The following is a 60,992-nucleotide window of genomic DNA, read 5'->3' on the forward strand; positions in this document are numbered from 1 at the left end:
TTAGAGCACTACAGTGGCCCGCTAACACAACGATCTTACACAGAATTTCGTTTCGTATTTCTCTTGTCTTTCGTAGAAACTAAAACAGAATATACGTAACACTAACAAACTCGTTAACTCATTAATGAGTCCATCACAGTAATTGACTCAGTTGGTCTTTAGGTATTCTAGCCTAAGTTACCTGTTATGCAGTTCAAACTGTTTTCAGAAATATTATAGTTACTAAGTCACTCGCTGTTAGCGCGGCCCTGACTCTGTCTCTGGCCAGCAACAATACAAACATATAAATTAAATGTAAAAAATGAATATTAGGCCTAAGTTAAATACGCGATATGTAACTAGTTTGTGTTGTTGTTTTATTACTGCTATGTATTGCAAGACAATTTAAATAATGTTACAAATTTAAACGACTGAAAGGATCACAAGTATTTATTTATATTTATATGATATACGGCATTTGCAGTCTGGTTGATGAGAGTGGTAGGTTTTTCATCTTGGAAATTGTAATGTTCAATAATGCACTAATTACACCTATCTCGTGAATATGTGGTAACACGTTCTGTTTATCAAATAGGCGGTATTTTGGTATGTTTTCTTCTAAAATATTCCAAGGACAACAATATAAAGAACTACTAATTTCAGCAGGACTCTTAAAAAACATAATTCAGGTTGACAGTAGGTTAATATTGTTGATAAATGTGACGGAGGTTTTTCTCGACGTTCACTTTTATATATATTGGGTTGAGGAATAATTCGTGAGCGTTTTTTCAAGTTAAAAATATATATTCATAAATGAAACGCTTTCGCAAAATATTTCATGTCATTTGGTAGATAATTTTTTGCTCTAATAGATGGTGTGTTTGATTTTCATATTCTTTAATTTTTGCTTTCATTTTCAGCTCATTAAATGGAATGTCAAGTGGACAAAATCGAGCATTTTCGACATCATCTGCTTTTCGCATTTAATTTCTTGCAATTTCGTTTAAAACAATGCATACTATATACCTAGGTATTACATGAAATAAAGTATCATAATAAATGTTTTGGGTGTAATGTGTTCATGCATTGAAGTATTGTATAGTCTTGCATGTAATGCTTGAATGAAATTATTTAAAAAACGCACACGAATTTTTCCTCAACCTAATGTATATTTAACTTATTCCATGTAATTCTACACGAATAATGCTTTGGCGTATATTTAGGCATTTGCTAGTTACTGACTATAATACATTAAAGGTCATCCAGTTGTTTCAGTTATTTTGAAAGCTTCTGAAAGTATTGTAATGGTTCAGATGGGATATACTTTTTATGGAAAATACATGACTGACGTTTTTAAATGTCCTTACATGTCATAATGCGATGTCACTGTGCCGTTGTCGTGCATACTAATTTAGTAAGTAATGCCTGAAACTATTATACACGTAGATTGTTATTAGATGATACTTTGTAAATGTGTATTATAGATATATTTACGTGATTAAAAACTTCTGTGAAATAAAAAGAAATTAATTATAGAAAAATGCTTGTTTCTCTAGGTTGTTATTTATCGTATATATAAATACATTAATATAAAGTATGTTCTTTTTGCTGACGATCTACTCTGTATAATGCAAATAATTAGATGATTCTATTAGCATATGTATATGTTGACGTCAGTTTCAAGCGTCTGTTAACTGGAAGATTAAGTTCTTCTTTACGCCTACATATCAACTTTTTCATAATGTTGCTGCCGTAATACAAACTGTACTTGTTTGATTTTACTGCTTCTATACTCAATTTCTCAAGTATCCTTAATGTTTTTAGCTTTGAACCTCCACGCAAACATATCACTTGCTATGTTTTCTTCCAATGCCGACAGATGGTGCTGTAACCACTTTTATTATTGTTAATGAAGATACATGGACAATTTGTCTTGCACAACTTCCATTCTATGGTACGTAACATTTGGTACTGTACCGATTATTTTGAAGTTTTTATTTCTTTGTTTTATCATATCTCAAACCCGTTAAACAGAAAGACCTCACGCCAGCCCTCGTGACGTACTGAAAGCTATAGTAAACATGATAAATATGGTATTGTAGTTCATAACTCATACTACTAAGTACACTAGAGTGCCCTGTGATACTATAAAAATTGAAACATCCTCACTAAATATCGTTAATGTGCAAAAACGTACAGTGTTTTTAACACGTTTTGGTGTGGTATAAACTATCTTAATGTTCCAAAGTTTAAAGGCTTGGTATATTCAGGTATTCAGGTGGATAAGGCATTCAACTCGTAATCTGAGAGTCGCGGGTTCGAATCCCCATCACACCAAACATACTCGCCCTTTCAGCCATGGGAGTGTTATAATGTGACGGTCAATTCCACTATTCGTTAGTAAAAGAGTAGCCCAAGAGTTGGCGGTGGGTGGTGATGACTAGCTGCCTTCCCTCTAGTCTTTCACTGCTAAATTAGGGACGGCTAGCGCAGATAGCCCTCGAGTAGTTTTGCGCGAAATTTCAAAACAAAACAAAAAACAAACTTATCTCTTCTTAATATTTTATTAGTAATGCTGAAATACTAATACAGAAATTAATAGTTAATGGATTTAATAAAGAAACTTTAAATACAATTATTAAAACAATTTGTAATAAATGTAAAGAAATAAAAATTAAATAAATTTTACTAATTTTTAATTGTTTTTAGTTGTGAATAAGATCAATTAATAACTGTGCACTACTTTATGCGGATGAACACCTTGCTACATTTTAAGGCTTGTTTAGATTATGAAAATTGGTAGTTAAAGTAGACTTAATGAATGGTGGTTGGGAGTTATACTAGATAATTTAGATAAGTGGTTGGGACCTTTTATACTAGTATAAATCGTTTAATGAGCTCCAAATTAGTGTCATTCTACCATAATTGGGGCAAGAATGCCAACCTCAAGAGGTAAGTTCATATCATTTACTTACCCTCAAATGGTAATACCTCATTTTTATTTCTTATATATTTTTTCTTTTGATTTTTTTCTCTTTACTTTCGAGAGCAGTCGCCTTCCTACAACTGCCTTCCTTCAGGCAATTAAAGGTGGTACAGATGTAGGACATTGTGGGTTTGAACACCCACATCTCGCTCTTCTAATTTTTATTTTTGAATATGTTATTTTAATTTATATTTTTATTTCTTTGCTTTATTTAATTTCTTTATGTAAGACTGGCGAATGGAGGTTAATACTGGTAGATGGTGTATCCCCACCGCAATGTGGGTCCTACTTGCCGCAGTTATAACAAACAAAAATAATTACTCAAAAGTTTGGATTTGCTGTTTTTAACGCAGTTCTCCCTCTTGAATTTGTTTACGCAAGGATGTGGCTTTGCTCCAAAACAAACAAATTGTAGTCCTATCTATATGATAGAACAAAGCTTCGTTTTATTCCGTATATAGGTGTCTAAAGTAAACAAATATGCGAGAAGCGTTTTATTTTATTTTTTTGAAGTTCAGAGAAAACAACACAGAAAACTATTGTTCTGTTGTCATTGCTGCTTCGCTGTAATTAAGAGACAATACAAGTTTTGTTTCTGCAGTGTTTTATTAACTACATTTGTAGGTCACGAGCTGGAGCGTCCTCTAACGGATGTTAACTGGTTCCACGTTTATTAGCCTGTTTTGTGGATATTATTACACGATTATATTTTTTAACCAACACGCATAATTAATAGATATAATAAAGTATTGCCGGAGGTAAGCTCGCCTTTTTGTTCTTCAGATGCCATATGATTGTCGATACTTTTGGAATACACATTAGTTATTAATAAAATATTTTATTTGTTTTCTGGTCGATAGAAAAAAAATACTGTTTACCTAAAGTGTTCTACTTTCAGCGATATATTCTTCCCCTATTTTATATAAGTGTTTGCTGCAAGGGAAAAGTGAGTATAATTTGTGTTTCTAAAATATGTAAAAGAAATAAATCTTGATATACACTCGGTTACTGGTTATATGTTGTATGGTATACACTTGGTTACTGGTTATATGTTGTATGATATACACCTGGTTACTGGTTATATGTTGTATGGTATACACTTGGTTACTGGTTATATGTTGTATGATATACACCTGGTTACTGGTTATATGTTGTATGATATACACCTGGTTACTGGTTATATGTTGTATGATATATACTTGGTTACTGGTTATATGTTGTATGATATACACTCGATTGCTGGTTATATGTTGTATGATATACACTTGGTTACTGGTTATATGTTGTATGATATACACTCGATTGCTGGTTATATGTTGTATGATATACACTTGGTTACTGGTTATATGTTGTATGATATACACTCGGTTACTGGTTATATGTTGTATGATATACAGTCGGATACTGGTTATATGTTGTATGATATACACTTGGTTACTGGTTATATGTTGTATGATATACACGGTTACTGGTTATATGTTGTATGATATACACTCGGTTACTGGTTATATGTTGTATGATATACATTCGATTGCTGGTTATATGTTGTATGATATACACTCGGTTACTGGTTATATGTTGTATGATATACACTCGGTTACTGGTTATATGTTGTATGATATACACTCCGTTACTGGTTATATGTTGTATGATATACACTCCGTTACTGGTTATATGTTGTATGATATACACTTGGTTACTGGTTATATGTTGTATGATATACACTCGGTTACTGGTTATATGTTGTATGATATACACTCGGTTACTGGTTATATGTTGTATGATATACACTCCGTTACTGGTTATATGTTGTATGATATACACTCGGTTACTGGTTATATGTTGTATGATATACACTCGGTTACTGGTTATATGTTGTATGATATACACTCGGTTACTGGTTATATGTTGTATGATATACACTCGGTTACTGGTTATATGTTGTATGATATACACTCGGTTACTGGTTATATTTTGTATGATATACACTCGGTTACTGGTTATATTTTGTATGATATACACTCGGTTACTGGTTATATGTTGTATGATATACACTGGATTGCTGGTTATATGTTGTATGATATACACTCGGTTACTGGTTATATGTTGTATGATATACACTCGGTTACTGGTTATATGTTGTATGATATACACGGTTACTGGTTATATGTTGTATGATATACACTCGGTTACTGGTTATATGTTGTATGATATACACTTGGTTACTGGTTATATGTTGTATGATATACACTTGGTTACTGGTTATATGTTGTATGATATACACTTGGTTACTGGTTATATGTTGTATGATATACACTTGGTTACTGGTTATATGTTGTATGATATACACGGTTACTGGTTATATGTTGTATGATATACACTCGGTTACTGGTTATATGTTGTATGATATACACTCGGTTACTGGTTATATGTTGTATGATATACACTCGGTTACTGGTTATATGTTGTATGATATACACTCGGTTACTGGTTATATGTTGTATGATATACACTCGGTTACTGGTTATATGTTGTATGATATACACTCGGTTACTGGTTATATGTTGTATGATATACACTCGGTTACTGGTTATATGTTGTATGATATACACGGTTACTGGTTATATGTTGTATGATATACACTCGGTTACTGGTTATATGTTGTATGATATACACTCGGTTACTGGTTATATGTTGTATGATATACACTCGGTTACTGGTTATATGTTGTATGATGTACACGGTTACTGGTTATATGTTGTATGATATACACTTTCGGTTACTGGTTATACGTTGTATGATATACACACGATTACTGGTTATATGTTGTATGATATACACTTGGTTACTGGTTATATGTTGTATGATATACACTTGGTTACTGGTTATATGTTGTATGATATACACGGTTACTGGTTATATGTTGTATGATATACACTCGGTTACTGGTTATATGTTGTATGATATACATTCGGTTACTGGTTATATGTTGTATGATATACACTCGGTTACTGGTTATATGTTGTATGATATACACTCGGTTACTGGTTATATGTTGTATGATATACACTCGGTTACTGGTTATATGTTGTATGATATACACTCGGTTACTGGTTATATGTTGTATGATATACACTCGGTTACTGGTTATATTTTGTATGATATACACTCGGTTACTGGTTATATTTTGTATGATATACACTCGGTTACTGGTTATATTTTGTATGATATACACTCGGTTACTGGTTATATGTTGTATGATATACACTTGGTTACTGGTTATATGTTGTATGATATACACTTGGTTACTGGTTATATGTTGTATGATATACACGGTTACTGGTTATATTTTGTGTGATCTACACGGTTACTGGTTATACGTTGTATGATATACACACGATTACTGGTTATATGTTGTATGATATACACCCGGTTACTGGTTATATGTTGTATGATATACACTCGGTTACTGGTTATATGTTGTATGATATACACGGTTACTGGTTATATGTTGTATGATATACACTCGGTTACTGGTTATATGTTGTATGATATACACTCGGTTATTGGTTATATGTTGTATGATATACACTTGGTTACTGGTTATATGTTGTATGATATACACTCGGTTACTGGTTATATGTTGTATGATATACACTCGGTTACTGGTTATATGTTGTATGATATACACTCGGTTACTGGTTATATGTTGTATGATATACACTTGGTTACTGGTTATATGTTGTATGATATACACTTGGTTACTGGTTATATGTTGTATGATATACACTTGGTTACTGGTTATATGTTGTATGATATACACGGTTACTGGTTATATGTTGTATGATATACACTCGGTTACTGGTTATATGTTGTATGATATACACTCGGTTACTGGTTATATGTTGTATGATATACACTCGGTTACTGGTTATATGTTGTATGATATACACTCGGTTACTGGTTATATGTTGTATGATATACACTCGGTTACTGGTTATATGTTGTATGATATACACTCGGTTACTGGTTATATGTTGTATGATATACACTCGGTTACTGGTTATATGTTGTATGATATACACGGTTACTGGTTATATGTTGTATGATATACACTCGGTTACTGGTTATATGTTGTATGATATACACTCGGTTACTGGTTATATGTTGTATGATATACACTCGGTTACTGGTTATATGTTGTATGATGTACACGGTTACTGGTTATATGTTGTATGATATACACTCGGTTACTGGTTATACGTTGTATGATATACACACGATTACTGGTTATATGTTGTATGATATACACTTGGTTACTGGTTATATGTTGTATGATATACACTTGGTTACTGGTTATATGTTGTATGATATACACGGTTACTGGTTATATGTTGTATGATATACACTCGGTTACTGGTTATATGTTGTATGATATACATTCGGTTACTGGTTATATGTTGTATGATATACACTCGGTTACTGGTTATATGTTGTATGATATACACTCGGTTACTGGTTATATGTTGTATGATATACACTCGGTTACTGGTTATATGTTGTATGATATACACTCGGTTACTGGTTATATGTTGTATGATATACACTCGGTTACTGGTTATATTTTGTATGATATACACTCGGTTACTGGTTATATTTTGTATGATATACACTCGGTTACTGGTTATATTTTGTATGATATACACTTTCGGTTACTGGTTATATGTTGTATGATATACACTTGGTTACTGGTTATATGTTGTATGATATACACTTGGTTACTGGTTATATGTTGTATGATATACACGGTTACTGGTTATATTTTGTGTGATCTACACGGTTACTGGTTATACGTTGTATGATATACACACGATTACTGGTTATATGTTGTATGATATACACTCGGTTACTGGTTATATGTTGTATGATATACACTCGGTTACTGGTTATATGTTGTATGATATACACGGTTACTGGTTATATGTTGTATGATATACACTCGGTTACTGGTTATATGTTGTATGATATACACTCGGTTATTGGTTATATGTTGTATGATATACACTTGGTTACTGGTTATATGTTGTATGATATACACTCGGTTACTGGTTATATGTTGTATGATATACACTCGGTTACTGGTTATATGTTGTATGATATACACTCGGTTACTGGTTATATGTTGTATGATATACACGGTTACTGGTTATATGTTGTATGATATACACTCGGTTACTGGTTATATGTTGTATGATATACACTCGGTTACTGGTTATATGTTGTATGATATACACTCGGTTACTGGTTATATGTTGTATGATGTACACGGTTACTGGTTATATGTTGTATGATATACACTCGGTTACTGGTTATATGTTGTATGATATACACTCGGTTACTGGTTTTATGTTGTATGATATACAGTCGGTTACTGGTTATATGTTGTATGATATACACGGTTACTGGTTATATGTTGTATGATATACACTCGGTTACTGGTTATATGTTGTATGATATACACTCGATTGCTGGTTATATGTTGTATGATATACACTCGGTTACTGGTTATATGTTGTATGATATACACTCGGTTACTGGTTATATGTTGTATGATATACACTCGGTTACTGGTTATATGTTGTATGATATACACTCCGTTACTGGTTATATGTTGTATGATATACACGGTTACTGGTTATATGTTGTATGATATACACTCGGTTACTGGTTATATGTTGTATGATATACACTCGGTTACTGGTTATATGTTGTATGATATGCACTCCGTTACTGATTATATGTTGTATGATATACACTCGGTTACTGGTTGCACAACAAAGTTTTTGCTTCTTGAACACTGTTGGGTGTTCTTCATAGATGGCCCGGCATGGCCAAGCGTGTTAAGGCATGCGACTCGTAATCTGAGGGTCTCGGGTTCGCATCCCCGTCGCGCCAAACATGCTCGCCCTTTCAGCCGTGGGGGCGTTATAATGTGAAGGTCAATTCCACTATTCTTTGGTAAAAGAGTAGCCCAAGAGTTGGCGGTGGGTGGTGATGACTAGCTGCCTTCCCTCTCGTCTTACACTGCTAAATTAGGGACGGCTAGCGCAGATAGCCCTCGAGTAGCTTTGTGCGAAATTCAAAAACAACCAAAAACAATCCTTATACATTATTGGGGGCTGATCACGAAAATCACATCCAAATTTGCCCATCGCCTACCATTTCATCGAAATCTTCAGTTTTCACCAGGACATTGCTGCAATGGGAAAACGATATCAGGGCAACTGGAATTCGTCAATGCTTGCTGACTACTGTTGGACACTGCAACGTGATGCATTGGACATTGAATACAAACGAAAATCAGGAGCAAAACACTTTTAATTATGTTGAACTTGATAGCATGTTAGAAACATAAACGCAATTAAGTACGTTATTGACGGTAAACAGTTAACTGTCTATTTCTCAGAGTCCCTACGTGATGAAGTAAAACCAAAACTATATTTGTGTATATCCACCAGGTACCTGTCACAATCATCAAAAAACTTTTCCAGTTAAAATTGGCTGTTGGTGAATACAAGTAGTTCGTAGCTCAAGCTGGTACCATCCGGGATTGTTACACAGCAAGACTTTTTGACGCCAAGGTTCCTACTTCGCGATTATTTCCCCCGTAGGTCAGCGGTACGCCTTCGAAATTACAATGCTAAAATCAAGGGTTCGATTCTCCTAGATAGACATAGCAGATAACCCTATGTGGCTTTCGTATAAGAAAAAAAAACTCGCATTTTAGGATTATAAAAACATGCGCGAAAGCACTAGAGGGGGGAGGGAGAAATTCCGGTATAAAAAAAAAACACAACAACTTGATATTGCTACTAGTGTTGGCTTGGTAATGGAGTATGGGCCTCAACTGTATAAGTTACGACCTTTATCAACAATCCTATTAGTAAAAACCCATGTAAAAACCAACAAATAAAATTAATGAAACAAATATTGGTCATCTGAACAAAGAAATACATCGTATTAGGTTTGTGTATTATTTTACCAGAAAAACATAAAATATTTAAGTTTAACCATATGAAAGTTTTAAAACATAAATATTGTAATTTTTAAAGTCTACAGACTGATTGTTGCCGAACTCAGTCGAAATGTGTAACCTATGAAAGAACGTTTTACGTGAAGGCGTAAAACAAAGGCACTCATGAAGTAATGAGCACAAGTAATTTTTTTTCTTGTCCCCTTTAGGACGTGAACCAGGGAGGTCAATAGATAATTCAATTATGCCTGGTACTATACAGTTGTTAATGGAGATAGTTTATTCCTTGTCAACGGAAGTAACCAAGAACCACAGTGGTCAAATGAAAGTGGGGACCTCTCTTGGAACTCTAAACAAGATAATTCACACGGAGTGAGTCTAGAAAAGCGAATTAAGAGTCGTATTTAGAATGTTTTTCTAAAGTATATAACTGGACGGAAGAAACATTGTCGAAAAGCTTTACTGCCTGGCCAATAACAAATAGATGTTTGTGCTTTGATAAAACTTGTCAAAAGCTCAAGTAATTTATTATCATCTTGCGGGTGAGGCGTCATTTCAAAAATGGCACAGGGCGTGTCGCGAAAATGTTTCAAACGGATATACTGCACGTGCAGAACGTCAATGATAAGTTTAAACCTATGGGCAGCTGATGAGAATCCATACTTGGACCCTGCTGGCCTCTATACGGCACGGAATTACCATCTCTCTGAAGATTGTTGAATGCTAATGAGATGCTGCTGCACCGTTAAGACAAATCACCGAATTACACGGCCGACATACCAATTATTTTTTTTCGATATGTAATTACAAATAAAAATTCATGAAGTGCTATTCACAGTCATTTCTCTTGAACATCTTGTCTTTTAATCTGCTCAAACAGATCTTAAGCCGTCGTCAGCGCACATTTAAATCAGTGTTGATTGACTTTTGAAAGCAAATAAGGGTAGGAGGGGGGGTAAACTGTACCGGTTTTAAACCCCTTCGTAAATTGTGCAACAGAGTAATAATTCCTAATCAGGGCCATCACAGTGTTCACTATCGTCAGTAGAAGAATGGACTGCGAGGTCAAGACATTGGTCCATACGTCCTGAAGAACCCCCTCCCACATTAGTTTTTACTGTAGAACAACCAGTGGCCTTCGTAAAGTAATTATATATGTATATACACTTCATTTTATATATAAAAAGTTTTGTTGTAGTTAACTCATTCTTTACATTACAACAGCTTCGTGAGTCTCCTTAAGTTCTCAATACACATTTGATTAGAGAAAAACATAACTTACTTATAGTCATTATACACGCTTTACAACAACTTCTGTTTTGCTTGTAGTGAGTTTATACGTTTTACTTTATAGAAATGTTTAGGTATATTTTATTTATTACGTACTCTTAAGTTTAGGGCATCCCTTAGTTTTCTCGTAGTCATTATGTACTTTATCTTAGGACAACTTAGTTTTTTTATGGTTAGTACGACGACTTTTGTTTGTTTGTTATGAATTTCGCGCAAAGGTACTCGAGGGCTATCTGCACTAGTTGTCCCTAATTTAGCAGTGTAAGACTAGAGTGAAGGCAGCTAGTCATCACCACTCACTGTTATCTCTTGGGCTACGCTTTTACCAACGAATAGTGGGATTGACCGAAACATTATAACGCATCTACGGTTGAAGGGGCGAGCATGTTTTGTGTAACGGGGATTTGAACCCGCGTCCCTCGAATTACGAGTCGAGTGCCTTAACCACCTGGCCATGCTGGGCCTGTACAAAGCCTTTAACAGTTACTTATAGCCGTTATAAATACGTTGCTTTAGAATATCCTGTTTTTGCTTGGACAAGCTTAGAAAGAATTACATATATTTTAGGTTTATTTTTTTTTTATAAATTTCAAAATCATGAACAAAGATTAAATATTTCATTAGTGTTATAGCTTCATGAAGAACAACCTTGTATGTTTGATAAATAGATCTATTATTTTTAAATATAGACGTCAAGTTTTATTTATAATTTTAAGAACTAATGAGAAAAGCAACAATGAATTATGTGTTTGAACCACACTGCATCTGCTGTATCCAGTACTGGGATGTAATGGGACAACATCCATGACTGTGTGAACTAAACATAGGACATAAATAATTATTTATTTAATTTATTTGTGAAACAGGTTATTAATAATATTAATATTAAATTGTTTGAAATTTCAAGTGACGTGAGTGAGCTCTCGTGACCAAGCTCGGACATTTTGACACAGTTTATAAACATTTATAAACTCGGTGAAACTTAATTACATTTATAATGTAAACTCTTTATTAATAATATTAATATTAAATTGTTTGAAATTTCAAGTGACGTGAGTGAGCTCTCGTGACCAAGCTCGGACATTTTTACACAGTTTATAAACATTATAAACTCAGTGAAACTTAATTACATTTATAATGTAAACTCTTCACGATTTTTTGTAATGAATACGTGAAAGAAATAGAATTAATTACTATTAGAAGCTTTGATATTTTCCTAATTTTGTGAAAGTTACTTTTTCTTATCTTTAGTATGTGAAGCGCAAACCCTTTCACATTTCTGCACCAAAGTATAGTAGATAGTACTGTAATCAAATTAATGTTGTCGTATGCCTCTGTGTATAGTAAAGTAAAATAAATGCTGCGTTGTATGTACAGACGAATTTCAGTGCAGAATGAAATACAGCTGAATCAAATTATTCTGAAAAGATAAATAGTATTTGGAAACGTGATGATCTAACTCTGAGAAACTTTAGATCCACTTAAATGAGGTCCTCTTGGCTCTTACCTTCAGTAAGACGTTGAAATGCCCTCCTGTTGATAGTAAAGATTAAACGTGTCTAGTGTATTTGTCCCATGTGCCAACCGTCCTTAAAATTTCGTTTTCTGTAATGCGATACTTCTGTTTTCAGTGTGCTTGGGAATAATTTTTCGTAGCGAAACATAGAGCAGTTAATGCGTAATGTGACATGCGATTTTCATAAGACATCAAGAATGTGGCAGTTTTCTTTAAAACTGTGTAATTATTCATGTTGTGAACTTTGGAAAAAATAAAATTGATAAAACGTTTCAAAGTTTATCTCTGTTCGAATATATTTTAACAACTTTAATGTAATGTTAGAATTTTGTTTAATTGAATGTGTTAATGTTTTAACAAAGGTTTGAAAATGTAGAAATCGTTAGATAGTATGTCGTTCTTTTAAAAGGTGAAGTAAACTTGTTGAAAATTATTTATATCAGTAATTATTAAAAACAAACAAACAAACCTTTTTCTGTAGCATACATTATATTCTGGCCAAAAGGTTTAAAAAAAACGGCATATTTTTAAAATCAGTTCTAACAGTACAGCCGCTGCCTACGATGTGTTATTAAGAAATTTAATTAATGTAAAATCTTTATTTCATGTGCTTCATGTTTTTGAAATTAGACCGACTTTTTAAATATTTCATTAATAAAAGGTTTTCCCTACAATATTAATTTTTTTTATCAGTACTGTAGAGTAGCGCTTCTTACGTCACTTAAACTTTACTTATATTGATGTACCTAATATCGAAATGTATAGGTAAAAATGGTTGCTTCTTACTGACGTTTCCAGGCCAGTTCTACTTTTTCCTTTAGTGTTAACAGTAAACATTTTGTTGAAAACTTTGTTTTTAACAATGTGCAACTTTGAATAAATTCCTAAATCTGTAATGTCTTCTGCTACACTAAAATGTTTCATTACATAAAATTCTGTACTTTAGGTTGATTTACGGTGTTTTCTGTTACACATGCTAGATGACATCAGTATCGTATTTCATGTATATCCTAGGATGTCGGATGTTCAGTAGTATAAAGTGTACAACCTGATAAACATGTAAACTAATTTATAAATTTGAATCGTTCATTTTCATATCTAACGAAATAAACTATTAGATCTTAGCTTTTATTATGTTATAAATTACTTTATGTAAAGAATCATGTATATTACAGAAATTTCTTATTAAGCCCAAAGTTGGAAGTTTCAATTGTTAGGAAATTGGATAATTGATTTCTTGTACCAAAGAAAATGGATTTGAATAAATAGCAAATTTCCTGTTTGTTTCTTTTTTTCCTTTGGTATTTTTTCTTCATAATATTTTTCCATGATAAATGTACAAAAAAGAAAAGTTGTTTTTATTATTAGTTTCGTGATTTCGACAGGTTTTTGCTGTTGAGTTATTTATGTTCTTTGTGATATGTTTTAGGCTGACTCCTTAACTTTACCACCGACAAGTGTTTCACACTGTGTATCGAAAGGCAAATCTGAAGTAAGTTATATTTTTAGAAAATGTATTCAATATATATATATAGTTTACTTTTCTTCATTAGCTTACTTAGTTTTGTACAGTAGTTTCTTTTTTAATTTAACCATGATTATGTTTAAAGAATTACATACAATTTTTATTAGTATTTGTGTGTAGGCACGATATGGATTTTTTTATACTAGTGTTATTTTATAGTATGCTTAATGTTGTAAACATAATTGTCTTATCAAATTGTTTCTTGTAACATTGATATGTTAACAAAAAACCCATAAAAACGAGTTTAGAACAAAATAATTATTAAAACTTTAAACTTTGAAACTTTTTCAGTTTTAAAACGAGACTTAATAAATATATTTAAATGAATTACTTTATCTAATAGATTAATTACAGTAACACATTGTGTATTAAGTTTCACAAATTATCAAGGATATTCTTTAAAAATTAGAATCACTTGAACTACTTGTGGGCTTAAAACTAGTTCTTAATCAGATCTTTGTTGTGTCTGATAAAGAGATAATTGTCATTTTTAAGAAGAAAACTTGTGTTCATTGTTTTTACAATATTTGTACAACCAAGATCCTGTCAATATATTTATAACTTGAAGGTCATAAAATTTTCTAATATTTATAAGTTGATAACTTCTTGCTATCGTATAGTATTTTTCCTAATATTTTTTTAATATTGTTTTACTTTATTAACATTTACCATGTAGTTTTAAGAAACATTTTATCAGCTTTCTTACAGAAGTAGCTTGTCTATCAAATTATTTGTGACTTTTCTAAAAACCCACAGCATTTGCATTTCTGACTTTAACTGTCAATATTGTTAATTATTTAATTGTGTACCTACAGTTTTTTAAGCAGTTAACTCTTCACAATATAAGTCTGGATTTTGATATTTAAAAATACTTTTATGAATTTTGTACCACCACAACACCCCAAAAACCTCCTTCTGCCCTACTTGGTCCTCTCCTTAAGAATAACCATTTTCTCTCCCCTCCCAACCTGAGTAATACTTTTTTCAGTTTCTAACAGTGCCAAGAATAGAGGGTTATTTATCTCTGAAATGTATGGTTGGTTTCACTTGTTTGTGCTACTCAACCAACTTAATTCCTGTAGAACAAACAATAAAAAATATTTAGATTATAATGTATGTATTTCTCTCTCTCATTATTGACTGCCTTGAAATTTGCCATTGTAAACAACTAGTGTATTTTAAGGCTGTTCTAAGAAACACTGTGCTATATTTCACTGATTTATCTCCTTGAGTCACTAAAGAAGCTTATATAAACCTTATTTTTCATGTTTTTGTTTGTTTTGTACTCTTGCTTAAACACTTTGAGGATGATGGTACCTTCCATAGAGATGAAAACCTCAGTAAGTCCATCGTGTATATGTACATTAACCAGTGTGAACATGGTAAACTACAACTATATTTCACAAATGATACATGGGAAGACTTTAAGCTGATCAGATCACTTTGATAGTAGCTTTAGATCTGGAAAAACCTACAATTGAATACAGCTGTCTGCTCTTGTTGAGAGATACTCAGAATCAGTAACAGTGTGAGATATTTCATAGTTGCACTAACTTCCAGAACTTGCATTGGGAAGCAAGAAAGTTGGCAATCAATGGTATACCTGAATTATCACTACATTGGTATACCCGAATTATCACTACATTGGTATACCCGAATTATCACTACATTGGTATACCTGAATTATCACTACATTGGTATACCCGAATTATCACTACATTGGTATACCCGAATTATCACTACATTGGTATACCCGAATTATCACTACATTGGTATACCCAAATTATTACTACATTGGTATACCTGAATTATCACTATTTTCTCTAGGACCTTTCAACATCTACACCACATATTTAGCTTACTTTGACAGACAGATCAGATGCCATAGATTAACCTTTGTTGACTACCTTCTGGTATATGGCATATGTCTTGGTAAAGCTATAATAAGAGCATGATGCAACCAGCCCTTAGCATGGTTAATAAATACTGCAGAGTTGCATGATTGGTCATTAAATCTACCTAAGTGAGGGTGGATACTTATCAATAGATATACTTATGAGGACAAACCATCATCATCACCTTTTGTGGGAACTTCTATCTCTGAGATTAACCTTTGACAGAAAACTCACCTTTATACCACATTAATATGGTGATAATCAGATCTACTAATGTTGCAGAAGAAAATAAAAAATTAACAGCTTCATCCCTATATGTTCCACCATAGTTTGAACTTTTCTGTTATGTACTGTCAGCAATTGGTATGAGTGCTACATATCTAGATAATATTGAGAAAATACAATTCTCCTGCTTAAGACTGGTCATGATTTATACTTTGGCCAGCCCAATTAAAGCCTAAATACATCTCACAATCCTTAGTTGAGACTGTCAGTGATCTTAGTGAGATGGAAACATCACAGTTCCATGGTGTTCCTCCAGGGGGTCTCTGAGGCTGAAATTGAGGATCATTTTAGACATTCTATAGGGAATTTAGATTCACTTTATCCTGCACCAACGTTTAGTCTGTTGGGTTCTCAATTCCATTATGGGACAGTAGTGAGTTAACAGACTTGCAGAACTGGAATCTGGGGTTCGATTCCCTATAGTAGACACAGCAGATAACCCAGTGTTGATTTGCTTTAACAAAATGAATTTACCTGACCAAATATTTTAAAGTCAATGGTAATTAACTCAGTCTTTAAATGACATAAAAAACAACTTTGGATAAGCTGCTTTTGATTTGTTTTCTTTACTTGGTTCATTGAGAGTTGTTTATGAACTTGCATCTTACTTTTCTCTCCATCCATGAACATTGTAGTTCATGCAGGGAGGTTTACTTCTCACTTACATAAAGGGACAGTTATTCCTTATCTGACAAGGTTGTCAGAACTCTGTAATTTAGCCTATCACCATCAGGAGGAAGCAAAATACAACTTTCAACTAATACATCTGCTCCTTGAATTTTAGGTTTCTAAGGTAGAGTTTGTAGTTAGCCTAAATATATCAATCATTCGTGATGGACCAGTATAAGTCTACATATTTACAACTCTAAAATTCAATGTTTTGTTTTTTTCTTTTCACATCACTTTGTTGAAAGACTCGGAGGATCATCATATTTATTAAAATGAGGTGAAACTATTGTTGCATGCACATTGGTTCATTTGTCAGCTTATACATTCATCCCTGTTTTCATTGGCATTTTAAAGTTCATTGAATCTCACAGGGGGTCATAGTTCTGCTCCTGTTTGTGGGTCTTGAATTCCTGACATCAACCCCTTTGTACATTAGCACCCAGAATAGATTTTTGTCTACATCCATTATGTTATTGTATGCTTTCAGGGTCCATGGGAGCTTGGCTTCAAGAAATGTCAGACATGTGCTCACTTTAATCGTAGATCGAGGAAACAGTGCATTTCTTTGAGTCAGGATTAGTCATTCATTTCACATTTTTTATTGCTATTACATTACATCCTTATTCTACTTTTAGGAATAACAAAGGCAAACATTATTCTCAGGTCTGAGGCATCTATTCTTGCTTCAATTCAGTATGTCATTGGTCTGGATGTTTATTCATTTTTTATCACATTTCTCAGTTGAGCTTAGCCACTCAGCCTCATGCTATGGAACAGGACGCCTGATGCTTACTTGCTTCTCCCTTTCCCACTGAATGGATGGTTATTTCTCTTCTGAGAATATGTGAGCATCACTCAAATCCTTCATGCCTTTGGAACAAGAGCACAAGAGATCCTATTGGTCTTTATGTGACCAAAGGATTATAAAAAATTGATTCATTGGATTTCTCAGGTTCTTTAGTCAGAATTATTCTTCAATCTTTTGAGGGATTGTTAAATTTCAATACTACAAAGATATGGGTTCTTTTACTGCCACCTTGTCCAGAGTTTCACCTGTTCGGGAATGCCTTGCTTCAGAGATGGCTTGCATGTACCAACCGTCAGATGACTAGGCTTTCTTATACAATGTTTCAGTCTTTCTTGCTTTTCAAAAGTCAATATCTCATTATTTGGACTTATGAAGTGAACAATTGTCAGGAGGCATCTATAGTTTTTGTTTTCATATCTTGGACCCCTTTATTAGGACCACTCCTATCATATCACCATACTCGCTTACCATGTTTTATTGGTGATTACTGCATTAGCAGATCAATTGTGTCCCAACCCAAATAGATTCTCTCAGCAGAATAGATGCTGCATCACAAGGTTCTGTTGGAGTTGCTCTCGTTTTACAACTCTGGTTGGTGGGCTGGTCTCTCTTTGGAATACCCAATTATTTGTAATTTGGTTTCCAACATCTGCTCATTGAGCTTTGGTAGTGGATGTATTCTGTCAGAATGGGAAAGGATTACATCTCTGGGTCTTCCCTCCAATCCATATGTTACCCAAGGTACTAAAAATAATTTTTCCAACTCATTTTCTGGACTTGTTGACAGAATCGGATTGGCAGCTATACTCTGCTTTCTACTTCTGCGATACTTTCAGGATGTCTGCTTCTTCTTAGAACATCTCTGTGGAGGCAGCTGTGATTTGGCATGGTACATCTGAGTATCTAGAAGTACAAGCTACAGACGTAAAAGTTATGTAGTGTTTTGCACAGCATCAAGGTTTAATTTCTAAGGCTGCTGTGTATCTGTCTTAGTCTTATGATGGACATTTCTTGACATAAATGACACGCATATCGGCAGCAGTGTATTTAGAGAAAGTTGAACCTACTTTGATCAGAAGTGCCAACAATTACTCTTTTTCTTTTACTTTGTTCTTTGGCAAGGGTTTTTGCATCTTCCTCAATTGCCCTGTATAAGGTTGTCTTTTTAACTATAACTTGACACTCTTTCGATATCATTTGAGTCCCCAGTACTCTCCAGATTTTTGAAGTTGCTTTGGGTCCTAGGTTCCAAATGACCATTCCAACTACCTAACTACTGGTACATTAAGGTTACATTACATGTCCTTTCTCAACACCTGTTTGTGACCTAATTCTCATGTGCCATGTATCATCTTTACCTGATGGTTTATATTCGTTGCTGATAATATACAGATGGCACTAGTTGGAATGGTTTGTCTACAGACTAATTTATCATTCTCTTTGTGTCTCCAAACCAGTTATTCTTACCAAGGACACTGTAAGACAGGGAATAGGATGAATCCTATTTACTGATCATTATTTTTTATGTTCATTGAGGATCTTGAAGGTTTTGTTGCCCACATTAATACATTCAGAGACACTAGATAACTTGTTATTCTGGACTTTTTTTTTTTAAGGCAAGAAATCTTCTGTAAGTCATGTTTAATAAGATTTGTCACATTTCTATGTCCTTATCAGTCCAGCTATGTTGCTCACTGGAGGACATTCTGTAGATTGGTACATGGACCTCCCACTTTACTTTAGTCTCATATTATTTGGATGATTTGGCAATATCTTGATATAATGGTTTTCGTCTATCTCCTATTGCGATATTAAGCACTCCCACTTGATTTTACAGTAAGGTGAGTATTTTCATTGTTTCTTGCATCGTTTTCACAGAATCACATTGTGCTTTTATCAAATCAATTCTACACTGGAAACTACTAATTCAATATACTTAGTACAGGTTGAGGCAGGCTATGTAGGAATGAATGGTTCCATAAAGCCACCTAGAGGCTGACTGGTTGGTATTACTCTATTATACTGGATCACCACTCATGGACTATCATGAGTAAAGCATAAAAAAATCCTACCTGTCCTTGCCAATCATTCGATTCAATGAAGTGGAGCTGATTTGCTTTTAACAACTTAAAGAATTTAGTTCACTTATTGCCATGTTTCCAGAGCAGTGTTCCTCAGCAATCCCTAATGGGCATTAATTCTCAGATTCTACTAGTGGAGCTACGAAGTCCTTACCACACATGCTTTCAAGTCATTGCAATGGTGAGCAGAGGCTTTTTTTCCAGAAGTTGGAGTGAATTCCTCAACTCTTGGAGAAGAGGGCAAAGTTGTGAGCTCTCCTTTCTGAGTCCCAGAATTTTATTTTTTTCCCAGATGTTGGTAGGATAGGTACTAATCTGTGTGGGAACCTACTTACAATAGTGGTTCAGGATTGATGCTTGTTTATCTAATTAGGCTGACTATGGCCCTTCTTGTTGATCAATATTTGTTTAGTACATATTTCATGGAAGAGGATACACACACACATATAGAGAGAGAGAGTGTGTTGTCATATTGGCATAGCTATCACTGTGGGTTATAGAAACCATAGCCTTATAACTTCAGTCTCAAATAGTGGAACTTCAGTTATCTGATTGGGGTCTTGACCAGCAGTAATAACAACTTGTAAAATTCCACTCACAGTACATGACTTATCTTCTGAGAGAAAACATGCATTTTCTGGATGTAATGCAGTTCCCTTACTTGGGTGTCTATCTTCTGTTGACACATCCATGATGTATGCAGATGCTCTTGGTATGGATAATGCCCTCACTGTCCCTCCATCTTATCAGTGTAGGATTCTAGCTGTAAGTGTGGGTCGAGGTAAGTGTGTTTTGAAAGTTAACATCTTCTTAAATGAAACTTGTTTTTCCAGTACTTGCCTATTTTCACACACTCTCATTGGTCGTCCTCATTACGAGCCAGTGTTAGAGAATGAGATTGAGTGAGCTTTGAAAAAGTGATAACATTATCAGAATTAGGTGGTTGTATACAGTACCAGGATAGGATAGAGGGCACACTGATGAAGGTGGCAAGTGTCATGAAACAAGCAATGAAGTGAGATATAAAATATTGGAACAAGCAAGGAAAATTAGACCAATGATTGAATAGCAATAAACCTTAGTAGTTCAGAAGTAGCTTTGGATGTGAGGGGAGGTAAGTATTATTGGAAATACATTTTAAATTTAGGTTAACTTTCAGTTTATGGACTGAATTGTGATGAACTATCTTGACTCGTGGTTTAACTAATCATTCTGTCATTATTTGCTAAGAAAATTCTGATGATTCTCTCCAACATGAACTCATTGTTAGATGAACATGTTATGAATTAATATTATGGATATAAAGAGGTGTATCACTATTTCAAACAAATATTCATAAAATAAATATTTGTTAAACTATTTGATCAAAGTATGTACACGTACATTTTGTAGAAATGATTTTACTAGGTTAAATAAACAACATGATAGGCATGCAAATAGCATATCATGGAAACTGATGTTTAGTATTTCAGTTTAAATATTTTTTGGAACAGCACTATGACTGTAGAAATCACATCAGAGTTATTCAGCCAATAGGAGAAGGAAATAAGTTATATGTGTGTGGGACAAATGCTCACAACCCTAAAGACTGGATTATTCATGTAAGTTATCTCAGAAACTTAGTAATATTATTATTATGGAAAATAATGATAATTCTGTATTAAAAGAAAAGTAATAATTTTTGGAAAAAAACATTTAATTTTGTTTGCTATTTTGTCATATTATAAAAAGTCACTTTTGAGTAGCTTTAAAGGTTTGTAAGACTCAAAGAATTCTCTATTATTATTATTATTATTATCTTTTAATAGGAACATTGAACCATTATGTGGAAAATCCTATGCATTTCTTTTTAGCAAATATCAGTATATTTCAATAAATTATTTACACGTCCAAGTGAAATGAAACATTAAAAACAAAAAAACTTTTCAAGAAAGAAAGTAAATGTAGGGATGGGTAATATCATTCCTTCAAAAACATTGTAAACATGGTAGTAGGGATGGGTAATATTACTTCCTCAAAAATGTTGTAAACATGGTAGTAGGGATGGATACATATCATTCCTTTAAAAACATTGTAAACATGGTAATAGGGATGGGTAATATCATTCCTTCACAACATTGTAAACATGGTAGTAGGGAAGGATAATATCATTCCTTTAAAAACATGGAAGTAGGGATGGGTAATATCACTCCCTCAAAAACATTGTAAACATGGTCGTAGGGAAGGGTAATATCATTTCTTCAAAAACAGTGTAAACATGGTAGTAGGGATGGGTAATATCATTCCTTCACAACATTGTAAACATGGTCGTAGGGATGGGTAATATCATTCCTTCAAAAACATTGTAAACATGGTAGTAGGGATGGGTAATATCATTCCTTCAAAAACATTATAAACATGGTAGTAGGGATGGTTAATATCATTCCTTCACAACATTGTAAACATGGTCGTAGGGATGGGTAATATTATTTTCTCAAAAACATTGTAAACATGGTAGTTGGGATGGGTAATATCACTTCCTTAAAAAAACATTGTAAACATGGTAACAGGGATGGGTAATATCATTTCTTCAGAACATTGTAAACATGGTCGTAGGGATGGATAATATCATTCTTTGAAAAACATTGTAAACATGGTAGTAGACATGGGTCATATCACTCCCTCAAAAACATTGTAAACATGGTCGTAAGGATGGATAATATCATTCTTTGAAAAACATTGTAAACATGATAGTTGGGATGGGTAATATTATTTTCTCAAAAACATTGTAAACATGGTAGTAGGGATGGGTAATATCATTCCTTCAAAAACATTGTAATCATGGTCGTAGGGATGGGTAATATTATTTTCTCAAAAACATTGTAAACATGGTAGTTGGGATGGGTAATATCACTTCCTTAAAAAACATTGTAAACATGGTAACAGGGATGGGTAGTATTATTTTCTCAAAGACATTGAAAACATGGTAGTAGGGATGGGTAATATCAATCCCTGAAAAACATTGTAAACATGGTAGTAGGGATGGGTAATATCATTCCCTCAAAAATATTGTAAACATGGTTGTAGCAATGGGTAATACCATTTTTTTCCAAAACATTGTAAACATGGTCGTAGGGATGGGTAATATTTTCTCAAAAACATTGTAAACATGGTAGTAGGGGTGGGTAATATCACTCCCTCAAAAACATTGTAAAGAAGGTAGTAGGGATGGGTAATATCATTCCTTCAAAAATATTGTAAACATGGTCGTTGGGATGGGTAATATCACTCCCTCAAAAACATTGTTAACATGGTAACAGGGATGGGTAATATCATTCCTTCAAAAACATTGTAAACGTGGTCGTAGGGATGGGTAATATTATTTTCTCAAAAACATTGTAAACATGGTAACAGGGATGGGTAATATCATTTCTTCAGAACATTGTAAACATGGTAGTAGGGGTGGGTAATATCATTCCCTCAAAACATGGTAGTAAGGATGGGTAATATCATTCCCTTAAAAACTTTGTAAACCTGGTTGTAGGGATGGGTAATATCAATCCCTCAAAAACATTGTAAACATGGTAACAGGGATGGATAATATCATTCTTTGAAAAACATTGTAAACATGGTAGTTGGGATGGGTAATATCACTCCCTCAAAAACATTGTAAACAAGGTAGTAGGGATGGGTAATATCATTCCTTCAAAATTATTGTAAACATGGTCGTAGGGATGGGTAATATCACTTCCTTAAAAACATTGTAAACATAGTAACAGGGATGGGTACTATCACTTCCTTAAAAAACATTGTAAACATAGTAACAGGGATGGGTAATATCATTTCTTCAGAACATTGTAAACATGGTAGTAGGGATGGGTAATATCATTCTTTCAAAACATGGTAGTAAGGATGGGTAATATCATTCGCTTAAAAACTTTGTAAACCTGGTCGTAGGGATGGGTAATAATATTTTCTCAAAAACATTGTAAACATGGTAGTTGGGATGGGTAATATAACTTCCTTAAAAAAATATTGTAAACATGGTAACAGGGATGGGTAATATCATTTCTTCAGAACATAGTAAACGTGGTCGTAGGGATGGGTAATATTATTTTTTTCAAAAACATTGTAAACATGGTAGTTGGGATGGGTAATATCACTTCCTTAAAAAATTTTTGTAAAAATGGTAACAGGGATGGGTAATATCATTTCTTCAGAACATTGTAAACATGGTAGTTGGGATGGGTGATATCACTTCCTCAATAACATTGTAAACATGGTCGTAGGGATGGATAATATCATTCTTTGAAAAACATTGTAAACATGGTAGTAGGCATGGGTCATATCACTCCCTCTAAAACATTGTAAATATGGTCGTAGGGATGGATAATATCATTCTTTGAAAAACATTGTAAACATGGTAGTTTGGATGGGTAATATTATTTTCTCAAAAACATTGTAAACATGGTAGTAGGGGTGGGTAGTATCATTTTTCAAAAACATGGTAGTTGGGACGTGTAATATTATTTTCTGAAAAACATTGTAAATATGGTAGTTGGGATGGGTAATATTTTACTCTTAAAAACATTGTAAACATGGTAAAAGGGATGGGTAGTATTATTTTCTCAAAGACATTGTAAACATGGTAGTAAAGATGGGTAATATCATTCCCTCAAAAACATTGTAAACATGGTTGTAGGGATAAGTAATACCATTTTTTCAAAAACATTGTAAACATGGTAGTTGGGATGGGTAATATCACTCCCTCAAAAACATTTTAAACAAAGTAGTAGGGATGGGTAATATCATTCCTTCAAAAAGATTGTAAACATGGTCGTAGGGATGGGTAATATCACTTCGTTAAAAAACATTGTAAACATAGTAACAGGGATGGGTAATATCATTTCTTCAGAACACTGTAAACATGGTAGTAGGGATGGGTAATATCATTCCGTCAAAAACATTGTAAACATTGTCGTAGGGATGGATAATATCATTCTTTAAAAAACATTGTAAACATGGTAACAGGGATGGGTAATATCATTTCTTCAGAACATTGTAAACATGGTAACAGGGATGGGTAATATCATTACTTCACAAACATTGTGAACATGGTTGTAGGGGTGGGTAATATCATTACTTCAAAAACATTGTAAACTTAGTCGTAGGGATGGGTAATATTATTTTCTCAAAAACATTGTACACATGGTGGAAGGGATGGGTAATATCATTCTTTGAAAATCATTGTAAACATGGTAGTAGGGATGGGTAATATCATTACTTCACAAATATTGTGAACATGGTCGTAGGGATGGGTAATATCATTCTTTGAAAAACATTGTAAACATTGTAGTAGACATGGGTCATATCACTCCCTCAAAAACATTGTAAACATGGTCGTAGGGGATGGATAATATCATTCTTTGAAAAACATTGTAAACATGGTAGTTGGGACGGGTAATATTATTTTCTGAAAAACATTGTAAATATGGTAAAAGGGATGGGTAGTATTATTTTCTCAAGACATTGTAAACATGGTAGTTGGGATGGGTAATATCACTTGTTTAAAAACATTGTAAACATGGTAAAAGGGATGGGTAGTATTATTTTCTCAAAGACATTGTAAACATGGTAGTAAAGATGGGTAATATCACTCCCTCAAAAACATTGTAAACAAGGTAGTAGGGATGGGTAACATCATCCCTTCAAAAATATTGTAAACATGGTCGTAGGGATGGGTAATATCACTTCCTTAAAAACATAGTAATAGGGATGGGTAATATCATTTCTTCAGAACTTTGTAAACATGGTAGTAGGGATGGGTAATATCATTCCGTCAAAAACATTGTAAACATTGTCGTAGGGATGGATAATATTCTTTGAAAAAAATTGTAAACATGGTAACAGGGATGGATAATATCATTTCTTCAGAACATTGTAAACATGGTAGTAGGGGTGGGTAATATCATTCCCTCAAAACATGGTAGTAAGGATGGGTAATATCATTTCCTTAAAAACTTTGTAAACCTGGTTGTAGGGATGGGTAATATCATTCTTTGAAAAAACATTGTAAACATGGTAGTAGGGATGGGTAATATCATTACTTCACAAACATGGTTGAAGGGTTGGGTAATATTACTCCCTCAAAAACATTGTAAACGTGGTCGTAGGGATGGGTAATATTATTTTCTCAAAAACATTGTAAACATGGTAGTAAAGATGGGTAATATCATTCCCTCAAAAACATTGTAAATATGGTTGTAGGGATAAGTAATACCATTTTTTCAAAAACATTGTAAACATGGTTGTAGGGATGGGTAATATCATTCCTTCACAAACATTGTAAACATGGTAGTTGGGATGGGTAATATCACTCCCTCAAAAACATTTTAAACAAGGTAGTAGGGATGGGTAATATCATTCCTTCAAAAAGATTGTAAACATGGTCGTAGGGATGGGTAATATCACTTCCTTAAAAACACTGTAAACATAGTAACAGGGATGGGTAATATTATTCCTTCAAAAATGTTGTGAACATGGTCGGAAGGATGGGTTATATCATTTCTTCAGAACATTGTAAACATGGTAGTAGGGGTGGGTAATATCATTCCCTCAAAACATGGTAGTAAGGATGGGTAATATCATTCTTTGAAAAACATTGTAAACATGGTAGTAGGGATGGGTAATATCATTACTTCACAAACATTGTGAACATGGTTGTAGGGGTGGGTAATATTACTCCCTCAAAAACATTGTAAACAAGGTAGTAGGGATGGGTAATATCATTCTTTGAAAAACATTGTAAACTTTGTAGTTGGGATGGGTAATATTATTTTATCAAAAACATTGTAAACATTGTAGTAGACATGGGTCATATCACTCCCTCAAAAACATTGTGAACATGGTCGTAGGGATGGGTAATATCATTCTTTGAAAAACATTGTAAACATTGTAGTAGACATGGGTAATATCATTCCCTCAAAACATGGTAGTAAGGATGAGTAATATCATTCTTTGAAAAACATTGTAAACATGGTAGTTGGGAAGGGTAATATTATTTTCTGAAAAACATTGTAAACATGGTAGTAGGGGTGGATAGTATCATTTTTCTAAAACATTGTAAACATGGTAGTTGGGACGGGTAATATTATTTTCTAAAAAACATTGTAAATATGGTAAAAGGGATGGGTAGTATTATTTTCTCAAAGACATTGTAAACATGGTAGTTGGGATGCGTAATATCACTTCCTTAAAAAACATTGTAAACATGGTAAAAGGGATGGGTAGTATTATTTTCTCAAAGACATTGTAAACATGGTAGTAAAGATGGGTAATATCACTCCCTCAAAAACATTGTAAACAAGGTAGTAGGGATGGGTAACATCATTCCTTCAAAAATATTGTAAACATGGTCGTAGGGATGGGTAATATCACTTCCGTAAAAAACATAGTAACAGGGATGGGTAATATCATTTCTTCAGAACTTTGTAAACATGGTAGTAGGGATGGATAATATCATTTCTTCAGAACATTGTAAACATGGTAGTAGGGATGGGTAATATCATTCCGTCAAAAACATTGTAAACATTGTCGTAGGGATGGATAATATTCTTTGAAAAACATTGTAAACATGGTAACAGGGATGGGTAATATCATTTCTTGAGAACATTGTAAACATGGTAGCAGGGGTGGGTAATATCATTCCCTTAAAAACTTTGTAAACCTGGTTGTAGGGACGGGTAATATTATTTTCTGAACAACATTGTAAATATGGTAGTTGGGATGGGTAATATTTTATTCTTAAAAACATTGTAAACATGGTCGTAGGGATGGGTAGTATTATTTTCTCAAAGACATTGTAAACATGGTGGTAAAGATGGGTCATATCATTTCCTCAAAAACATTGTAAACATGGTTGTAGGTATGGGTAATACCATTTTTTCAAAATCATTGTAAACATGGTCGTAGGGATGGGTAATATCATTCCTTCACAAACATTGTAAACATGGTAGTTGGGATGGGTAATATTATTTTCTCAAAAACATTGTAAACATGGTAGCAGGGGTGGGTAATATCACTCCCTCAAAAACATTGTAAACAAGGTAGTAGGGATGGGTAATATCATTCCTTCAAAAATATTGTAAACATGGTCGTAGGGATGGGTAATATCACTTCCTTAAAAAACATTGTAAACATAGTAACAGGGATGGGTAATATCATTCCTTCAAAAACATTGTAAACATTGTCGTAGGAATGGATAATATCATTCTTTGAAAAACATTGTAAACATGGTAACACGGATGGGTAATATGATTTCTTCAGAACATTGTAAACATGGTAGCAGGGGTGGGTAATATCATTCCCTCAAAACATGGTAGTAAGGATGGGTAATATCATTCCCTTAAAAACTTTGTAAACCTTGTTGTAGAGATGGGTAATATCATTCTTTGAAAAACATTGTAAACATGGTAGTAGGGATGGGTAATATCATTACTTCACAAACATTGTGAACATGGTTGTAGGGGTGGGTAATATTATTCCCTCAAAAACATTGTAAACAAGTTAGTAGGGATGGGTAATATCATTCCTTCAAAAATATTGTAAACGTGGTCGTAGGGATGGGTAATATTATTTTCTCAAAAACATTTTAAACATGGTAGTTGGGATGGGTAATATCACTTCCTTAAAATCATTGTAAACATGGTAACAGGGATGGGTAGTATTATTTTCTCAAAGACATTCTAAACATGGTAGTAGGGATGGGTAATATCATTCCCTGAAAAACATTGTAAACATGGTAGTAGGGATGGGTAATATAATTCCCTCAAAAACATTGTAAACATGGTAATTGGGATGGGTAATATCATTCCTTCAAAAACATTGTAAACGTGATCGTAGGGATGGGTAATATTATTTTCTCAAAAACATTGTAAACATGGTCGTAGGGATGGGTAATATCATTCCTTCAAAATTATTGTAAACATGGTCGTAGGGATGGGTAATATCACTCATGTCATCAAGTACAGGGGGCATGCAACATAACAAGCACGCTCATGTCATCAAGTACAGGGTGGAAACATGCAACATAACAAGCACGCTCATGTCATCAAGTACAGGGGGCGGCATGCAACATAACAAGTACGCTCATGTCATCAAGTACAGGGGGCATGCAAAATAACAAGTGCGCTCATGTCATCAAGTACATGGGGAGGCATGCAACATAACAAGTGCGCTCCTGTCATCAAGTACATGGGGAGGCATGCAACATAACAAGTGCGCTCATGTCATCAAGTACAGGGGGGCATGCAACATAACAAATACGCTCATGTCATCAAGTACAGGGGGAGGCATGAAACATAACAACTATGCTCATGTCATCAAGTACAGGGGGGCATGCAACATAAAAATTACCCTCATGTCATCAAGTACAGGGGGGCATGCAACATAACAAGTACACTCATGTCCTCAAGTACAGGGGGAGGCATGCAACATAACAAGCACACATGTCATCAAGTGCAGGGTGGCATGCAACATAACAAGTACGCTCATGTCATCAAGTACAGGGGAGGCATGCAACATAACAAGCACACTCATGTCATCAAGTACAGGAGGGCATGCAACATATAAAGCACACTCATGTCATCAAGTACAGGGGGCATGCAACATAACAAGTACGCTCATGTCATCAAGTACAGGGGGCATGCAACATAACAAGTACACTCATGTCATCAAGTACAGGGGGCATGCAACATAACAAGCACGCTCATGTCATCAAGTACAGGGGGGAAACATGCAACATAACAAGCACGCTCATGTCATCAAGTACAGGGGGAGGCATGCAACATAACAAGTACACTCATGTCATCAAGTACAGGGGGCATGCAACATAACAAGCACACTCATGTCATCAAGTACAGGGGGCATGCAACATAACAATTACGCTCATGTCATCAAGTACAGGGGGCATGCAACATAACAAGCAAACTCATGCCCGCAAGTATAGGGGGGCATGCAACATAACAAGCACGCTCATGTCATCAAGTACAGGGGGGAAACATGCAACATAACAAAAACGCTCATGTCATCAAGTACAGGGGCATGCAACATAACAAGCGCTCATGTCATCAAGTACAGGAGGGCATGCAACATAACAAGCACGCTCATGTCACCAAGTACAGGGGGGCATGCAACATATAAAGCACACTCATGTCATCAAGTACATGGGGCATGCAACATAACAAGCACCCTCATGTCATCAAGTACAGGGGGGCATGCAACATAACAAGTACGCTCATGTCATGAAGTACAGGGGGCATGCAACATAACAAGTACTCTCATGTCATCAAGTACAGGGGGCATGCAACATAACAAGCACGCTCATGTCATCAAGTATAGGGGGCATGCAACATAACAAGTACACTCATGTCATCAAGTACAGGGGCATGCAACATAACAATTACGCTCATGTCATCAAGTACAGGGGCATGCAACATAACAATTACGCTCATGTCATCAAGTACAGGGGCATGCAACATAACAATTACGCTCATGTCATCAAGTACAGGGGGCATGCAACATAACAAGCACGCTCATGTCATCAAGTACAGGGGGCATGCAACATAAAGCACGCTCATGTCATCAAGTACAGGGTGGAAACATGCAACATAACAAGCACGCTCATGTCATCAAGTACAGGGTGGAAACATGCAACATAACAAGCACGCTCATGTCATCAAGTACAGGGGGGAAACATGCAACATAACAAGTGCGCTCATGTCATCAAGTACATGGGGAGGCATTTAACATAACAAGTGCGCTCATGTCATCAAGTACAGGGGGGCATGCAACATAATAAGTACACTCATGTCATCAAGTACAGGGGGCATGCAACATAAGTGCGCTCATGTCATCAAGTACAGGGGGAGGCATGCAACATAAGTACACTCATGTTATCAAGTACAGGGGGCATGCAACATAACAAGTGCGCTCATGTCATCAAGTACATGGGGGCATGCAACATAACAAGCACGCTCATGTCATCAAGTACATGGGGGCATGCAACATAACAAGCACGCTCATGTCATCAAGTACATGGGGCATGCAACATAACAAGCAACGCCTCATGTCATCAAGTACAGGGGGGGCATGCAACATAACAAGCACGCTCATGTCATCAAGTACATGGGGCATGCAACATAACAAGCATGCTCATGTCATCAAGTACAGGGGGCATGCAACATAACAAGCACGCTCATGTCATCAAGTACAGGGCATGCAACATAACAAGCACGCTCATGTCATCAAGTACAGGGGCATGCAACATAAAAGCACGCTCATGTCATCAAGTACAGGGGCATGCAACATAACAAGCACGCTCATTTCATCAAGTACAGGGGCATGCAACATAACAAGCAGCTCATTTCATCAAGTACAGGGGCATGCAACATAACAAGCACACTCATTTCATCAAGTACAGGGGGCATGCAACATAACAAGCACGCTCATTTCATCAAGTACAGGGGGCATGCAACATAACAAGCACGCTCATGTCATCAAGTACAGGGGGCATGCAACATAACAAGCACGCTCATGTCATCAAGTACAGGGGGCATGCAACATAACAAGAACGCTCATTTCATCAAGTACAGGGGCATGCAACATAACAAACGCGCTCATTTCATCAAGTACAGGGGCATGCAACATAACAAGTACGCTCATTTCATCAAGTACAGGGGGCATGCAACATAACAAGAATGCGCTCATGTCATCAAGTACAGGGGCATGCAACATAACAAGCACGCTCATGTCATCAAGTACAGGGGGCATGCAACATAACAAGCACGCTCATGTCATCAAGTACAGGGGGCATGCAACATAACAAGCACGCTCATGTCATCAAGTACAGGGGGGCATGCAACATAACAAGTATGCTCATGTCATCAAGTACAGGAGGGCATGCAACATAACAAGTATGCTCATGTCATCAAGTGCGGTTAAGGGGTCAATAATTGGATCCTATAACATCATCCTATTTAGCAAAAGAAAAGTGAGAGAGAATGATTTTCAGTCACAGTTATAGGAGCAAGATAAATATTGTGAGCTATAACACTTAATGTTATTACAGTAATGCCCCGTCTAGTAGAATCAGTAACACAAGAACCTGCGCTGTTAAAATACGTCATCTTTTTTATTACTTTATGTATTCTTATCTAGTTGTTTTTTGAGGTTATACCATGCATAACAAGAGTTATAATCCTGAAAAGAACTAGCTTTATGACCAGCAACTAGATGCTGAAGAGTACTGTAAGTACTAAATATATATTGCAAGTTCAAAGATTATCTGTATCTCTAAAATGAAGATAGAGTCTCTGTTTACATCTAATCATATGTAATAAAACTACAGTCATCCAAGGTGGATATCTAGCATTATGTAGTTTAACAGTTTCACAAAATGGAAAATATAAATTATACAGTGTACAATAATGCTCTGCAAAAGAGAAGAAAAACTGAATTGATCTGTGGTTCCCTGTTAATGGTAGAGTTCCCATTAACATCACTTAAAGCAAGGATTAAAATTTTTCAGTGTGTCACCATTAATAAGTGTATTTGGTATTGTAATAAACTTTGATGAAGTTACTAATACAGCAGAGAATAATGTTAAGACATAATGATGTGAAATATCAAACCAAATTCCATCAGGAACTACATCACAACAATTTGTAAATATATTGTCAAGTGTCAATACAGCAGCACTTACCACCATAATAAGTTGGTACATACAAGGCTGTGCATTAATGACAGATATCAAATTATTTAATTCAGGCTTCAAGTCATGTGGTTATGATTGGTAAAAGTTTGAATATAATGAAAGACTTTACATTAAAGTCATTCAATCAGTATAAAGAGTTATCTGAAGTGATTCTAAAGTATATAAAAAAATCACTACACTTATAAGAATTTAAGAAGTATCTATATATCAGGCTTAAATTTGCAATTAAAAACTGAGTTATCACATCATCTATTTTATGAATAATACTTCTAATATTTAGACATATTAAATTAAGCCTATTTTCCATTATTAATCTTGTTAGTAAATGCCCCTTTACTCTGTCTTAGATTATGTTTCAGATAAAAAGAAAATTTGAAAATTAAACCGTCCAGCCAAAACTCAGAAGAAAAATATTTTGATCCTATTTCAGACTGTCAGTTAAGTTCAACACAGAATGAAGCTGATATACTTATCTTTTCAGTTGTGAGCTGTTTACATTTCTTTTTACACTGAAGTCATTTATCTAAAAATAACTGTTGTATCACTTACTGTGGTATCTTGTACACATTGCCCAATATACATCATCCTGCTACCATCATAAGCTGATTTCAAAGAAACATCTTTATTGTGTTTTTTTTAACACATCAAGTGCCAGTAGCCCAGTTTTTCACTTGTTTCTTTTTTTTCTTGGAATATAACAAATTATCTTTTAGGATTCTCTTGTGCTTTATCATCAGAAACACACTGATATGGATATTCAATTTGGATAACATAATTTTTTAGAAATTTCTTTATTAGCCCTTTCTGGTTCACTATTTAATTTGTCAGTTGTATTACCTGTCTGATACTTACTCTTAAGTGCAACAGCATAAGTTCAAGAACTGTTAGTTTTCAAAGGATCAGTTTCCATGTTAATTGTATTTTCGAGCACTGAAACTACTACATTATGGCCATGAAGAGCTAATAGATTCTGCCCACTTTCCTTTACTTTACTGTGACATAATTTGTAATAGATTCTGCCTACTTTCCTTTACTTTACTGTTACATAATTTGTAACAGATTCTGCCCACTTTCCTTTACTTTACTGTGACATAATTTGAGTTCCTTCTTCAAACTAATATTCTTTCATTACAAATTCCAATTTACTTTCCATTCTAATGGCAAATTCTTCCAAAAACACTAGACAGTACTACTGTTGCAATTATTTAATGTATGCACATTGTTAATTAGATCACCAATTTATCATTACCTAGGTTTTCAGCTTTGGAATTAAATTTCTCAAGTTCTTCATCATTGTTATTGTCTTTATGAATATTAGAATATGAGAGCTATCGTTACATCTAGATCGTATATATTGTTTTTAAATTGATGCATAACATTAAAATCCTATACTTTATATTTATACATTTGATGTGAAGCTTTAATTGACATGTAAAACAATAAATAACAATACTTTCACTATTGTAAGGCTTGCTCACTGCAACTTTAAAAAAGAGCAGACTTTACACTCGTTGTAACAAGATGCCATCTCACCTTAACACATACTCTCTTGATACGTAACAAGGTTATATTTATAACCAAGTTTTAAATACAGTGAGGTTCCAACAATAATATGTATTGTTTATTATTAGCTGACAATTTCTGTTTCTCCCTACATTAAGAGTGTTTGTAAGAAACACCAAACATCTTTGAGAACACTAACCTCAGTGGATAGTGATAAAACATCATTTATGCTAGAATTATGTATTTTTAGAATACTAATAGTTAATCATATTTAAGAAAAAACTGATACTTCACTTGAAACACACACCACCTCATGGTGATTGATTGACATTATAGTTTTGATGTTTGAATTATCAGGTAATAAAAAACAAGCACTAAAAAGCTGAACAATAAATTTAGACATTTTGCTACAATATCTACCGATATTCCTAGAACTTATGACTCGGTCATTACACAGATATTGCTCTGAAAAGAAATGCTGTGGAGTATTGTGAGATTCTGATGGCCTTTGAAGAAATATTTTAAATACCATTTTGATGAACAGTTTGAGCCATCCTTGAGAACATTTCTGTATTAAGAAATGTTTTCTGTCAAGCAGGAAGAAAGGCTCAATTTTTTAATACTAGGACAATGAAAGGCACCTGGTGTTGACTCTTAATGTTGTTATTTATTAGCAAATTAGAACATTTGGATATAGGATGTAAAAAGTTCTGTTATTGGGAATTTGGTAATTCTGTATGTGATTGTTTGAAGCTATAAATTAGTTTCTCCTTAAACTGTTTTATGTGTTTCGTATAGAAAGGTCATATGTTCAAATACTGCAAATCTAGTTTTCAAAAAAAATATTTTTTTATTGTAAACTTATTACATGTGCTGGTTTCCTGTAAGAATGCTCATTGGTTGAGAGTAGTTGGAATATATAAAAAAAGAGGCAAATGCACTTTTTAAAACTCAATAACGTTAATACATGTATAACTGTTACAGAAGCTGTAGGTTATGATTGATTTTTATTTCATTTTTGTTTTGCTCTAATACACATTCATTGTTGACACAACTGTAATTTGTAGTTTTTGACACTTTTAAATTTTGTTTGAATAAATTAATGTTTGAGAAAAGTTATAAATACTGTAGTTTATTTCTCTTAAGACAAAATTTCCAGTTTACAAAACAAAGTGTATTTTATACTAGTTAACACTAATCTCTTATGCATATTCTGTTTTGTTACTAATGTTCTTTCTCAGAATTGGTTGCATCCTGTCAGTACTTGCTGTCTACTTGTTTATTTCTTAGGCTAATCTATCACATATAGGACAACATGAAAAGTATCCTGGTATTGGAAGTGGAATTGCCAAATGTCCATTTGATCCAGAGGACAATTCAACTGCTGTATGGGTTGGTAAGTTTCTTTCTTTAAATGTTGAAGCTTTTATCTGATATATTTTATTCACATTAGATATTATATTATCTGCCTTAGAAAACAGTATTTTTGAGGCATCATTTCTGTTTTTCTGTCACTCACAGTTTCTTGTTTTTCTATCTTAATCATATGAACTATTAACTAGTAAAATGTATTAATTTGGGAAATTTTCTGGTTTATAGTAAAATATATTGTACCATTCTGTTTTTTGCAAATATCTTTCTACCTAGTTATGAATATTTCAAATTTGTAACAAAAACTTAAGTAAGAACTTATTTCTATGTTTGTTAACTTTATCCAATGTGTCTTTTATAATCCCTTTCCTAAAAGTCCATGAAGAACACTTTTTATTTCAAGTGTGACATAAACTATGGAGAAAAAGTATTGTTTCATGTTTCCAGAACTGTGATGTCTAACTGTAATTTATTGGTTGTAACCTTGGTTGTAATTTTAGGTACGCTAAGGGATTGTTTTGGGTAAAACTTCCATTTTGATTACGTATTTTAATGAAAGCTGACTAGTTTTGTTTCAGCCCTGATACACTATGGATGTATAAAAAAGCAAATTGTGTTCGGCAAACATACAAAGCACTGTTGAAACCTTTTATCTCTGACAAAACTTCAACTGTGTTAAAACTGTGTATGTTTTTAAACCAAACATGAAATTCTTGACCTATTTTTGTCGCTGTTTTCCCTTGCTATTATGAAAGAGTATTCAACAGTGCAAGCTTGTTTTTTTGAAAATATTTTGTTTTGCAATTAATGTAAATCTTATTTTAATGTAAACATTATGAATATTTTTCTTATTTTTTCATTTCCTTTTATAAATGTTAAGTTTGTAATACATGTATTTTATTACATAAAAAAAGATCATAATATGTTAAGAATTAGCATGATACTATTATTATAATTCTCATTTTTACTCATCTTTTTAAATTACTGAAAATATGAGAAGTATTACTACCTTCTACTTAACAAACTTATTTCCAAAGATTACTAATTTTAACATCTATAAATGTTGTACTTGAATCTTGAGATTGAAATTCAGAAAATGGTAAAACAAACATTGTATTTCATAAAAAAATTTAAAATTCAACTTTAAAAAAATAACTAACCACACATATATCAAGTCAGCATTATGGGTCTTTTCTAAATATATTTTCTTGTTCATGTTTTAAATATTTAAAGATGTAGAGCTGAAAATTTGAAAACAATTTTTAATCATATGTTCAAATCTTAACATGTTAACTACAGCATTTTAATCAATATTGATCGTCATTGAATTAATTTTGAAATTTAACTTCTTTAGAATAGTGTTTGAAAGTTCCATGGAAATGCTGTATTTTTGTTTTCTTCCAAAGATGTTAAAATTAATTCAATGCAAAAGAAAATAATAAAAAATTATATAATACTTTATTACTGACAAACAAGCAAACATGCATAACATGTTACCAGTAAACAACTATAAATCAGTTTGGTTATTTGATGAGATCCTTATGAGTTACTGGGTCAGTGTTTTCAACTTGAAAGAAATGATTACTTGCCTTTTTTTACTATATGCTGCCAAGTGTAAACTTTTAATTTACTGCAATGTAGCATATCATAAATAAGTAAAACTAGCTTGTGTTTCACTTTTACATAATTGGGTTTGATTCCCCTTGGTGGACTTAGCAGATAGCCGGTGTGGATTTGCTATAAAAAACATGCACACATATACACTTTTACATACTATTGTATTTGCATAATAGTAAAGATAAATTAGTTAAAATCTTATTTTGTTGTAGCTGTGACAAAAGTGTGACTTAATTTTCACAGGTAAACTCATTTTTTCACTTGTTTAGGTTTTTTTAAATAAAGTATGAAGAACTTTATCAACATTTTAAATGTGATCCTGCCTGTCGTAGGCCATATATTACATTATGGTGGCACAGCCAAGAGGTTATTCCATATAGTGTAAACAGTGCAGTTTTACAGATAGAAAAATGCAGATGTTGATCACAACACATTCTTTGCAGCTGATGTTGGTCTAGCAGAGACATTGTTCTTAAATGTGTTTGTTCTCAAGTTCTATTTTGTTTTAGAATACAGTTTTGAAGTGCTTCTTCCAAACCTGTATTCTCATAGTAAGACACCACTTAAACGTAACGTATAACAGTAATTTCAGTTCTGTATTCTAATACAGGTGTCACGTCATGCAGCATTAGTTTTGTGTCAGATAGAACATAGCTGTAACTTCACACAATATTTCAGAAAAGTCATATTAAGTTTGTTTCCATGTGATTTTCTATACAACTAAAAGAGATGCATATGTTGCTGAACTAACATATTATAAAGTAACATGCATTGTTTTGATTAAAACTACCACTGTTGTGTATTTTTTTATATTCCCCTGTATATGTGGGAAGTAACTCAAGTGTTTTGATATGTTATGTATCTTAATTTATCTCTCACAGTAAAGTTTTGTCTATTAAAAATTTAAAATGTTGAAAGTGAACTGTCAGGAATAATATATATTATAAAGTAAAGAAGCATTTTTTGTGTGTGTAGCAAATAGATTACATTAAACAGGGTTCAGTGCTTTTAGTCACCATGTCACTGAAGGAACAAAATGGTCATTAACTGGAATAGCTTGACATTTTTATATATTTCTTGTTCTTCTGTTACATCTTACTTTAGAGCTTGGGAATCCAGGAGATCTCCCTGGGTTGTATAGTGGCACTGTAGCAGAGTTCACCAAGGCTGACACTGTAATATTTCGTACAGATCTGTATGATCCTTCGACAGGAAGAAGAGTTTATCCATTCAGCCGAACTATCAAATATGATTCAAAGTGGCTGGACAGTAAGCTCAATTTTTAATGTAGATTAAACATTAAACTGCTTATGTACAAGTGTTAGCACAATTGGTTAAAATAACAAAGGTATATGTTTTAACTTTTTGATGAAATATAACAATTATGGTCATTTTTGTTTCTGAATTTTGAACAGATTTTGTTTTTTTATACTATAAAAGAGTAATAATTATTTTAGTAGTTATTAAAATATGGTTCAGTTGTTTGAATTATGATTAACTTCTTTTCTTAACCCTATTTGAAATAGGTGTGGTTTTTGTTCTTTAAAGCCATTGTTGCATACAGGTAATTTTCAATAAAACCCAAAATTTTAAAAGTATTTTTTTAAGAATGTAATGGCCCTCAGTTGTTGATAAACTTTTGAAAGAGTACAAGATAAATTAAAATTACTTTACATGGTGAAAGAAGCTGTTAAATTTGTAGATCTTTCTGTTGTAGATTAAAGTTTTTACTGTGTTTTAGTGTTCCATGCAGAAGTTCATTTAACCAGTACGTTTCTAATGTATACTATAATTTATAACTGATATCTAAGAGTACATGAAATTTGTAGTTGCTTACTTTAAAGTAGAGTTTTTGCTACTTAATATAACTGTAATATTTTCATTTAGTATTAAAATGTCGGTGTTTCTCTCCAGAGCCTCAGTTTGTTGGCTCTTACGACATTGGAAACTACGTCTTTTTCTTCTTTCGAGAAAGTGCCGTGGAATACATTAACTGTGGGAAGAATATTTACACCCGTGTTGCTAGAGTCTGTAAGGTGAGGGAAGTGAATTATTTGTCATGATTATCTCATGACATTTTCAAATCTTCATTTTGTGATTACTTTAAGTGGAAATTGGTGAACTGTTGAAAAAGAAAAGAACATCAACCATATAAACATTTGTTTCATAGAAAGCTAAGAGTGTTATTGTAACAGCGTAACACCAGTAACTTTAGTAACAATTTGAAGCATGAATTTCAGTAATATTTAGCATTAATGTTTTTTGTAGAAAGAATACTTGATTTATAGCCATAATAATATTTGGTAGGTCCATAATTGAGATGTTAAACTAGAGTTAGATGTGATTTGGGTTTTTGTATAAATTGTAAAGACAAATAATTGAGTAAATTATTGAAATAATATTTTGACACTCAAAGAATTACTAAAATTATCTAAACTTGTCTGGTCTGATGAACAAATACATTTGTAGTTATCAGCTGTAGGGAGGGTCTGTTCCAAATTTTGAAATTTGTGAGGAAATTATTGTTTTGGTAAGCCTCTCTTCTACACAAATAATGCTTGATTTTTAGCACAAAGATTTATTTGGTACAGAAAGAGTTTTGATTCAGTTCTTTAATTAGGCATAAGAATAAATAATCTGTAATTTTTTTCAATCAAAAATTATTAATAAAATTATTTTAGAATTTATTACTATGGAAAAAAATGCATAACTACATTTTTCTCTTTTCTCAAGTTAAAAACTTGATTGAATGTGGTTCTCTCACTCAAATCCATGCCTTTATGTTGTAAAATGTGGCTATTGTTTAAAGATATATTATGAGCAAATTAACCACAAATATGTTCTAATATGAATTTCTGTGATGTTGGACAAGAAAACCATCAAAAACACTTCTGAGTGGTCATCTGAAGATTATTAGTGGACTATATGTTTTTTACAACTGCATTCATATGAATATGAAAAAACATTTTCTATCTTGACTATTGAGAGAATTATTTTGTAGCTTTGAAGAAAAAACAGCATCTTGAAACAACATTTATTACATTTACTAAGTGTTTCAGAATCTTATAGAAACTGACAATAATATTTTTGTATTATATATCTTTCGTTAAGACCAAAAATCTGTTGAATGTAGTTCTTTAGCTGAAGGAGATTTAGTGTAACATGATGAAATTTAATAGCTGGAACTTTCTCAAAAGCTTTGGAGCAAATGTGTGTGTGTGTTTGTGTTGTGTATATATATATAATTTTAGCAAAAATAAATAATTACATCCAAATGAAGCCAAATAAGTAAACAAAATCATGAGTTAGGACTGAACAGCAAATCCCAACCTCTGACTAATTATATTATAACCATAAGTTTTAAGCCATAAACAAAACACATTAAAATTAAACAACATATGCTGCATATTTTTAAAAGAACCTAAGGGACAAGTTACAATGTGGGATTATAAAATGTATCCTTGGTTTTGGAGGTGACTATAAAACTAGGACCCACATTGCAGTGGGGGTACACCATCTGTTAGTCTTAACCTCCAATTTGCTAGTCTCACATAAAAAAGATTGGAAATTAGGAGAGTGAGATATGGGTACTCAAGCCCACAATGTTCCACATTTATTTTTCATCTTGCATGTTCATCTTATTCTTATTTTAACTTGGGAGAGCAGTCACCTTCCCACAACAGTCTGCAGGCAATGAAGGGTGATATAGATGTTGGGCATTGAGGGCTTAAGCAGCTACATATCACTCTCTTAATTCCTAATTTTCCAATGTGAGACTAGTGAATTGGGGGTTAAGACTGATAGACGGTGTATCCTCACTGCAATGTGGGTCCTACTTCTCCAGTCATCTCCAAAATATAGGATCCATGTTGTAGCTTGTACCTTGGAGTCTTTTTTAAAATATGCAGCATATTTTGTTTAATTTTAATGTGTTTTGTTTATGGCTTGAACATTTATGGTTATAATATATCATATATATTGATAATATAAAGAGATAAAGGGGTTAGTTACTCAGATATTTGGTGAAATAATGAATCATTTTGGGGAGAGATGTAAGTTTGTTAGTTAATTAACCCTTTCATAAGAGGTAAGGGTTCAAAGGTTATATCATTGTGTTTGTCTACTTGTATTCAAAATTTTATTTAATTAGTATATTATATACTTGTGTCAGTAAGTTTGGAATCAAATTGTAGATTATAATTCAAACTTTAATATTATGTATGTGCTAACTTCTTCTTAATTTAAAAGTAAATATTAAAATAACACATTTAAATATAGATTTTATTGAGTCACATGGTACATTGAATACAGCACTGTTTAAAATTATATGTTTATGATGTTAAAATACTAGGTTTATAGTTTTGTACAAATTATGAACTCAAATTACCAATATTAACAAGCTACAATATAAAATAAGAACCTCATATCTTTCTCTCTTGTATTATGAGATATGGCTTGTGTGCTGAATCATATATAATGGCACTGTTCAACTCTTCTCTTTGAAACAGTATCTTATTTACACTTACTTCAATATATAACATGTGAATAACCAATGAACAGCTTAGAATGTCCCCAGAGTAGAATCTCCCTACCATTTTAATATTTGAAAATGCTAAAATGTTCTTTTGATCCAAGATTTCAATGAGGTAAGTATTGTTTCAGTGTGCTCAGAGTTTCATATTTTTTTATAATCTAAATGAATCATAGTATCCAAGCTTAACAAATCAGTGTGGAATTCTATGATATAAATGTAGTTATTTATGATACTTTGGTTATTCAACTGTGTATATTTGTAAACCTAAAAAAAAATGTTCTTATCCTCCATGTGCAAAATTTTAAAAGGCTTAGCAACATATTTTCAGCAGCAACCAAATACATAGTTCATAGTGAGAAGAAATAACTGTTTGCTTTACTTCTTAATTTATTATTTTATATTTTAAGAAAAATAAGTTTAATAATTTATATCTAAATGGTATTAATCTATGTACATATATATAATGTATAATAATTGAAATGTGACTATATATTGCAAAATACTAGTTCATTAAAACACAGCCAAGGCAGGGAAGACTAAAGGTCAGTTTTATATTACTGGAACGTGACCTTAATGCACTTGCACCATGTCAGTGCTAGTTATGTAATGTTAGGTAGGCAAGACTGGAAGATCAGTTTAATAAAAAAAAAAAAACCAATAAATATAACATTTGTAGCATTGTGAGACTTAAAGTACTTAGACTAAACATTTGTATTTTCGTGTTATAATATGTAGTCTTTCTAGCATAAAAAAGCATAATTTATATTTATTTGATAATTCTTGTGTGATGGATTCGAGGTTCATTACATGACAGACCACACATAGTTAGAGTACAGAAAAATAACATACAGTATAAAGTTTTACTGAAAACAAATGTTTGAAATGTATTTAGGAGGTTTCAGAGTTTATGGAAATATTATTTGAAATTTTTGGGACGAAAAATAGTTTTTAATGATATCATGAAATCACTTTGCACACAGACTAGAAACAAAACAGATTCTAGTTTTACAAACAAGTCTTTAGTAAAAGTATTTCATTAAAAGATCTGAGTTTTTGTATACAAAATACTTGTAATCTTTACTAAATGTCTACAAAATTCTCTGACGATAAACATGCTGTCCCAAAAGTTATAGTGCAAATACTTAACGTGTGTAAATGTGCAGATGAACTTGTGTATGTTATACTGATCCTGTTGCGAAAGGGTTAGTTATCAATCTGTGCATGATTTAGTTATTTTGTCTTACTTTCAGCCAGTTACCCACTTAGTCACTTCAATGATATGAGTGTCTAGTTTGTATTTCAACAAATAACAGATACAAAATTAGGAAGAAAGTTAATTTCTATTATAAATAGTTTATTTGTGAAACTGCTCCTATTAGGGAATGTTAGTTATGATAAACTTGAAATTATTTTTAAAAAAGGCTTTGGTTAACATTAAGCCAATGAAATTGGTTATTTGATTATAAAATGTAATCACTATTAAGTGAAAATTTATTTCTTTATTTTGAACAATAGTCAGTTGGTACTTGGGTCACAATAGAATTTTAATTAACTTATAGTCACTTCTAATAATTCTCCATAATATCTTGAAGTGTGTAAAACTGTTAATCTTGTGTACATTGTGAAGATTATTTCAATACATTTTTATTCTTATTGTTTTATTGTAGAGAGATACAGGGGGAAAGAATATCCTAAACAAGAACTGGGCATCTTTTGTGAAAGCTCGCTTGAACTGTTCAATTCCTGGGGAGTTTCCATTCTATTTCAATGAAATTCGTAAGTTTTTTTATGTTTTTTCATATTTAATTTTTTTTGAGTTTTAACTCAAGGTACTTTGTATCTATACTGAAGCATATATCATTGTAGAAGTTGTACCTATATATGGTACTTTGTATCTAGACTGAAGGATACATCATTGTAGAAGTTGTACCTATATATGGTACTTTGTATCTAGACTGAAGGATACATCATTGTAGAAGTTGTACCTATATATGGTACTTTGTATCTAGACTGAAGGATACATCATTGTAGAAGTTGTACCTATATATGAAAAGTTCTTTAATTCACTTCCTTAATATAATGATAATATTTTTTAACCTCTGACCTCTAAATGCACTATTTTTCTCTTAGTATATTTGTTAGACCAAATATGGAGACTTCACCAGTGTTATCATACGATAATTATGTACATAAATTTGACAAATAATACTGGATCAGTGTTTATTTCTAATGTATTTATGCTGCTGACTTCATGATAAATATGAGAAATGAAATGTAATTATATATTTGGTTAATTTCTTCAAATCAGGGACATTTTTTCTCTTAGGGATAACATACTACATCTAGTAACTGTTCCTAGAAATTGGCCCCTAGTGGCACAGTGATATATCTGCAGATTTTTACTGTTAGAAAACAGGTTTTGATACCTGTGGTGGGTAAAGCATAGACATCCTTTTGTATAGTTTTGTGCTTTCTAACAAAGAACAACTCTAGAAACCAAATATTTTTGTCTCACTATCTTACTACAAAAATCTTAAATGTTTGTTTCAAATCTGTTTCAGTTTTTGTAAAGCTATAGTTTTTATAATGTCAGCTTATAAATTTTCTAATTCTATAAATTTAATTCTGGTAGAGGGGGACAGATAACAAATTTGAGCTTGCTGCTTTACATTTCAGGAAATGTATTGATTTTCACTAAGACTTTCCACACAAACAGTATGATATTTTTCTGTTCTTTCACAACCTAAACTTGCAATATCCATGTGTACTTTTTACACATGGAAGTTATTACTTCCATTTCTTAGATCTTCAAATAAGCAAAATAATCCTTTTGCCACATCTCTTTATTTACCATAGGAAAACATTTACTACACTTACTTTGACAGTTTTATACCAGAATCCTTCAAATGTAAACTTGTTCTAATCTGCCTCAATAGAGCTTATATTACATGTTCTCATAGGTTTGTCTTCACTCTAAAATTTCCAAAACAAGATAACATATAACAGAATAATGGCTATTACCTTCATTTATTACTCTTACAACTGGAATATTTTAAACAAATAAAACATAACCTATAAAGAAGTCACATACTGTCCCAAAATATCCACTAGTTTTTATTACTTTTGTCAAGAGCAAATAGATTTAAGTTGAAATCTTGTTTTCAAGAAATACTCGAGATGTATTATTTTCAACTTGAGGTATGTTTAGTATTAAAAGCTTTTGTAAAACCAGAGACACTCTACTGACCCCTCTGCATTTATGGGTTCCATATAAATATACTTAGGGTAACTTGAAAGCTGTTTATATTAGTAAAATTACTTGTTACCTAGAAATACAAGTGAATATAAAATAACTGGTCCACTTGAGTCTTGTGTCCATTACATAGTTAGAGTAACAATCATTTCATAATTCTTGAAAACTTTAAACTTCTCAACTTAGGAACCATTATGAATTCTTTTTTTTTATTAAAGAAAAGACTCTCCATTTTCACTGATCACTCAACACTGAATAATAACATGAGTTTCTTTCTGTGTTATTAATTTAATAAACTCCAGTTTCCTGGTGATTTAATTTTATTATCTTTATTGTTATTGTGTTTATACTTATGTTTAAGTCTTTTCACAATGATTTTTATTAAGAATATTATTAAATGTATGTATGCCACACATTTCATAATATTGTTACTTAGTAAATCTGTTCTGTCTAAACTTTCGATTATATAAATACCTACTTGTTTAATATTGTTTTCTGTTGTTAGAATACAGTGAACTAACTTTTGAGATTTGGTTACTGTTATCAAAGATAGTGTTTTCTCTAAAGTATACTATGCTATGTGTTTATTAGAATATAGTCACAAAGATAGTGTTTTCTCTAAAGTATACTATGCTATGTGTTTATTAGAATATAGTCACAAAGATAGTGTTTTCTCTAAAGTATACTATGCTATGTGTTTATTAGAATATAGTCACAAAGATACTTGTTTTCTCTAAAAGTATACTATGCTATGTGTTTATTAGAATATAGTCACAAAGATAGTGTTTTCTCTAAAGTATACTATGCTATGTGTTTATTAGAATATAGTCACAAAGATAGTGTTTTCTCTAAAGTATACTATGCTATGTGTTTATTAGAATATAGTCACAAAGATACTGTTTCTCTAAAGTATACTATGCTATGTGTTTATTAGAATATAGTCACAAAGATAGTGTTTTCTCTAAAGTATACTATGCTATGTGTTTATTAGAATATAGTCACAAAGATACTGTTTTCTCTAAAGTATACTATGCTATGTGTTTATTAGAATATAGTCACAAAGATAGTGTTTTCTCTAAAGTATACTATGCTATGTGTTTATTAGAATATTGTCACAATGATAGTGTTTTCTCTAAAGTATACTATGCTATGTGTTTATTAGAATATAGTTACAAAGATAGTGTTTTCTCTAAAGTATACTATGCTATGTGTTTATTAGAATATAGTCACAAAGATAGTGTTTTCTCTAAAGTATACTATGCTATGTGTTTATTAGAATATAGTCACAAAGATAGTGTTTTCTCTAAAGTATACTATGCTATGTGTTTATTAGAATATAGTCACAAAGATAGTGTTTTCTCTAAAGTATACTATGCTATGTGTTTATTAGAATATAGTCACAAAGATAGTGTTTTCTCTAAAGTATACTATGCTATGTGTTTATTAGAATATAGTCACAAAGATAGTGTTTTCTCTAAAGTATACTATGCTATGTGTTTATTAGAATATAGTCACAAAGATAGTGTTTCACAGAAGGACTACAACTTTAAAATGTTTTCAAGATCTATGAGATGTAGTTAAAAGAAAGGAAACTTATGTTAGGTTTTGTGCTCGTATTATGAAAGGGAAGCTAAATGAAAGATTTTTAAAAGTTAATGAATTTATTTTGGCTATCATCTTTAATTAAAAGTGAAGGAGGTGTTATTGACACTTGAGTATCATTATTAAAATTGAAGGGAAAAAAACACTTGAGTTTACACAAGTTGAAACTTAAAATCAGGAATAATATAACAAGTGCATATAATGATATATATTTCAATTACCAGTAAAGAAGAATAGATAGCTACAGCTGATAATACTAAGTGTTTTAGTAAAGTGTATTATTATTAGTTTCACAAAACTGAGTTGTAAGGTTTTCTCTTTTTTAAATTGGATATCAAATAGATATTTAAATGTAGCTTATTCTGAGATCTGTTTTAATGATGTTTCCCTGTTTTATTTATCATACTTACAGAAAGTGTGTACAATGATGATAACACATTTTATGCAGTATTCACAACTTCCTCGTAAGTATTATTTACCTGAAGTTAACCCAGATTATAAGCTGTAACAAACAGAACTTAGTTGTTCGTACTATGCATTACTATCATTGAGTTAAATAGGGTTTTTAAAAAATCAGAAACAGGAGTTGTAATGTTCCTTACATTTTCAAATATAGTGTTTCATATAAACCTAAAACTCAAAATAGTTTACTATACCAATTTTTATATCATTAAACACTAATTTGTAGATTAAGTAAGTTAATAGTAAGGTGATGTTCTAGGACAGAATCATGGTAACAGCATTTAATAACAATGTGTAGCAACATGTTTACTTTTTCTTGTTCCTAATTGAAAAGTGTAATTTGATAATGTCTTGCATATCACCCTTCTTTCAGACATGCGAAAGGATCCAATGAGTGGATTTTTTATTTAAATGACTTATAGAACCTTTTATTTATAATTAAAAAAAAAGAGAATCAGTTATTTGAAATAACATATTTTAGTGATAACACTATGTAACAAAATGTTTACTTTTTATTGTTCCTGGGCAGAAAGTGTTATTTCCCAATTGCTTATGCCTAAAGTAAATAATGAAAAAAACCTATTTTTCTCTTCAAACTTTACTCTTGTGACCTGGGAATGTATGATGAAAACATGATGGGAGACTATATTTGGGGGCTGATACGTGAAAGTGATTTACATTACAGTTGCAAATCTCAAAATCTACTCACTTCTAAACATTTTTGTGTAACCTTATTATAAATACATGTAAATTTTGATTCGTATGTTGTTTTATTCACACCTTATATAATTGAAAATGTGTAAATTTCTCTGTTTTTACTTGGAAATAGGTTAATTTTGAAATTTCATTACTCAGGTGACAAAAGCAAAGTTTCAAGGGAATAATGGCCATTTTCTGTACTTTTACAACATAAGCAATTAAGAAATAACACACACTATCCAGGAACAAAATTTGTGTTACATAGTGTAATAACACATACTATCCAGGAACAAAATTTGTTACATAGTAACATTTTTTAGTAAAAAAGTAGCCCAAGAGTTGGTGGTGGGTGGTGATAATTAGCTGCCTTCCTTCTGGTCTTTTACTGCTAAATTAGGGACAGCTAGTGCACTTAGCCTTCGTGTAGGTTTGCACGAAATTTCAAAACACAAACAAAAAAGTTTTCTGTAAATCATTAAAGTTAGTGCCAGTTTGTAGGTTATTTGTTTTTATAATAGTTACAAAGTAAGCTTTACTATGTTTGTTCTGGTTACAAGAGTTGAATTGTTTTTGTAACATCTGTAGATACTTCTCGACCATATTAACTTTAGCAAACTGATCAAAGTTATTATGGAAACTGAAATAAGAAAATTTTCTTTTGGGTCACATTTACGTCCAGTTTATTAATTTGTACTCTTTGTCACAGCTGTGTGTTTACATGGTAGGGTGTGATACACATGTACGTATACTAATCTGTTTATCTTTTAAACTCAAGACACTAGTGATGTAAAAACTGTATAGAGGTCAACAAAAGAAATGTTAAATCAATCCAAGAAAAAGTGCAATTATGCTACCAAGGAAAAAAACATTTACATCTAGCATATATGGAATTGTTAGATAATGCATGAAGCAGTACATTATGATCTGTGGAAAGGGACCATTTGAGCCAATGGATGAGAGAAAACAGATATTCAAAGCATATAAAAGAAGGTCATGAACTGTAATAATAAACATTTTCACAGACTTCTCCTTATTGGTAATATGTCTAGGTATCAAATACTGATTGTTGACTTGATGAGAATTATCACTTTTCAACAGCTCAACCATTTAGGACAATTTATCTGTGTAAGATAAAGTGCCGCTTCAGAAATTTGAGTTAATATTTGGAAAACTATCACTGTAACATATAGGCCACACAGTGATAAACTGTGCCTTACAAGAGTGTTATATGAAACAAGTGTCCTTTTCTAACCTCACAGAAGAGTTTGAGAAGTGTGCTGTGACCTCAAATGTGCAAATGCTATCATGGTTTCAGACCAGATGGCTTCATAGATTCAGTGATCATTGTAGATGACCATTAACAATATGATCTTTTTCATATCTTCACTAAGTGGAATAATGTTGATGGATTCCCATTTGTCATAATTGTTTTCTGATAAATGCAGAAATTTATTTTCATCAGATGATATTGTATATCAAGTTGTAGTTCCAGTCCATAATTTATTTTCATCAGATGATATTGTATATCAAGTTGTAGTTCCAGTCCATAATTTATTTTCATCAGATGATATTGTATATCAAGTTGTGGTTCCAGTCCATAATTTATTTTCATCAGATGATATTGTATATCAAGTTGTAGTTCCAGTCCATAATTTATTTTCATCAGATGATATTGTATATCAAGTTGTAGTTCCAGTCCATAATTTATTTTCATCAGATGATATTGTATATCAAGTTGTAGTTCCAGTCCATAATTTATTTTCATCAGATGATATTGTATATCAAGTTGTAGTTCCAGTCCATAATTTATTTTCATCAGATGATATTGTATATCAAGTTGTAGTTCCAGTCCATAATTTATTTTCATCAGATGATATTGTATATCAAGTTGTAGTTCCAGTCCATAATTTATTTTCATCAGATGATATTGTATATCAAGTTGTAGTTCCAGTCCATAATTTATTTTCATCAGATGATATTGTATATCAAGTTGTAGTTCCAGTCCATAATTTATTTTCATCAGATGATATTGTATATCAAGTTGTAGTTCCAGTCCATAATTTATTTTTATCAGATGATATTGTATATCAAGTTGTAGTTCCAGTCCATAATTTATTTTCATCAGATGATATTGTATATCAAGTTGTAGTTCCAGTCCATAATTTATTTTCATCAGATGATATTGTATATCAAGTTGTAGTTCCAGTCCATAATTTATTTTCATCAGATGATATTGTATATCAAGTTGTAGTTCCAGTCCATAATTTATTTTCATCAGATGATATTGTATATCAAGTTGTAGTTCCAGTCCATAATTTATTTTCATCAGATGATATTGTATATCAAGTTGTAGTTCCAGTCCATAATTTGTTTTCATCAGATGATATTGTATATCAAGTTGTGGTTCCAGTCCATAATTTATTTTCATCAGATGATATTGTATATCAAGTTGTAGTTCCAGTCCATAATTTATTTTCATCAGATGATATTGTATATCAAGTTGTAGTTCCAGTCCATAATTTATTTTCATCAGATGATATTGTATATCAAGTTGTAGTTCCAGTCCATAATTTATTTTCATCAGATGATATTGTATATCAAGTTGTAGTTCCAGTCCATAATTTATTTTCATCAGATGATATTCTATATCAAGTTGTAGTTCCAGTCCATAATTTATTTTCATCAGATGATATTCTATATCAAGTTGTAGTTCCAGTCCATAATTTATTTTCATCAGATGATATTGTATATCAAGTTGTAGTTCCAGTCCATAATTTATTTTCATCAGATGATATTCTATATCAAGTTGTAGTTCCAGTCCATAATTTATTTTCATCAGATGATATTGTATATCAAGTTGTAGTTCCAGTCCATAGACTATGTAAAATATGTTACTTCCACCCTCTCATCTCAGTAATTTTGTTGAATCACTAAAACTTGTCCCTATTGGATTACTTGGTAATTTTGTATCAGTCTTGCTAATAAATTGTATTTAATCACTAACTGCTTTGAGTTTTGCATACCTGAATGTAGCTTTTAGGAATGACGTTGTATTGTTGTTGATGTGTGTCCTTGATCTGCAACTTGTCTGCTTGATTATATGATGGAAATATATCAATATTTAATGAATATTTAGGTGAAATATTTCACACGTTGTTAAATACATATAAAAAACTTGTGATAAACCATTTCAACACTCAAGATTTTTCCTGTACTGTTATGTACCCTTTTTTTTGAAACATAAACAGTGATTATATATTATTTGATTAGCTGGAACAAAGCATTATTTAACTAACCCTAGAATTCCTGGTGAGGATTGATATAGACCTTACGATCTTTTTAAACACACTCTATAAAATTATTAATGCACTAAATTGCTTGAGTATCCTTGACTTCATTAGTTACAGAATCCATTGTAAAGTGTTTCACAAAGCAGTAAAGAAACATGAAATTAGTCAATGTAACACAGTCTGTGAACCCCACTAATATGTACAGTGTAGAAATTCAGTCATTCGAGGGTTAATAGATAGAATAAATTATTATTTTACTGCCATATGTTTAGGTGATAGTAAGAGAACTGATTAAATTTGAATATATGTGTCATTAGATATTTACTGAAATTTATTCAAACAACTGTGGTTTCAGAAATGGGTTGATGGGTTCAGCCATTTGCACATTCAGCCTTGAATCCATTCAAGAAGTGTTCAATGGAAAGTTCAAAGAACAAGCCACATCCTCCTCAGCATGGTTGCCTGTTATCAGTGTAAAAGTTCCAGAGCCTCGTCCGGACAGTGTGTTAACAACACTCAGGCGCTGCCAGACTTCGGTGCTCAACTTTATCCGTGGCCATCCTCTGATGGACTCTGCAGTTACCCAGGAAAATGGAAAACCTGTGTTTTATAAACGAGATGTTATCTTAACCAAATTAGTTGTTGATAAATTGGAAGTAGATGGGGTTTCTTACACTGTTTATTATGCAGGAAGTGGTGCGTTTTGTATAGCTCAAGATATAATCTAGTAATTTCAGCTTAGAAAGGGAATATACATCATTCAACAGTAGTAATTTTTTTGCATGCTTTAATTCTCAGGTGTTTCTTTTGTGGAAAGTAATCACCATTTGACATGGTTGAATAATTAGAATTTTTAGTCAAATATAAAGAGTGTTATGACTAACCAAATCAGAAAGAAATCAACAACCTTAGTTTTAGTTTCAAATGAACAGAATCACTGCATTATAACCACAACAAAAAGAAATCAACAACCTTAGTTTTAGATTCAAATGAACAGAATCCCTGCATTATAACCACAACAAAAAGAAATCAACAACCTCAGTTTTAGTTTCAAATGAACAGAATCACTGAATTATAACCACAACAAAAAGAAATCAACAACCTTAGTTTTAATTTCAAATGAACAGAATCACTGCATTATAACCACAACAAAAAGAAATCAACAACCTTAGTTTTAGTTTCAAATGAACAGAATCACTGCATTATAACCACAACAAAATGAAATCAACAACCTTAGTTTTAGTTTCAAATGAACAGAATCACTGCATTATAACCACAACAAAAAGAAATCAACAACCTCAGTTTTAGTTTCAAATGAACAGAATCACTGCATTATAACCACAACAAAAGAAATCAACAACCTTAGTTTTGGTTTCAAATGAACAGACTCACTGCATTATAACCACAACAAAAAGAAATCAACAACCTCAGTTTTAGTTTCAAATGAACAGAATCACTGCATTATAACCACAACAAAAAGAAATCAACAACCTTAGTTTTAGTTTCAAATGAACAGAATCACTGCATTATAGCCACAACAAAAAGAAATCAAAAACCTTAGTTTTAGTTTCAAATGAACAGAATCACTGCATTATAACCACAACAAAATGAAATCAACAACCTTAGTTTTAGTTTCAAATGAAAAAGAATCACTGCATTATAACCACAACAAAAGAAATCAACAACCTCAGTTTTAGTTTCAAATGAACAGAATCACTGCATTATAACCACAACAAAAAAAAGAAATCAACAACCTTAGTTTTGGTTTCAAATGAACAGGACTCACTGCATTATAACCACAACAAAAGAAATCAACAACCTCAGTTTTAGTTTCAAATGAACAGAATCACTGCATTATAACCACAACAAAAGAAATCAACAACCTTAGTTTTAGTTTCAAATGAACAGAATCACTGCATTATAACCACAACAAAAGAAATCAACAACCTCAGTTTTAGTTTCAAATGAACAGAATCACTACATTATAACCACAACAAAAAGAAATCAACAACCTTAGTTTTAGTTTCAAATGAACAGAATCACTGCATTATAACCACAACAAAAAGAAATCAACAACCTTAGTTTTAGTTTCAAATGAACAGAATCACTGCATTATAACCACAACAAAAAGAAATCAACAACCTTAGTTTTAGTTTCAAATGAAAGAATCACTGCATTATAACCACAACCAAAAAGAAATCAACAACCTTGTTTTAGTTTCAAATGAACAGAATCACTGCATTATAACCACAACAAAAAGAAATCAACAACCTTAGTTTTAGTTTCAAATGAACAAAATCATTGCATAATAAATCTCATTTAGGCTGTTGATATTAATTTTGTTTAGTCAGCATTTAGCCTAAAATTGAGTATATTTGTAATTTTATACAGTGGATGGACGAGTTTTCAAGTTGGTTCAGTGGCACGATGGAGTAGGAAAAGGACACTCCAATGTTTTGGATATCTTTGAAGCCACATCTCCTGAACAGATCCAGTATGGAAATCTCTAACAAAGTAATATCCTGTTTTCATTAACACTGTTACTCAAGTATGAGTATTGTTGATGATTCTTATAATTTTATTACATCATTTAGAAATATAATTTGAAGATTTATAAAGATTTCTATTTCAGAGTTGAGAACAGTGTTAACTCTTAAGTCGTAACTTACCCAAAATAAAGATTATGGTAAAAATGCAGAAGTCATCACAATCCAAAGAGGTGGATTTGAGAAGTTTTATTTTTTGCAAAAGTAATATAATACCTGTTTGGGGGGTCATTTATTGTGGTAGTCAAATTGCATGTAAAGTCTACATACCACATAATATTAGTTGCTTAAAACATAATTTGGCCACTGGACATATGATTGTTCTCCATGTATGTTATGCTATAAATAACTTGAAACATGATTGTAGGCTTTACAAAAATGCACTCCATGAACAGAGACATTGAGACTAGGGTTACAATCTTCTGTAGCATCAATTTAGCTACATTATACCAAATAAAGTTAAACTGTATTTTTGATCCATATCATTTCACCAAAACTTTCTGTTGGCTGTGATTGCCCCATGACTTGATAATATCATATTTGTTTTCACCTAATGTACTCAACCCTATGCAATGCTAAGTAGAGTGTAACTAAAGATTACATGTGTATATGTTAAGTGATTTTAAGTCAACGTGTTTGTGCGATTTGTGGCTATAAATGGCAGCTGATGACTGCAGAAGCTCATTTTGTTCAAAATAGAATTGGGGGACACTTATTTTAGCACATAACATTAAATGTGTGTTGGTTTACATTTATGAATATGTTTTTTTTATGACTGTTGCAAAATGTTTGAGAGATGCCAGTATAGGGGTTACAACATGTACATATTTTAAGAGTAACCATTTTTTTGCTTATTAAATGTGTAAGATACATTTTGTATTATATTGGTTTTAAGAGCAAAATGCATGCATATTAGTAATAAGCTGAATGGAATATAACATGAAAGCCAATATTGTAATGATTCATGTGGTACATGTAAGGGAAAAGCAAATTTAATTGAAGAAATAAAAATCAAACCCTTCAAGAAAGCTTATTTGGAGTAAAAGAGTAATATAGATATAAAGTAACTTATGTAAAGGAATTTATTTGTATGCAGTGAATTAACACACTTGTAAAGGTGTATTGTTCTGTTAACAATTAGTTTTAGATTCACTTATGAATATAAAATACAGAAGGGGTTTTAGTTCCATAAAATCATGTTTGTGGAATGCTTACAATCTGGAATTGTCTAAGAAAATCACAGCCCAGACAGTTAATTTTATTTGTGCATCAATGGTATAAAACATTACAGTGTCAGTAACTAGTGATGATGTTATTACTTGTTGCTCTGAATATTTATTTTAATTCTAAGTAAATAAACACTTAAGGTATTTTAAAATCACATTTCTCTGATGAGATTTCAGAAGTGGCACAAATGTAACCTATTTGTTGTGTTGTAGGTTTCTGTCAATCATTTGAACACTGTTTCTTTAAATGGTGAATCTCAGTTGGTCTATGTATTTCTTTTTTACCCTTAAACTTTCAGTTCTCAGAAGGTAAAGGTCACCACCAGGGTTAAGTAAATTTAAAAAAAAAAATTAATCTTTTTTTGCCTAAAAGCTCCAATTTTGTTAACCATGAAAGAGTGACACTCAAAAGACTACACATCAGGTCAGGAATAGATTTGTAATTGTGATTTCTAGCACTAGTTTATGAGAATAATATTAGAGAAAATATACTCTTCAAAAAAAAAGAAAGGCAAAGGGATATTTTTGTTATTTTAAAGAGAAATATATGTAATAACGTTACAAGCTCAGAGTATGTGATGTTACACGTGTTAAGGCACTGATTGTCAGACCAAAATGACAATAAAAGTTGTGCACTTTGAAAACGGAGGAAAACATCGATTTTTTGCCAAAACACATTATCAATAAATTTGTTTGAGAGATCCGCATCTACTGCAAGTGCAACATGTGCAAAATCCCTATAAAAGTGACGGGTTCTCGGTTTCCATGGCTCAGTGTTAAGCCACTGACACACAATACAGTTACGCCAAGACTGACTGAAGCTCAACGCAACAACGCCATTGGTGCGGAAGCAGACGAATCTCGATCAGATGTTGCCAGAGCTGTGAATGTCCACCCAAGCACCATCACGAGGCTATGGAATCGTCACCAACAACATGGATCAACTTGTGATTTTCCACGATCTGGAAGACCTCGTGTGACCACGCACAAGATCGCAACATCCAGTTACGTTACCTTTGGGATAGGACCACCACTGCGACGTCTACTGCCTCAACAGACCTTTTGCACATTCGAGGGAATCTTATGGCTCAACGATACGTCTACGAGATTCTAAGACCCCATGTGCAACCCATCATGGTGAACGTCAATGATGTTTTCAACATGACAATGCCGTCCTCACACATCCTGACTCACCACTGTCTTCTTGAGACACCACAACATCAACGTTCTTCCCTGGCCCTCCAGATCAACAGATTTAAGCCCCATCGAACATCTTTGGGACAAGTTGGACCGACGTCTGCAATGGCGACAACCTCAACCGCAGACTCTACCTCAGCTTGCAGCAGCTTTGCAGGCTGAGTGGACAGCCATTCCACAGGATGTGATTTGTCATCTCATCGCTTCCATGGGCATGAGATGCCAAACAGTTATTGATGCTCACGGGAGCATACTCGTTATTGATGTTGAGTGACGTTAAACTTCAACTAGTGTGTGTGGACTTCACCTTTGCAGACTTTGGATGTTCAGCAGTGACTGTGCAAAGTTTCACACATGTCACACAGAACTACCTGGAATAAACTTGTTAACAATATGTCTCATATTTTGCCTTTTGCGTTTCTTTTTTTGAAGACTATATTTTAAAATGTTGTAAAAGGTGCTACTGAAAATAATTATTTAATTATTCAGCACAAGTCACTTTATGTGGCTTCAAAATCAATGATTCGTCAGTTTGATTTGGTGATGTGCAAAAGAGATATGAAACCTGTCTGCGTTGCACAGAGACCCTTATTGTGGATGGGACAAGGGCGTGGTGAATGTCGACCCTACAGTCGAGGGTGAGTTTCAATCTTGCTTTCAGTTCTCGTGGTAAATTGCATTGATTTTAGAATTTATAACCAGGTCTTGGTATATTCAACTGTATATTTAGATTTATAATTTTGAGAGAAGTGGCTAAAAACACTACGATACATAAATCCAAAACAAATAGTTGTAGTGGGCTTCATTTAAAGTGAAAAATACATAATAGAAGAATTCACCATTTTATAAGTTTATTTCAGACAAAAAATTAAGTAATTTTATGAAACCAGTAACAATAATATTCAATAAAATTATTTTTAAAGTATTAGCATGACTAATTACACTTGGTGTTCTTGTATTAACCTGTTATTTAAATCATGGTATTTAGTTGGTTTCACATTTCTCTGACCTTGAGTATATTTTATGATTCACATACTTAGAGTCTCTTTTAAGCTAACATTCCATTAATTGACCAGCTGTGTGCCAGTTAAATATAATTTACCGTACAGTTTTCTTATGAATAGAAATATTTTAAACACTTATGATTGTTTCAGTGAAGTCTATCAATGTAAAGAACATTTTTGGAATTATCTGGACCTGCTTTCTCTACAATATATTTCACTTTCTTATAAATGTTTATTTAGTGCACTTGCTTCATTAATGAAGTTAGCATTCCAGCCCTCATTATGCTAGAAAGGCACTAATTGGTAGCCCACTAAACAAATTATACTAGCCTACCAGTTAGTGCCTTTCTACCATAATGGGGCTGGAGTCTACTTTAAGAGATAAGTTTACTTAACTTATTCACCCCAAATGTTAGTACCTTATTTTTATTTTTCTTCTTTCTCTTTACTTTGGAGCAGTCACCTTCCCACAACTGTTTGAAAGTAATGAAGGGTGACATAGATGTGAGACATTGTTGGCTTGAGCACCCACATCTCGCTCTCTAATTTCTGTTTCCATATCCATTATTTTAAATTTAATTTCTGTTGCTATTCCTATCCTTTATTTTATTTCTATATGTGAGACTGGCAAATGGAGGTTAAGACCGGTAGATGGTGTATCCCCACCGCAGTGTGGGTCCTATTTTACAGTCACCTCCAAAACCTAGGGTACATTTTATATCCCACATTTTAGCTTGTATCCTGGGATCCTTTCAAGTATTGTATCATTTTTTATTTTTATTTTGGCTTGTTTTGTATTATAACAAGCTAATTTACTTCTAATTATTTTATATAACAACTGTATCTAGATGCTGTGTAAAGAGAGTTTCACTTTGGTTTTCTTTCTGTTATAGTACATTTGAACTTTTCTTATAAATAGGTACTTGCAAGATGTGACGAAGGCCATACCAAACATTTGTGAAGATTGTAAGTTTATCCTTAGTTCTTATTTAAACTGTGTGATATGATGGAAGTATGAAGTGTTTTCAGACAAGAAACTTCATGTAAATATCATTAGAAAGTTTAATAAGAGATAAAAATAATTCTTATAAACTGTTTTCCAAAAATATCAATTTCTCTGTTATATGAAAGCTCTTTTAATGTGACTTAACTGCTCTTTGAAAAAGAAATTTTTTTAATTTTCTTTAAAATGTCTAAGGACAATCTGTTTAGTCTGTTATCTTGTTATCTGTCTTGAACTGTATGAAAAATGTTATCTTTGTCACTAGGGTGAAAGTTTGTTGTATTTTATCACCTGTTTTACTCACTGTGTAGGTGAAAAGAAAAAATGTTCAATGTTTACTGGGGCCAAGTGTGCATCTTCCATGCACAGTGAATGTAGAGGAGGTGAGAAAGCTAGAGCTTGGCCCTATTCAGTGGGTGCATTATGGCCGAGACAAAGACAAGGTACTGGTCAGCCAGCGAAGAGACAAGTACATTATTACCTCTCATTATGGGTTAGTAATAATGACTGTTACTGACCGTGATAGTGGACGATATGACTGTCAAGTGGGACCTCACACCATGTGTACTTTTAATATCACAGTAGACACAAGTAAGTTACATTTGTATTTCAAACAATTGAGTACTTGTTCAAGTTCAAGAAAAAAATAGATAGCTACTTAACTGACTGCAAGTAATAACTGAGTCTTGTGCCATTTAATAGGTCTGATTGTTTATTTGGCTAAAGCAAAGTTGTGGGCTCAAATCCCACATTTTACACTTCTTTCAAAATTATATTCGGCATAGCCTGCCATTTTGAAACACCTATAAAACGATTAGCATAACTGAAGAAACCTAAGAAAATTCCTTCTTATCAACCAATGAAAAGTGAGTGTAAGCTGCTATATTTACCTCTCCAGATAACATTGTCACAATAAACTGAGTTCTTGTTTTGAATGCCCCCCAGTTTTATTGAGTTAGTTTTATAAGTATTTTAACGTGTTTTTATATAATGTTCTGTGTTACAAATTTTTCAGGTTGTTATGTTGTCTTCAATTTGTGTTTTTATGCATGTGTAAAACAAACATTTGCTGATAATGTTTGTGTAATAAAGTGGTGTGTCATATCTATGTTATATAAGTTAGCTGTTGTAGCATTGTGTCAGATGAAGTATTTAAATAAAACAAACATTTGCTGATAATGTTTGTGTAATAAAGTGGTGTGTCATATCTATGTTATATAAGTTAGCCGTCGTAGCACTATATCAGATGAAGTATTTAAATAAAACAAACATTTGCTGATAATGTTTGTGTAATAAAGTGTGTCATATCTATGTTATATAAGTTAGCGTCATAGCATTGTGTCAGATGAAGTATTTAAATAAATGAGTCAAGAAACCTGTATTTCTGTTTCATTCATCATTATCACTTTCTATTTTTGTTTGAGTTGTTACTCTTGTCATAACTGTATGAGTTGCTTAACATCAGGTATGTATATATATTTATAGTTTAGTTTATTACGTCTTAGAAACATGCAACCCTCCGACGGAGCTGGAATACAAGAAAGTCTACTCCAGCTGGTGTCGAGAGTTTGAAAAATACAAGATGGCCATGAACACCTGGCAACACAAGCAGAATGTATGTGTTCCGTGACCTGTTTGTTTAAGCTAGAATATGATGACTCTACCTATCAGTGATACATATAAAACTTTCAAAATTCACTTCATAACTTTGTGCATTTTTTAAGTTAATTCAACAGCTAGTTGTAAAATGAAGGTATGTATTAGTAAGGAAGTAACTCAAAAGCTGTAGTATTGAAAGTTTATTATTTTATGATGTTGTAAATTAAAAAGCTAATATTATATGTAACTTTAGACCCCCTATCATCACAAAAGGAAATGCTAACTTTATGTATGAATACCTTTCACCTTTCTCTAAAATAAACACAACTCAGGTACGTCGTTCATTCTAGTCATAAATATGTTAGGTTCTTCTATTTTAGTAATGTCATTCTTCACATGTTTTGTGTAACTTAAAGGTAAAGAGAAACCCATTAAAATCTGTATTACCAGTATTAAAATAAAGTAAGACTGTTACGATCAGTCATTATTAAAACAATATTATAAACTATAGATGTTCCTTATTGTAGCTGCTTTTCCTTTTCACAATTGATTTTGAATTACAGAGACTTGCATAATAATACATAGACTTAATGCTAATTTTTTGTATTATTGTTAAAAGAATGTTATTAGAAAAGCATTCTAAATCATGTTGAAGTACAGAAATAGTAAAACTTTCTTTATAGGCTTGCTTTCTTACTGAAATAAATACAGTTATTTATACTTTAAAAATGAACAGATTTCAAATTATTAGCAGCTTGTATAAGAAACTTTCATAATTACATCAGTACACTTTGTTAAAACTGGCAGTGTTGTTGTTTGTTTTCCTTTTGTTTTGTTTTCATTTGAACAATTTTTTTCCAGAAATGTCAAGCATATTTAAATGATGTGATCTACAGCAGAGCGCCATCTATCTGAAACTGTGTATCTTAAGATCCAGTCATTTAGACTAATGATGGTATAATGCAGTTGTGTTTTGGATCCTGTAGATAATATTAAGATACATATGGTTCTAGTGCACTTCAAAAAACTTTGTTTAAAGATTAAAGTGAAATTGAAAATCCATTTATTTGCCTAAACAAAGAAGGCTTGAGTTCTCAAAATGAGTTTTTTTCCTCATTCTGTATATATCTGAGTGTGTGTGTTTTTTTTTGTTTGTTGCATCCAACTTGATTATTTTCCTTATTGAAGCTGATTGGATAAAGATAACAGTCTCAACAAATCTTCACCTAATTACCAAGGTTGTGGAAACATCAACATATGGAGAGAGG

General features: G+C 32.6%; 1 protein-coding gene across 1 annotated transcript; it reads left to right on the forward strand.

The window, feature by feature from the left end:
• The first annotated feature begins 2,915 nt into the window (after positions 1 to 2,915).
• Positions 2,916 to 60,722, forward strand: LOC143248203 (semaphorin-2A-like). The gene is made up of 16 exons (XM_076496636.1): positions 2,916 to 2,931; positions 10,208 to 10,370; positions 11,223 to 11,226; positions 14,234 to 14,296; positions 21,561 to 21,668; positions 35,612 to 35,717; positions 38,414 to 38,578; positions 39,224 to 39,345; positions 43,511 to 43,619; positions 47,111 to 47,162; positions 51,505 to 51,845; positions 53,541 to 53,643; positions 55,221 to 55,230; positions 58,437 to 58,716; positions 59,631 to 59,740; positions 60,586 to 60,722. Exons 1-16 carry the CDS (start codon positions 2,916 to 2,918, stop codon positions 60,637 to 60,639), a joined length of 1,806 nt encoding a protein of 601 aa, XP_076352751.1. The 3' UTR covers positions 60,640 to 60,722.
• Positions 60,723 to 60,992: the final 270 nt, after the last annotated feature.

Source organism: Tachypleus tridentatus, chromosome 4 (genome assembly GCF_004210375.1).
Source record: "Tachypleus tridentatus isolate NWPU-2018 chromosome 4, ASM421037v1, whole genome shotgun sequence".
NCBI classification, from domain to species: domain Eukaryota; kingdom Metazoa; phylum Arthropoda; class Merostomata; order Xiphosura; family Limulidae; genus Tachypleus; species Tachypleus tridentatus.

Bases quoted from the DNA above. Each gene is read 5' to 3' on its own strand.
- LOC143248203 (XM_076496636.1), top strand. The intron at 14,297-21,560 runs GTAAGTTATATT...TTTTTGGAACAG, and splicing joins TATCGAAAGGCAAATCTGAA to CACTATGACTGTAGAAATCA. The intron at 59,741-60,585 runs GTATGTGTTCCG...ATTTTTTTCCAG, and splicing joins CCTGGCAACACAAGCAGAAT to AAATGTCAAGCATATTTAAA.